Source organism: Triturus cristatus, chromosome 8, assembly GCF_964204655.1.
Source record: "Triturus cristatus chromosome 8, aTriCri1.1, whole genome shotgun sequence".
Classification (NCBI taxonomy): Eukaryota; Metazoa; Chordata; class Amphibia; order Caudata; family Salamandridae; genus Triturus; species Triturus cristatus.
Window position 1 is genome coordinate 1,262,086,764 of NC_140591.1, and position 72,089 is coordinate 1,262,158,852.

Sequence of the window (72,089 nt, forward strand, 5' to 3'; positions counted from 1 at the left end):
GTGAGAGGGTGTTCCATGTCTTGGTGGTGAGGTGGGAGAGGGATCTCCCGCCGGTGGTTGTTCTTCGGATGCGTGGGACGGTGGCGAGTGAAAGGTCGGCGGAGCGTAGCTGGCGGTTGGGGATGTAGAAGGAGAGCCGTCTGTTGAGGTAGGCTGGGCCGGTCTTGTGGAGTGCTTTGTGTGCATGGATGAGGAGCTTGAAGGATATCCTCTTGTTGACGGGGAGCCAGTGCAGGTTTCTCAAGTGGGGGGTGATGTGACCGTGTCGTGGTATGTCGAGGATCAGTCGTGCGGAGGCGTTTTGGATGCATTGTAGTCATTTGATGAGCTTGGTCGGGTCACCTGCTTAGAGGGCGTTTCCGTAGTCGAGTCTGCTGCTGACGAGGGCCTGGGTGACTGTCTTTCTTGTATCTGTCGGGATCCATCTGTAGATCTTGCGGAGCATGCGGAGGGTGTTGAAGCAGGAGGAGGAGACAGCGTTGACTTGCTTGGTCATTGAGAGCGTTGAGTTGAGGATGATTCCCAGGTTGTGTGCGTGGTCGGTGGGTGTCGGGGCTGCCCCCAGTGCCGTCGGCCACCAGGAGTCGTCCCAGGCTGAAGGGTTGGAGCCGAGGATGAGGACCTCCGTCTTGTCCGAGTTCAGCAGTTCAGCTTTAGACAGCTGATCTTCATCCAGTCGGCGACGGCCTTCATTCCTTCGAGGAGGTTGGCTTTGGCGGTGATGAGGTCCTTGGTGAGGGAGAGGATCAGTTGAGTGTTGTCGGCGTAGGAGATTATGTTGAGGTCGTGCTGTCGGACGACGTGTGCGAGCGGGGCCATGTAAATGTTGAACAGTGTCGGGCTGAGGGAGTATCCCTGGGGTTCACAGCAGATGATCTCGGAGGCTTTTGAACGGAATGGGAGGAGGCGGAAGCTCTGGGTTCTGCCGGAGAGGAAGGAGGTGGTCCATTCCAGAGCCTTGTCTCGCATCCCTGCGGCGTGGAGGCATGCGCGTAGTGTGCAGTGGCAGACAGTGCCGAAGGCAGCGGAGAGGTCTAGGAGGATGAGTGCTGCGGTCTCACTGTTGTCCAGCAGGGTCCTAATGTCGTCGGTGGCGGCAATGAGGGCAGTCTCGGTGCTGTGGTTGCTGCAGAACCCTGACTGGGAAGGGTCCAGGATTCTGTTTTCTTTGAGGTATCGGGTTAGCTGTCTGTTGACGATTTTCTCGATGACCGTGGCCGGGAAGGGGAGCAGAGAGATGGGCCGGAAGTTCTTGAGGTCTGGTGGGTCTGCCTTAGGTTTTTTGAGTAGGGCGTTTATCTCTGTGTATTTCCAGCTCTCTGGGAAGGTTGCGGTATCGAGGGAGAGGTTGATGATGTTGCGCAGGTGGGGTGCGATGGAGCTGCTTGCTTTGTTGAAGACATGGTGCGGGAATGGGTCTGACGGAGAGCCGGAGTGGATTGTGCTCATGGTCTTGATGGTGTCATCGATGCTCACGCTGGCCCAGGCTAGCAGGGGGTCATGGTCGATGGTGTGCGGAGGGTCTGTTGTGTTGCTGTCTGTTGGAGCTGTCTGGGTGTTGAAGCTGTCGTGGATGTCTGCTATCTTGCGGTGGAAGAAGGTGGCGAGGGAGTCGCACAGGGCTTGCGACGGCAGGATGCCGTTGGTGTTGGAGCTGGGGTTGGAGAGTTCCTTCACGATGTTGAAGAGCTCCTTGCTATTGTGTGCATTGTTGTTGAGGTGGTCTTTGAAGGAGGTCCCCTTGGCCGCCCTGATGAGGTGGTGGTGGTTGCGGATGGTGTCCTTGTGTGCTGCGTGGCTGTCGGGAGTTTGTTCACTGTGCCATTCCTTCTCTAGTTTCCGGCAGGCTTGCTTGGAGGCAAGGAGTTCTGGGGTGAATCAGCTGGCCCTCTTGCTGGTGTCTCTGGGGGGGTTTCTTCAGTGGGGCGAGGGTGTTGGCGCAGTCCTCGATCCAGCGTCTGAGGCTGTGGGCAGCGTCGTCGGTGTTTGAGGGTTCGGTGGGTAGGCTGAGAGCGAGGTTTGCATGTAGTTGGTCTTCGGTGATTTTGCTTCAGCAGCAGCGGGGGATCTGTTGGGTGCGGTGGTGTGTGGTGGGTTTCTGGAATGCGAAGTGGATGCAGCGGTGGTCGGTCCAGAGGAGTTCGGTGGTGTGGCTGACGGAGACGTGCGGGCTTGAGGAGAAGACAGGTCGAACGTGTGGCTGGCGGAGTGGGTGGGCGTTGTGACGAGTTGCTTCAGTCCGAGGTTGGCGAGGTTATCGATCAGAGTTGTGGAGTTGTTGTCGTTGTTGTTCTCAAGGTGAAAGTTCAGGTCTCCGAGGAGGATGTAGTCGGTGGAGGTCAGGGCGTGCGTTCTGATAAAGTCGGCGATGGAGACGCTGAACTGGGGACGGGGTCCGGGGGGGTCGATAGACGAGGGTGCCTCTGAGGGTGGAGCTAGGGTCTGTGTGGATCTGGAAGTGCATGTGTTCGGCGGTGCTGAGCGCGTCGTCGGTGCTAGTCGAGACCCTGATGCTGTTCTTGTGGACGATGGCGATTCCTCCTCCGACTTCGTTGGTGCGGTCTCTGCGAGTGATCTTGTAGCCATCTGGGATGGCTAAGGTGATGTCGGGTGCGGAGAAGTCGTTCAGCCAGGTCTCTGTCAGGTAGTAGACGTGCGGGGATGTTGTGTTGAGCAGGTCGCAGAGCTCGATGGCGTATTTGCGTGCAGAGCGGGTGTTCAGTAGTATGCATCGGAGGAGGTTGGGGTCTTTCTTGGCGAGTGGTTCGTTGGCTCTGAGGGTGGTGTAGCTGCAGTTCCGGCAGGTGAAGGGACCATGTGTGCATTTCTGGGTGGCCTTGAAGTAGGTGTGGGTCCGTCCGGAGTTGAGAGCATGCAGAGTGCTGGCAGCAGTCGTCGTGGCGGGTGCGGGGGCCAGGGGCTTCGGTGCTGGGCGCGGTCCAGGCGCGGACGGGCACAGACAAGCTTGCCTTAGGCGTGCCTTTGGCACGCCAACGGCATGCACGTTGCATGTGGCGGCTGCACAGCGGCCTGCATATATGGGGATGTGGGAGGGAGGAGCAGCTGGGAGGCGGGAGGCGGGGGCAGCATATGGGCAGTGGGCAGTCAGGGGGCGGGGCCGCAGGGGACGCAGCGGCGGGGGTGGTGAGGGACAATGAAGGGAACAGAAGGCAAAAGGGCACAAAAACGAGGGAAAACGAGTGGCACAGAAGGCAAAAAGGGCACAGAAATACAGGAAAAACGAGTGTCACAGCAGGCAAAGGGCACAGAAATACAGAGAAAAAACAAGTGGCACAGAAGGCAAAAAGGGCACAGAAATACAGGAAAAACGAGTGGCACAGAAGGCAAGAGGGCACAGAAATACAGGGAAAAAACGAGTGGCACAGAAGGCAAAAAGGGCACAGAAATACAGGAAAAACGAGTGTCACAGAAGGCAAGAGGGCACAAGAATACAGGGGCAGCTGACAAAAACGGAAGACAAAAACGGGCGGAGAGGCATGGGGGCAGCGAGGGGTACAGAAGGAAAACCCGGGCTGAGAGACACGGGGACAGCGAGGGGAACAGAGGAAAGAAAACAGGCACGGACCACGAGCAGGCAGCGGGGGAAGACAGAACAACAGCAGTCACAGACACAACAATGAAATACAGGCAATACAATAAAACAGTAGAGCGGAAGATGAACAAACCTACGGCCTACCACTGGCCGCCAGAGATGAGGCTCAGGTGGTAGCCTGCGGGTGGTGGAGGGCCTCGAACTTCCTCAGCAGCAGCGGCAGCTGGGGCAGGGACACACAGGCGGTGCTGTGCGGAGGGAGAGCGACCTACCTTTATGGCACACCTGTGTGCAAAGTTACATTAAGAGATATTGTGTATTACATTATTCCCCTATGCTTAGTAATTTCCCTTGTTTCAGCGTTAAGGTGCCTTGCATACCGTTGTAGTTACATACGTCATTTGATTAACCATAAAAATTTGGAGTCAATTATCACTCAGGTAAAGGTCGTCACACACATTGATCTTCATTCCTTTAAATGCATTAGTACAAAGTATGTGTCACAGGTGGAAGCATGTGCATGTCATAACTAGGCCTGGGCAGTGAACTCTGCTCCGTTCGCTGAGTTTTCTGCACACCGCGGAGCACGCAGAGTTCCGATAAACTCCGCTCCACGAAGCAGAGTAGAGTTTTTTTCTCGCTAGCGCTCGCCAACGTTAAGTGATAGTAACGTCTCTTACTGCTTCAGCACTTAGGTAGATTTCAGGGCTTGCAGCATCACAGCTACAATATGTAGCTTGACTATAACAATTGGTTTCCCAGGTAACATCTTACTGAGAAAATATCAGAAATACCAGGGTGGTGGCACTTGTCTTCGTACTACTGTGTGTAAGATTTCACGTTGGTATTTGTTTGCTGGCAACAGATCATGTCCAATTTCAAGTATGGACCACATTAACCAAACCATCATGCTACGCACGCCAGTACACAAACTTGCTGGCTTGAGTCTTATGTAAGTATTAGATTGGAAAGTGGCTATATTTTCAAAGGTATGTCACTATCCTGCTCTCTCCCTAGCACTAGGAGGCTACCAAGGCCAACTGTAATATCTTAGTTAGCTAGTGCAAGCATGTCTCCTTGAGTGTAACCTAGATTATTTACAGGAAACAGGGCCTCTCAGTACAAGATACTATGGCTATGTAAACCTCAAACACTTTCAGACTTTTGATGTGCACTGTACAGTGTTGCACACAATAACATTTTGAAAACTTTGGAGAAATCGAAGCATTTTTCCTTTGTACGGCCTGTTTTTAATTGACATTCATTTTAGGGGCTCCACCATATCTACTATTGTTAGTAGCTAGGGTTTCGCATAAAAAGCCATGGTTGGTAGACAGGAACAACCATGTAACACCCATGAACGATTGACTTGATTCAGAGTAATGCAAAGTGAGGCTTCACGCTGGTTTGTCTAACTTTATCTTACAAACCAACGAAAATACCTATTTGTGTTAATTGGCAAATCCCTCAAAGGATATTGCGTCGACTCTGTGTTAAAAAAGTAGCCCATATTCAACTCAAAACCTTTGTAACTTTAGGCCTCCATAGTGTTACAAGTGCTGGACAACAAATTGACACACACCTAAATGTACACTTGTCCAGTCACATCTACCAATATTTGTCTTTGCTATTATAAAAATCATGATTAATGTAACATAGTGAAATACATATATTGACTGACTGCTACCAGTAAATATGGGTTAAACTTGAAAAGCAGACATACAAGGTAAACTGATAGGGTAACCATGATGTGCCTCAACTCTTCTTTAGTATCAATGGGTTAATGACATGTATGAGATTCCATGGTACTTACGTTTTATACATAAAAATCATTACATCTATTGTTCTATTTATATATATAGTATATCTAATATATTGGGGTATATTCACAAGAACGTGTGATAACTACCGCAAGAGTAGCATAACTCAACTTTCAATATCGCAGCCCATCGCGGGAAAATAACCCTGTGTCAACGTGGGATTCACTGCAAGGAGGTGGCATGCGATAGTCACCAGATAACGCGGACAATGTCAGCGTCAGAATCAACGCCACGCCGCAAAAATGCGAAACGCGAACACGAAAAAACATGCGATGAGGCCAATCGCTGCACAGAAATCAGCGAAGACCAGCCACTGGCCTGCAAATCACACGCGTCTGGCGGAACAATGCACTATAAGAGCAAGAAGAAAAAAAGCCACAAAACAATTCAAACTGCGTAGCAACATGGAAACACCCGGACCAAGTGCAGTGGACAAGCTGAACACCACAAGCCCCCCGGCGGACCAGCCAGGAACCCTGCGTCCAGGGAAGGGCAAGGACAGCAGGAAGAGGAAGACGGGATTCAGTCCGCAGGAAGACCGGATCATCGTCACGGAGGTGACCCAACACCATCAACAACTGTTCGGCACCTCCACTGCGGCACTGGCAACCCAAACAGAAATATGGCAGGCATCGTCAACAACGTCAATGCAGTCGGAGTGTCGAGGAGGTCACTGGAGGACGTCAAGAGGCACTGGCATGATCTGATAAGGCAGACCAAACATAAGCTCGCCACCAACAGGGAGGCAGCAACGGCAACTGGTGGTGGGCCTCCTGCGACACAGGAGGAGCTGGATGAGCTGGAGCAAATGGTGGCCACAGTCAGCAGTGAGGAAACAGTGGCAGGATTGGGGGGCCTGGACACAGCATGATCCGACCTGACACAACAGCAACAGGGTGAGTAACGACCAGGGACGGGGGGAGATGGGCACAATGGCACACACGCACAATCAAGTGTAGCACACTGCACACCCACAATGACCGTGGAACATGTCCCAGATTGGCCTGTCCCAAGTAGGCCCCCACCCACAATGTGCACAGAGGGCCCCCGATCACCAACATCACAACCGACCCATGCACATGTGATGAATCCGACAAAGCAGCGGCTCTGTGACCCACACTGACTATGCAAGTAACACTGCATGTCCGATAGCGTGGCAGCAGCCAAAAAAAATGATATGGCCCACGAATCGACATGGAGGGAGCCCAGTGCAGATCACATCCGTAAAGGAGCAGGTCACACTCTGACACGTCCACGTGCACCCACAACCCATGCCCTACGAAACACGCAGCAGATGAACAATGCACCAGGCCACAAAATCTGTCTGAGTGCACATGTGACCCAAGACAAAAGCAAATCAGGCCCTAGATAAGCACAACATTTTAAGGCACTCTGCCTCAAAGGGAGAAGGGCACGCGAAAACAGAGCTGCAGGGGCAACTCCCCCACAATGCAGCACACACACATAGCAATCACAGGACATCAGCAACAACGGCAATGTGGTACAATGTGCAACACCAGCACCACAGGACAGAGACCACAACAGGTTCCGCTCGTGCGTAGTAACTGTCCACTCACATCTGGCATTGCCTGACACAGTGTGAGGATAATGAAGGGGCACTGCCGCACATCCGTCATGTATTGGGAAAACACACTGACTGCCATCAAGTAGCCAGCTCCTCCCAAACAGTCACAATGTACATTGGCATGCAGTCTGAATGTAAACATCTGCAAATCAACAACATACATGTGAAACTCTGTTAAACTGCATCTCCCCTTAACGTTTCAGAGGGACAAGAGCAGAACACAAACCCCATCATTGATGATGTAGACGACAACCTGCACATTTTTCAAGATACCCTCCAACGGATACTGGACAGCCTCTGAACACCACCCCCAGGAGCAGGGCAGGCCAACTGCCTCGAGGTGACCCCCACCACCTGCACAGACCACACAGCAGGAAACACACACCACCACGGCTGTCGCCCAGGACCCCCAGACCAATACATGGAGCACATACAATGTGTGTGGTCTTCCCAGGTGGAGTTGGCTGAAAAGCTGCGGGTGGGTTTCGTGCTCATGGCAGCCAAACTCGATGCCATACGTGGGTGTCTGAGTCCCATCAGGGACCACGTACAGTCCCTATCGGACACCCCCTGTCCACACCAGGCTCAGACACAGATGACTGCAGCGGGAACATCGACACACACAGCTCCGACCCCCGATGTGCCCGTGGCACACAGTGATGCTGCCCATCACCTTCACAGTCTGATGTGTCAGTGGTACACAGTGATGCAGCCATCACCCCGCCACACACACCAGACACACCGGACACACCGGACACAGATCCCATATCAGGGGAGTAAGAAGGGGATGTGAACTACTGCGTGAGGAAGGAGGCAGTAGCAGCCATCACCGCCGTATGGCCTGTCCCTGCCTGGTTCTGACCTATGCATCATGGCCTGGGAAACCCCTCCTAGTGACCCCCGGAACACTCTGCGGCTTCCACCCGGACCCCGACACGGACTGCCATTTCGTCACCGCAGGCCAATTACACAGCTATCCTGCTGCGAACTGCACTCCCCTCTTCCCAATTATTGTGCAATCCCCAAAGGACTCTGGTTGGCCCACCATTGGGCTTCCATGTGATGTGGGCTTGGATGGCCATGTACAGCCCCAGCTCCGTCAATCACCTGAATGTGATTACAACATTCTAAATCACACAGATGTGTCATCACTATGTTCACTCACGTATGGAGTTGTGGCTGGATGTAGGAACAATGTTTGCACATGGAGGTACACCCTGGTAACTGACATCTATGTGCATGTGTATCCCTGAGACACATTGGCTGACTGTCAAGGTGAGTTCTAGCTGTGTCTCCATTGCACATCAACAACAATCTCACAACCCCCAACCTAGGCACACGTCCATGTACTGAATAGGGCTGTGTGTAGTACTGACCCAAATGAAAGCAGGCCAGGAGTGGTGTCCTACACCACATGTGACACCAGAAGTTGACGTCGCATACCTACTCACACACAGCTGTGTGGACACATTCTGTTGTGATATATGACATTGCTCCACATGGTCAGAGGTTGGACACCATACTCACATTGCTGTAGTCACGTAAGTGCACATGACATCCAGCACCAATCCAAAAACACTGTCTGTCTCACAGAGGTGGAGCTTGCCAAAGGGACACCACCCATTGCACAAGCGTCAGTCAGTTCCTTCCTCGTGTAAGGATGATGCTCATTGTGGCACACGAGTGGGCAATCCAAACAACACACCTCACAGTTACACACTAGTGGAGTTGCATTGACTTCATTGGCATGTGCGTGTCAGTACGGACGAGGCAATGTCCACAACAGGCAGGGACATGCTTGAGACACTTACACGCAGCATGGGTACATGTCGAGGTTCAGGAAATGTTGGGGCTAAAATGGGCAACATTCATCATGGATGGCAACGCTCTCAGTCCACCTTGCCTTGCTGGATGAGTCATGTTTTTTTAGGCGTCTGCCCATTGCCCCGTGTGAGGGGGCACGACTCATTGCCCATGGGATCTGCCTAGTGCTCTGCCACCAGAGTGCACTGATTATCTGCTCTGCTGACGGTGATCAGGTGTGAGGGTCCGACAGGTTCACATGTTGTGCCACATTCCCATGTGTGTGCTCTCCCACAGCAGTGTGTCCGAATTGGCAACTTTGCCAAACGACGCTGTGCTGCCCCGAGCATGGACCTGCATCATCTTGCACAAGTGTGTGTGCACAGGCGTTGTACCACGCACATGCATCAAGAGCCCGGACGAAGGCAGACGTTTGGTGGGATATGTGAGAAATACCCACGATGTACCAAGTTGTTGGAACATGTGCTGTGGGTGACAATCAGATGTGGCTGCAGGAATGTAGTTACTCGTCCATGAATGCCAGTGCAGCTTCATGTGCAATGTGTTCCAATAGTACGTCATTGTCGTGTTCAAGGAACCCCAGGGTGAGCCAATCCATTAACTGGTCCGGGCAGGTGTTCTCAGCCCACGCCGTTGCCCCAATTTGCAACACAGCCCAATAGGGGAGCGCATCGATGTGGTCACTGCACATGAGGAATTGTGCAAACTCCCATGCACAACTACCAATACATACGCAGTATGTCAGGGCATCCCATGCACGACTGTCTCGGTTACACTCCCGTTCGTGATCCAATGGGGGCGCAGACACAGGTCATAGTCCAATTCATCAACAGTTGTGTTGGATAGGCAGACATCCATGGGACACTTGAATGTGCATGTTTGCCAGTGGAACCAGGGCTGGACGCAAGTGATGTAGGCAAGGCGGAAGCTGAGCCGGTAACTGATCCGCAGCACTGCCAGTGGCACTGTGCCCAGTAAATGCAGCATACATGCATGGTACTGTTCCACGTGACAGGGGTTGTGCATGTGCCTGGTGTGGCCTGCCATTGCGTTGGTGTGTCTTATGGAACCGGCACTCTTCAGAACTGCGGCAGTTGTGTGGAGGATATGCCACAGCCCTGAGCAATGATTCAAATGTGTGTTGCGGGCCTGGGTGTGGTGTGGGTGGGTGTTGTGATCCTCTTAGGTGTCTGGGCCGCATGATGGGTGGCTCCATGTCATCTTTTGCCCATCCGATGTGGCCCTGGGCTGGTCTCCCTTTTGTGGTGCTGGCTGCCGTCCGACATAACACCAGGTCAGAGCAGGTGTAGATTTCCTGGTGCTAACGTGCCTTTTAGCTGGTTTTGTGTTTTTATCGCCGATCTGGCAGGTCGTTGAGAATGTTGAGGAGTGGTGTTGTCGCGGCCTTTGGCATGGGAACGCCTACTCTGCATCTCATTAGCGATAGTTGTGGGGATCCTCTGTGGCGATGTTTTTTGCGGCTGCTATCGTGGGTAAACTGGTGCTGTGGGCTGTTAGCACCAGCTTGTGAATGGGGAGGTACATTTATCACAACTTTGGCTGCGATAAAGTGCCATTAATTCGGCGATAGCTCCTTGTGAATATGACCCACTGTGTATTAAGTCAGACACATGTACTTTAGACCATGTGAACTAGATGTGGTGGCAGCATTCATATTAATATTAATATTTAAACTGATATTACCTGCTAATGTTTCATGATAGTATTGTAAATATTAGGAGCACACAGATGAAGTGTTTCCATAAGTATAATTTTAAACTAAAAGTTTTATGGCTACTCTGTATATATCTATAGCTTAATTGTATTGAAATATACGTACCTAAAAACACTGTGATTAAAATCCAATTCACATCATCAAGATGCACAATGATGAACCCACATCATCCAAAACCACACAGCCATCCTCAACAGCTCCTTCAACTTTGCCACTGTTGCAGAACAATGGAAGCACTCTAACAGCAACCCACTCCCGAAGGCAACAGTAGCAAACCCAAACAATATCCATTTCTACCAACCAATATCACTTCTGCAATACACAGACAAGTTTCTCTACAAATACATTAGCTACTGTCTAGCAATACATATCTACAATTACCAAATTTGAGAACATACACAATCAGGTTTCACACTCAACCACTGGCCAGTTACAACGCCCTGAGGATGCCTAAAAAGATGTATAAGAGACTAAAAAACAACACCAGGAGTGCAGTCACCCAATACATCTTCGCCAGCTAAGTGCAGTACGGGTACATCCTATATGCAAGAATTACATTACATCTCACAAGCATAGTTCATTACCATGCCAACTCCACATTACACCAGACTGTTGGAAAATCCAATGCCTGTCTATAAACAAAGACAATGAATTGCAGTTACTCATTCACATGTAACAGCCTATCCTCTACACAGGCACTGCGACCTAGAACTGCTCGATTTAAAACTGCAAAAATATTATACGACTCTGCTCCTCACAGCTCTCTGTAGCTCAAATCACAAGCATGAAAATATTGATCAGGTGGTTGCACACTATCATACATGGTTCTGAAAGCCTGGCCTAACCTCACGCTGCACATTATATCATGGTCCTACATTATTTAAATTGTAAAGAAGAAGACAACATGGCTAATAAAGTAGTGTCATTGGGCCTAGGCGTATACAACTGCTACATACACAGTATACCCTCATGGTTGCAGAGCGGAATAAAAAATAAAAGATACATACATTCCATGAGATTATTGAACATAAAATAGCATCACATACTATACCATACCAAACCATACCATACCATACCATATCATAAGATAACATATCATCCATTAAAATACCATAACATGACATAACTTGACTGAGCAGAAATGTATTAAAATATAAATATATCTTAGTATTCTCAAACATGTGGCTTCACCAGGATCATTGTGTTGAGGTAGACCCATAAATTATTCACTAATAAGGTTGCCAGAATTGGAGGTCTGGTTGAATATATAAATGTGGTTAACCACTGTAACATTTGTCTCATTTAGACATTGAAATTTTGAATTCAACGAGAGCGCAGCTCAAATTCACGTATGAGATAAGCAGTTCCAGAATAACATTCTTGGATACAGAAATATACATTGATAATAATAAAATACATACCACACTGCATAGGAAAGAAACCGCAACGAATGCAGTATTACATGCGGACAGCTTTCATCAATCTACTCTTATCAACTGCATTCCTTGCAGTGAATTTTTGCGGATTCGCAGAATATATTCCCAAGATGAAGTACTCAAAAAAAAAAAGCAAAGAACCAACTCACAGATTCAAAAAAAGACGCTACAAACAACATATAACCAATGCTGGCCTCAACAAAGTGTAAAAGGAATGCAGAATTGACATATTACAAAAGAAGGAGCGAAATATAAATTCTGAAAAAAATGTAATTCGTCTTATTACTACATTTTCAGCTGAAGCCAAAGGAATTCGAAAGATATTGATCACGAATTGGAACATATTACAACTAGACGATGCTGCAGCCAAACTAAAGGGAAACCACCCCATTATTACTTTCAGGTGAGCCAGAAATCTAAAAGATAACTGTAGGAAAGTAGGATCTGCTTCTTATGGTTACCTCCACTTTTTGCTTCATGTACCACTGTTTGTGACTAGTCTGACTGGGATCCTGCTAATCAGGACCCCAGTCTATCTGCTTTCTCCCTAACCTGTTATGTCATTGATGGAGCAGGTAAAGCAAAATTTTGTATACCTTCTCTATTTTGCATGAAAATACTAACTACTTAATCGACTTATATTATAATTTGAATTAACCGGGTGCTGTGTTATACTAATCAACAATTTGCATTTTTTGTAAACACAAATTACACGCGGGACTCATTGCTATTTGCATGGCAAAATAACTCTAATAACTAATTGTGGTACGCCTATTACCAGTAGTACGTGTAGTGATAGGATATTGCATGATTTATGTTGCTTTGGTGACGTTTACGTTCCCATTTGGACCGAATGGTGAGTTTTATTGCTTTAAAATGTCGCTATAAGCTAGGAAAATACTAATAGATAAAGGGATTAGTGAGGGTTTAACATTAGAATTTTCATTTCTGTGTAGTAATTACTCTTTTATGTTTGTTTTACTTAAGTTGGCATTTGGGCCTACCAAACCATGACATCTAAAATGGAGTTTAGATGTGGCCACTGTCTCGTGAGTGCGATGTCTACTGTGCAGACTCGGATGGCTCCGTAGACCTCCAGGCACCCTTAAGTCAGAGCACAGTGTTCCTGGTCAAGGATAGGAACATGGAAGACTGCCAAACTTCAGTTAGTAAAAATCAATGCAAGGAACAATGAACTTCCACAACCAGGAGAACTACAATGTTGCATGGACATGTCATGAACCGAGGAAGTGACCTAGCACTTCTTTGAGAACCAAAGTCTGGGAAAGTTGGACGATGTTAAAATTCTCTTCAAATGGAGCAATCAGATTATAGTATTGCCAAAGAAATGTTTTATGTTATTCAGAATTTTATTATAAAAAGGGTAGTAGAATAGGGAGAAGTTACCACACACCCTTACCGACCCCACAGGCAATGACAGAGGAGCTAGATGCTTGCACGATTCCTGGTCCTTTGGAGATCTTTGGGACTGTGACGTGCTGAGCAAAGAACTTTTCCGGACTTTGAGTCTTGGCCTGCTTTTATTGGGACAATTGAGCAGAAAATTCGGTTTATGCAGAGCCAATTGAATTAGAAAAGACCCGATAGCAAGAATAGGTAAATATAAAATGTCATGCGATTTGTGTTGTTGGATGAAATTTCAAATTTGATTGACCAAAATGCTAATCCTTTAATTGCAAACAAGATTTAGATAAACAATCATTTGATTTACAGAAATTATGAGTTTGTAGTTTTTCCATTAGGGAATTAGAGGATTCTGAAGCTTAAATGTGTTTTAGCTGGTTCTAAATCACCATCAACCAGTCCAACTAATTGGTCCATCGACCAAGTGGTGGAGTGCCTTGATGTTAAGTTTAGGATCCTATAGGTGGGGATGCAAATATGTATATTCTGTAATTTAACTTTTCTTCCCTATAGGTAATAAGGTACCCCCCACATGTCCAGAGAAACGTATGAGTGTTGGTGTTATGGGCCCCACCAATGAATGCGTGTGTGAATGAGTTAGCGTGACGGCGGGCCTGTGACGCAGGGAGGATCTGTAAATTGTATCCCCCCCTCTTTTTTTTTCCCCCGCGCTGGATCATCATGTACTCAGGTACACTCCAGGTTGGATACTGGGGTACTCTTGTCAATCCCTAGTATATGGTACCCATGTACCCAGTGCATAGGTACCCCAGAGGCCACCCATGGGTTGAAGCATGTATCATGCCACCCTTGAGAGGCCATGAAAAATGGAATTACAGGCCTGTCATTGCAGCCTGTGTAAGTTGGTGCATGCACCACTTACTTTAGATATACTATATTTAAGGGTCACTACACTTAAAACCTATAAGTCACCCCTATAGCCGGCCTTGACAATCCTGAAGGCAGGATGCTTGGTTCTAAGTGAGAGGGTGCCACTGCATGAGCAGGACACCTCTGCAGCTTACAGAGTCCATTCTCCCATGTTGTTAGTCCTGCAGCCATTTACGACATATAGAGTGGCATTACGCGACAGTTTGATGACCAACTCTAAAATGGCTGAAAGTAACCCTATCGTATTTGGTGCCATACCCCCACATCGGTAACTGGTGTGGGAGGTATGATTCCACCACTCAGAAACTAGCTTTGTGAGGTCCCTGGTGTTCCCGGTACCAGCCATATAGACCTGGGCAGCCCAAAATGATTGCTGCCGACCAGAGACACGTTTCTGCACTCCTGCTGCTGAGCCAAGCTTGAGCAGGGAAAGGCAGAACAATAGGCATCCTGTCACAGGGAGGTGTGACCACCTACCAGACAGGATTTAGGGGCATATGCATCAAGCCCGCATTTTGCGATTTCTCAATAGCGAATTTCACTAATCGCAAAAAAAAGTGATTCCTTAAAATTCCCTAATTGCGACTTGCAAATTGCGAGTCGCAATTAAGGAATTGATTCCCATTCATTCCTATGGGCCTAGAGGGCCATAGGAATCAGTGGGAATTGCATGCTCAATTTGCGAGTACTCCATAGATACTCGTAAAGTGCGCATGTAAATTCAAGGGGGCAAGGGTTCCAAAAGGATACACTGTTGCACCCCTGAAATTCCCCTTTTTCCACATGTTGCCCCAAGCGCATGTGTGTGTGTAAAATGTCACTTTGAAAAATGCACTTTAGTGCATTTTTCAGAGCAATTGCAAATTACCATCAACTCTAGTTTGATGGTAATTTGTAATTCCTAATTGCGAAATCGCAATAATTTTTTGCTTCATGCATTGCATTTAAGGAATCACAATTTGCGATTCCTTAAATGCAATCTCAATTTAAGTAATCGCAATTTTAGCGATTCCTTAAGTTGCGATTTTTGCATTTGGGATGATGCATCCCAAATGCAAAAAAATACTGGTGGCAAAGGGGCAGATTCTGCTAATCTGCCCTTTTGCGACCGGTTTTTGTTTTGCTGCATGGGACCCTAGTGTATTTGGCCTGGGTGGGTGTGCTTGCCAGCGACCGAAAGCCTGCATGAGGGGCACATTTGGTGTCCCTATGCATAGTCCAGTTCAAACCAGTCCTGTGAGCCGTTGGTTCCTGCTTTGGCGCGAAACTGGACAAAGGACATGGGAGTAACCACCCCACTGTCCAGACTGTCCCCTGGGAGGGTCCCCTGAATCTGTCCAACCCTCTCCCGTGGGTAGAAAAGGGATTACCTGGCTGTAGGACCCTAGATTCGATGTGGAAAAAATTCTGAACCACAAACCACTGAACTTTGACTGTCTGGACACGCTGGACTTCGCTGGACTTCGCTTGTGCCCAACCAAGTCTCCCACCACATCCAAAGCATCGTCTGTGCCTGTGCACCATACAGGCTCTTTGCAGGACCTGTGTAGCATCAAGGACAACTGAAGATATCTCCCTTGGAGTGAAGGAGTCACTACCCTGCAACCGCAGGCACCACACCACGATTCACCGGTCTGCTGCTCCTGAGCTCCTACGGACTCCGAAGGCTCCAGCAACACAGGAGGTGGGTTTCCAAGTCTCTCAAAGTCCGAGCTGCCCTCTTTCCAAGTTTGAGTACAGAATCCCTCGTGGGGGCTGCAACACCCATACCCCTGTGCACCGCATTTTTTTGCAAGTGCATATGGTTGTTGGCGTTTCCAAAACAAGTGCACTGAGCTCTGAGTATCCCCAACCTCTGGCACCATTTCCTAAAAAGAACACAGGCATCCTCGCACTCAGTGCTCTGTGGGCTGCTGCTTTGTGAAACTGCTCTTGATCCCCTCGTGACTGCAATGCCTCCGGCCTGTGGGTCCTCTTGAGGGTCAACACTGTGTTTCTTGGGCTCACTTGGTTGCTACAGGCCTGCCCTTACTTCCCTGTGTTTAGTGAGTCTCCTGGACCTTGCTGGTCAAAACCATAACCTTTCTTGACCTTCTCTATGGGTTACCGCTGCCAAGGCTTGTTGGTGCTCCAGCTGGACACCGACCCCTCAGCACTCGACATCCTTTGTGGGACAGCTTGCATCCAGCTCCAGGTTGTACTCGACATCTCCTGGTCCCTGTGGCTGCAGAGTCAAGAACCCCCTCAACGCACCTGAAGCACCTGGTATCGGTGGGCATTCGCCTACCAAGCCCCTGGTCACTGTGACCAAGACTCTGTCCCCTCTGCTTTCAGGTACTCCTCACCAAGAATCCACCTTTGGATTTTGATGGACACTTTTCTTTTTCCCAGCAGTGGCTCTTCTTCGAAGTCCTCCATAGAGATCGACGGCGGTTTCCGATGCTAATTCAGACCTATGCACCCGGCTTCCCTGGGTTAGGTAACTCTGGTACCACGGTATCCAAGGGTGGGGTGGCTCTCCAACCTCCTAAGTGAATAACAAAAACTGGAACATCAAACAATACATAACATGCAAAAGCCAATATGTCGTACATATAATAATATACCCGTGTGGACTTAAATATGTAGGAAGCACAATTTGTGAACTAAAAAAAGAATTCTTGAACATGTAAGGGCCACAATAAACAAGGACCGCAGCAATGCGATTGCAAGGCACATGGAAAGCAATCATGAAGGCAAATGGAAAAAACTCAAATTCTTTAGAATTGAATCGATTGAACAACATGAATAAGGAGGCAACCGTGAATGCAAATTGAGACAACGAGAGCCTCGATATATATTGGAATTCCGTACATTGACGCCATATGGTTTAAATCAAAATGAGGAACTTCATGCACATCTTTGAAAAAACTGTACTTTATTGGCTCCGTTTTGTGCTATGTAAAGTGGCATTGCTATGAAGAATTTTTCATATTGCACACACCTTAATTACATTCCACATTGTTACACGAGCACTTATACAAAACAAATAAGATTCACAATATGCCCATGTAGCCTAGAATTAAGGAATATATGAAATCGTGTTGATAAATATAATTTAACTAGGAATAAATAATATAATTACCTAACCATCGATGTTAATAGGATTTAACCCACTGGAGGGTTTTCAACTGTAAATCTCCAAATAAAATATGAGGGATGTAGAATTAGCAGAGGTGATTAGGATAACTGGACAGGAACAATAACCCACCAATGGGTTTGATTGAAATCTATTCCCGTTCAAATATATCCTTTTCAAATTTATCCTTAATAGGCATGGAGTAATCCCAACTCAACACTCCAGAGAGATAAGGAAAATAATAATCATCAGAGATTCAATGGGCATTAAAAATGAAAAACTAAGAAATAATATGAACAGTAGACACGAGTTTATTAACATAGCACTCTAGATAATAAGGAATCACTAAACACATAACAGTCACGATGCTTACGTTTCAGGCATAAGTCCCTTAATCATTGCCACTCAAAGCGTTTCATCAAGGGAGTTTTTGCACACACTTTAGAATCCAACAGGCCCGCTGTGTCCCTTTCGTTTCTTCATTGGAGGCGAGTGGCTTTTCATGTAATCTTGCGTGTCCACTGCACAAGTTTAGGGACACGCCCTGACGACTCAAGCACGTCAGTGGTATTTGGAGGAAGAAATTTGTGTTAGCGGAAGGTGCTTGAGACGCTGCGGCCACGGAAGGGCATGTGTTCGGCCCCAACGGGACTGTGATTACAAAGAGAGACTCGCAGCATTGTCGCAAGTTTTCACGAACTCTGCCTGCTATGGAGGCTGCAGAAGGCGTTTGGCAGCTCAGGTGTTGTGGTTTGTGCAAAGAAACTGTTCTTCAATCCAGGTAGCCTTCCTGTCATCCGCCCAGATGGATGCTGGATCCTGCAGTTCTTCTGTGTTTCACCAATGGGGAGGAGGTAGATACCATTTAAGGAGGGACTGTGACAGGCACCTGAAAAACATGGATGGCATCTGATGAAGGAATTTGTTCAGAAACGCGTTATGCCATGCAAAATAAACCTACCTGAAACAGGCCCGCTGTCTCCCTTTCGTTCCTTCATTGGAGGCGAGTGGCTTTTCATGTAATCTTGGTTGTCCACTGCGCAAGTTTAGGGACCCGCCCTGACAACTCAAGCATGCCAGTGGTATTTGGAGGAAGAAATTCATGTTAGCGGAAGGTGCTCGAGACGCTGCGGCCACGAGAAGGCATGTGTTCAGCCCCAACGGGACTGTGATTACACAGAGAAACTCGCAGCATTGTCGCAAGTTTTCATGAACCCTGCCTGCTGTGGAGGCTGCAGAAGGCGTTGGGCAGCTCAGGTGTTGTGGTTTGAGCAAAGAAACTGTTCTTCAATCCAGGCAGCCTTCCTGTCATCCGCCCAGATGGATGCTGGATCCTGCAGTCCTTCCGTGTTTCACCAATGGGGAGGAGGTAGATACCATTAAAGGAGGGACTGTGGCAGGCACCTGAAAAACATGGGTGGCATCTGATGAAGGAAGTTGTTCCGAAACGTGTTATGCCATGCAAAATAAACCTACCTGAAACAGGCCCGCTGTGTCCCTTTCGTTTCTTCATTGGAGGCGAGTGGCTTTTCATGTAATCTTGCGTGTCCACTGCGCAAGTTTAGGGACCCGCCCTGACGACTCAAGCACGCCAGTGGTATTTGGAGGTAGAAATTTGTGTTAGCGGAAGGTGCTTGAGACGCTGCGGCCACGGGAGGGCATGTGTTCCGCCCCAACGGGACTGTGATTACACAGAGAGACTCGCAGCATTGTCGTAAGTTTTCACGAACTCTGCCCGCTACGGAGGCTGCAGAAGGTGTTGGGCAGCTCAGGTATTGTGGTTTGTGAAAAGAAACTGTTTTTCAATCCAGGCAGCCTTCCTGTCATCCGCCCAGATGGATGCTGGATCCTGCAGTCCTTCTGTGTTTCACCAATGGGGAGGAGGTAGATACCATTAAAGGAGGGACTGTGGCAGGCACCTGAAAAACATGGGTGGCATCTGATGAAGGAAGTTGTTCCGATATGCGTAATGCCATGAAAAATAAACCTATCTGAAACAGGCCCGCTGTGTCCCTTTCGTTTCTTCATTGGAGGCGAGTGGCTTTTCATATATATATATATATATATATAAAGACGGCTTCAGACATGACAGGAACATAAAAAGTTCATCGCATTTCAGGCCAGACGCGTTTCGGGCATCAAGGAGGTTTTTGCACACCCTTCAGTAGTCACCAGGGCCTGCCCCAGAGGGCAGGGCCACTCTCATGGCCTTATGGTCCTTGTAGTGTTGCGATAATAACACTCTTGTGAGTCCGTCTTGTTGAACGAACTTCATGCATAATTTCAACCCTAGTGAGTTGATGTGCCTTTCAGTTCAGTCCACTGTTGATATTATGCCGTTCCTCACTTGAGCTACCCTCCGTGTTTGCCGATGACACCTGGTATGGTGCCATCACGGACCCGCATTCTTGCGGTGGGCTCTCCTCCGCGGCTGGGCTCAGCCTCTAACATCCCAAGAAAAAAGTAGCCCCAATGGAGGAGGCCGCTGGTAAGTTGTATTTCAATTGTTTATTGAAGACGGCTTCAGATATGACAGGAACATGAAAAGTTCATTGCATTTCAGGCCAGACGCGTTTCTGGCATAAGTTCCTTAATAATTGGCACGCACAGCGTTTCATCAAGGCGGCTTTTGCACAAACTTTAGTAGTCACCAGGGCCTGCCCCAGTGGGAAGGGTCACTATCATGGCCTTATGGTCCTTGCAGTGTTGCGATAATACCACTCTTGTGAGCCTGTCTTGTTGAACGAAATTCATGCATAATTTCAACCCCAGTGAGTTGATGTTTCTTTCAGTTCAGTTCGCTGTTGATATCATGCCGTTCCTCACTTGAATTACCCTCCATGTTTGCCGATGACATCTGGTATGGTGCCATCACGGACCCGCATTCTGCGGTGGGCTCTCCTCCGCGGCTGGGCTCAGCCTCTAACATCCCAAGAACAAAGTAGCCCCAATGGAGTAGGCCGCTGGTAAGTTGTATTTCAATTGTTTATTGAAGACGGCTTCAGACATGACAGGAACATGAAAAGTTCATCGCATTTCAGGCCAGACGCGTTTCGGGCAGAAAGCCCTTAATCATTGGCACTCGCAGCGTTTCATCAAGGCGGGTTTTGCACACACATTAGTAGTCACCAGGGCCTGCCCCAGTGGGCGGGGCCACTCTCATGGCCTTATGGTCCTTGTACTGTTGCGATAATAACACTCTTGTAAGTCCGTCTTGTTGAACGAACTTCATGCATAATTTCAACCCCAGTGAGTTGATGTTCCTTTCAGTTCAGTCCGCTGTTGATATCAAGCCGTTCCTCACTTGATTTACCCTCCGTGTTTGCTGATGACACCTGGTATGGTACCATCACGGACCCGCATTCTTGTGGTGGGCTCTACACCGCGGCTGGGCTCAGCCGCTAACATCCCAAGAAAAAAGTAGCCCCAATGGATAACTCGGCGATAGATCCTTGAGAATATGTCCCATAATGTTTTCCCAGTGCCACAATCAGGCCTTTAGCTTGTTGCCATAACCAACTCAGACCTTCAGTTTTGAGCGTAAGCTTTGCCACAACACAGCCAACAGACATATAGTCATAAAATTAAAATGAAATGCAAAATTACAGTTAACTGAACAAAATACTGCCTCTCCTAAGATGACCTAACAAGGATTCGCTTTGAGCAACCTTCTATAGCCCCACGAGAGGTCTTGTGAGGGAGGGATGTCAGTAGACTTGCTGGTGGGTTGGTGGTGGCTCTGAAGTTGTTGTGGGCTTCTGTGGATTTGGTGTTCCTCCAGGCCTTTTCGAGGTGGCGGCAAGTGCGTCTGGACTCTCAAAGTTTGGTGGTAAACCATCTGGCTTTCTTGGCACGGGTATTGTTGTTTTTCTTGAGGGGGCAACGTTGTTGGTACTGTCTGAGATCCATCTATGCAGGGTTCGGGCTGCGGTGTTGGAGTCGTCATTTTCCGCGATGGTTGAGGTGGAACTGTTGAGTGAGGAGGTGAGCTGGTCGTCGGTGATTTTTGTCCAGTTTCTTCGTGGGAGCAGGTGTTGATGTATGTGGATGGTGGGTGTTCTGAAGGTGAAGTGGACACAACGATGGTCAGTCCATGGGAGTTCGGTAGTGTGGCCGAAGGTGATGGAGTTTCCTGTATTGAAGAGGGGGTCGAGGGTGTTTCCTGCAAAGTGCGTAGGCTCGGTCACGATCTAGTGAAGTCCAATGTTGTGGAGGCTGTCCAAGAGGAATGTGGTGTTGGGGTCCAGTTGGTTGTCGAGGTGGAAGTTGAGGTCTCCCAGCAGGGTGTAGTTGGTGGATGCGATGGCCTGCGGGGAGATGATGTCTGTGATGGAGTTGGCATGTGGCTGCACAGCATGTGAGGTGCAGAACCAGAGGCAAAACTTACCTGAGAGATGGTGGCAGCCACTTTTAGAGACATTGCTGGCTGAATGGCCCACGGTGGGGTATTGCTGTTTGGTTTATGCTTCCTAATCCAAGATGGCACCATCTCAAGCCTCTTTCCTTGGAAATTTCAGAACTGTTCTGCTTGACGGTCCATCCCATGTCTGCCCTTCATGTTTCAGTCCATTCAGCAATATATAGAAGAAAAAGGCCAGCAGATATATGCACTGTTGTTGCCCTTGCACACATCTGTGTTATTGGTATTTCTGCTGCTGTAATCATTTTTTCTTCTTCTTCCTTGACTTTCCTGCCCAGGTCTCTTGGATCTTTTCTGCTGAGTCTGGCCTCTTCTGAGCAAGCATCTGGAGTTTTTTTGGTGTCTTCTGCTTTTTCCACCACCAGAAGTAGTTTTTTTTCCCAGAGCATCTTCTGACAGGAGTTTATACTCTTCAGTCAGTAGAGTGGCTATGGGAAGGGATCACCAATTTTTCAGAGTGAAGATCTCCCAAATCAAGGTACACCCAGTGCGACCAGTCATTAACAATTTTTGTCCAATTTCAAACAAGTGATCCATGACCTTGGTACCGGTTGTAGGGTGAAGAGATGGATTCATTTACTCTCATTTTATCAGATTTCTGTCTGAGTTTGTTGGAGGTACAGGGATTTCCCAAAATTGGATTTTAATGTTAGATGTGGGAGGACATCAGGATTACCATAGTACACTACTCCCCAGCCCTCAGAACTCAGGTTAAGGGCCATATGTAGGTAGCATACAAGTTACCACTTCTTAAATACCGACCTTTACCGATTCGGTATTTAAGAAGTGGTAACTCGTATGTAGGTAATCATTCGGTAAATATTACCGAATCGGAGAAATTCGGTAATTACCGAATCGGTATTTACCGATTCGGTAATGAGGCATACCTTCCCATTGATTCAATCAATGGGAAGGTATGCCTCATTACCGAATCGGTAAATACCGATTCGGTAATGGGGGGAGCACATTCAAGGGTGGCAGGGTGTCACATTGACACCCTGTTGCACCCCTGATTCCTGCATGTGTGCACATGTGGCGCACATACATGCCCTAAGGGCATGTATGTCTGCCACATGGCACTGTTAGTCCAGCAAAATATTGCTTTTTGCAATGAATTCGGTATTTAGCACCAACATATATTTGGTGCTAAATACCAAATTATTTTCTCTACACATTACTCATTTGAGTGTCACCTACATCTCATCTCATTTCAGGATTCGGTATTTACCGAATCGGTAAAATTACCGATTCGGTAATTTTACCGATTCGGTAAATTACCGAATCCTGAAATGTTCCCCCAACATAGCACAAGCCTAAATACCGGTCCGTAACGGTATAATTACCGAAAATCGGCCGTTACCGACCGGTATTAGGCTACCTACATATGGCCCTAAGTGTGGTCTAAGACTTTGGCATCTTGAAAATGACCAAAATGGGTAGGGTTAACCCCGGGAACCATTACCCCATTGGCAAGGGCATTCCCAGGGGTCATGCTCCCTACCAGCTTGTGTCAGACATAAATGTGGCACCCCTAGGCACTCATCTCAGAACACTCCTGGACCTGTAGAAGATCATAAGAGGGCTTAGCTTGCTATTGGAGATCTGAAAACGGCCTCGAAGAATGGACCTGCTCTCCCTCTTGGACTCAGGACAAAGAAGTTGATTTCAAGGATCATAAGACTAACCTCCTGATATAGTTACAGGGATACAACAAGCTATAAGAGGCCTTTTCCTGCAACTCCCCAGCTAACTGGTAGCAACTGGACCTGGACTGGACCCTGCTGCGGCCTCTGCCCGCCACCCTGTGAGTCTATTAATGCCTCCACTGAGCTCCTGAAGGATATAGAAGTGTACTCCTGATGTGAATTGGAAGTTAAATGACTAGAATTTTTTTTACCAGAATGAACCTGGTTACTGTATCCCACCCACTCTTCACTGTGGTCATCGTCAAATTACACTGAGGTCCTATTCTTCCATGACCATTGATTATCATTGGCAATTTGTGCTTCTAGTTGTATTTCTATTTCAAACTTTAGAAAATAATATCTATGGTTCCCCTTACTGGATTTGTGTCTTTTGGTGTAACTTTGGTTATTGAATGTTACTATATTTTTCTAATTCAATTTGGATTTTTTATTATTTTATGTGTCAATTTTATTACTATATTAGTACTGCACAAATACTTTACACGTTGCGTCTAAGTTAAGTCTGTCTGTTCTGTGCCACAGCTATGAGGGGATTGCGCTCAGGTTGATTTAATGAGTTTAGAGGTTCACTCTGACAAGGATTGTGATTATTACTTAAGGTGGGTGTTTACCCTCTCATCTAATTCCCCAGTGGCTTACAGCACCCCTTAGGCATACGGTCACAAAACTAGAAAAGCAAACAGTGTTACAGGGGCATATTATCAAGAAACGGCGTTAAAATTATCGGCGCTTTAGCGGCAGAAAACTGCAGCTAAAGCGGCGATAATGGGCTTGATAATATGCCCTTGAGAATTCCCATAGAAGCCCATGTTCTGGTGACAACATGGGCTTCTATGGGAATTCTCTGCGGCATATTACCAAGCCCATTATTGCCGTTTTAGCGGCAGTTTTCTGCCGCTAAAGCGGCGATAATTTTAACGCTGTGTTTGATAATATGCCCCATAGTTGGTAAAGCAAAAGACCAGGGGCTGAGTCACGAAGGTAAACATACACTTTTGTGTAAGTTTGCTATTTTTTGCAATTCACAAAGCAATTTTATGAGCCGTATCTTTACGGATGCCTATCTTTTTTCGGGTGGAGACTCCCAGTCGTAAAGATACTACTCGTAAAATACCTTTGTGCATTACAGAAAATCGTAAACTTACACAAAAGTGTAAGCTCACTTTGTGAATAAGGCTAACGTCCCCTAATAGGGCCTAAGTAGGATTGTTACAGTGCAAATATTCTATCTCCGTGATTTGTCAGAGAGGGTAACCAACAACAAAACCCTTGTCTAATATGGTAAACTGTGAGATTCCATGTCCAAAATAGTGTGAGAACAATGCACCATGAAATGCCTATTAACTTTAAGATTAAGATATACTTTTCATAATAAATACATCATTCCCTCTGACTTTATTGTACCTTTTCATAATAAACAGATCTGGCTTATAACCTTGGTCATTGGTGTGCCACCATAACCAACAAAACCCTGTGTATTGAACATAAGCATGCATGTGTATCAGCCAGAGAAGGACTAACACCATAGTTAGCTAATTATCTAGGGAAAAGTGCTCAAAAGAATCATGGTGGCATGTGTGTGACCTTAAAGGGCAAGATCCCTTCCATTACAGTGGCATGCATGTGAGCGAAAGGTCAAAGACAATAACTGTGCTTTGTAAAGAGCAGGGCCACTGGAATAATGAGATTCTCTGGCTGTGTTTTTTTCCTACAAAGTTATTTGTCACATTTGCCATATGTTCTACCATCTGCTGCATATTCTGCAGATTTTAACAAGCTCAAACGGATCAAAAGTTACTAAAAAGTGTCAGCATGTGTTTCTGTGCAGTGTAAGGCCCTTGTCAAAGTTGACTGGTCATCTTTCTGTTGATTAATGGTGTATGTGGGTGTCAAATGCTTCTAAGGAGGTGAACGCTTTGCCCAGATAGTGTTTTAGCATGTGTAAAAATATGTACTACCACAAAATGTGCCGCATTACATTGCATAATTTTCCTTTTGTTTGGTTATTACATAATTTAGTAAACCCTGATAAACAATTTGGCCCTTTCGTGTCGCATAACTCCACAGCCCAGCAGCCCTGATAAAGAGTCTGGCTCGGGCAGCTGTATAATGCAAAAACAACAGTTGATGGACAGAATGCAGAACAATGTCATACATTCACCCCAGTACAGAGATCTGGGCCTAAATCCCTTGTTTTTTTGCTTACCATGCCATTCCAGTTTGAACCCAGCCATATGCAAATCAGTGTTGACCATGTGCCTCATGGGAACAGTCCAGCCAGAACTGCCAAGCCAGGTCCTCCCTGGACTGGAAACAAGCATACTAGGACCAGTTTCGGGGTTTCACCCCTTATCAGCCAGGATAGCTTAACTCCAGTGGCATGGAGAGCATGGGAACCACGTCTGGGCATACCCTTCCCACTCGGGGTGACAAATACAAAAACAACAGTTGATGGACAGAATGCAGAACAATGTCATACATTCACCCCAGTACAGAGATCTGGGCCTAAATCCATCGTTTTTTTGCTCACCATGCCATTCCAGTTTGAACCCAGCCAGACGTGGGCCCTGGGCTCACTATGCCACTGGAATGCTGAAGAAGGGTGAAACCCCGAAACCGGTCCTAGGATGCTTGCTTCCGGTCCAGGGAGGACCTGGCTTGGCAGTTCGGGCTGGACTGTTCCCATGAGGCACAGGGTCAAGACTGATTTGCATATGGCCAGCTTCAAACTGGGGTGGCATGGTGAGCAAAAGAATGATGGATTTAACCCAGATCTCTTGACTGGGGGTGAATGTTTTGATTTGTTCTGCATTCCGTCCATCAATTGTGTGTCTCTCGGGCAGCTGTATAAACAGATGATCTGAGCTGATTGCAGGATAATCACTCTCACACGCCGAAACGCCGGCGAGACTCCACACGAGCCTCGTCTCTCCGGTGTCTCTCAGGCTTCTTGCGGCTCCCGGCCACAGGTCCCTGGTCCGAATTCCAGCCGAACACGACGTCGACGAACTGACCTCGGGGGCAGGGAGGGAGCCGAGTGGAGCTTGCTTTAGGCGCTTAGAGGTGCGGGCGTAGGCGAAGCCCTGGGGGTCGCGGCTGTCTCTCTGCGGCTGGTGCGAATTGCTTCTCCTGGGGGGGAGGCCGCTTGCCATGCTCCTCACTCCTCCCTCAGTTGCTTCATTCTCTTAACTGCTCTGGGAGCTCATTGTTGTTGCATTTTAATTTTTGAACTGTTCTAAGTCTGCATTGGAGTCTCTCTACCCCAGTGGATTGAGTCGTTCTGTTGACTGGACTTGGTGTTTCTTTGGGGTATTAACGTCGACGGGACTGCGAGGACCAGCAGCCCGCGTTCATTCTCACTCTCAGCTGTGCCTCTTCCCACCCGCCCGCCCGCCCGCCCGGACCAAGGGCGGGCCCGTTTAAGCTCGGAGGAGACCAGACCGGACCAGATCGGGCCAACCCTCTTTTATCGGCTTCCCCGGGACCCAATCTGTAAGTACTTTCTCTACGAGGATTATTTACCTACATTATTATGGCCCGGAGGGAGAGCAGAAGCAGAGCGGTCAATGGAAACCTAACTGGGACTTTGGACAACTTTATCATTAGAGCTAACTCTGTAATAGTTCAGGGGATCACGCTGATGGAGCGGCGGGTCTCACAAGATTTAGCCATCGCTAGAAGGTCATCCATGGGGTATATTGCTAATGCACGGACACCTGAACCCCATGGACAACTAGCGGTAATGATGCCCCTGTGATCTCTGAAACCATGTGTATTTCATCGGCTGCCCGAGATCTGGATTATACGACCCCGGGGGAGCAGTCCATGGTTTCGGATTTATTAGTGTCATCATCCCACATGCTACCTACGGTGGTTAGTCCTGCTAAGACTTTTAATACCAGGCAATTACGGGAGAGATGCCAAGGGGCGATTCCAAAGCGTAAACAAGGGCAGGTTTATGCCAATGGTGGTAAGAAAGGGAAGACATCCAAAATATTGTATAATACCGAAGCTGCAGCCAATGTTAGGGAGCAGGCTGTTACTAACCCCCCGGATACCTTAGCCGCACCGGTAGAACATTTAACATGTACGGGAGTGGTATCCCAGTGTGAGGGCAATAGCGTGGGGGTAAGGGCGATGATGGAGGACCCCATTTTGGTTAAAATAGGTGACTTATTTAGACTCCTCCTTCGCCCAGTTGAAGATAGATTAACAAAGATTGAACAGCAGCTTAATAAGATTGAGCTTGTATCACTGGAAATTGTAGATTCCCTAAAAAAGGAAACCATGCCTAGGGATATTGTACCATCAAATGGCTTTCGGGGGGGAATGTTGTCATAGAACCTATACCCTCTTCAGTACCATAGTTTTACCAGCCCTAGTTGCTCCTTCACCTAAGATACCAGTGGTAGCAGCAACTAAGAACCCAAGGGAGTGCAAACCGGTTCAGCCCAAAGAGGGAGCCAGGGCTTTAATAGTTCAGGCCCCTATGAGTGAAACTATCATTGACCTGCCCCCGGCAGCGAGCCCATATTTGGTTATTTTAACAGGGGTCCCTGAATTGAGTAAGCCAGGTCAAGAATCATTTATGGCCTTAAAGAATAAAGTTGCTGACTGGCTTAGTAAATTCAGACCACTACCCCGCACATTTCTAGTAAAATACTTATGGTACGGAGGGTGTCCTGGGTGGGACATTTGGCTAAGGATATTAGGGGTGACTGTGTCCTTGTTAAGTTTAGGGACCCTAGGACTGTGGAGTATATTTGTAATTGGAAACATCATAGTCCAGGAGCTACCATACAATCTCTCCCATTGTCCTATTTTTATCCCCCCAATCATTTTTCAACTTTTGCAGATGAGTGGACCCAAGTACAGCGAAGAGGGAAGGGAATGGCCAATAGGGGTTGGCAAGTGCACCCTCCTGTTTTGAGTCAAATTCCTATTCAAAATAGGTTTAGCGGACTGGAGGTTGTTGATTGACAACAGGCGTATGGGGGAGTACCCTCGGGTACTTTTCCCCCCTCATGCAGTAGTAGTATCAGCCTTTGTGGAGTAGTTCAGTGTGTATGTCCTGAATCGCCAAATGTAGTCTCAGCGATTCTGGGGGGTAATATAAAGAAAGGACGGGGTCCCGTTGTGGTAACTACCGAGAGGGGCGGGGGAGGAACCGGGGAGGGCAGAGTTGGGTTCCAAGAATCTAAGGTTTAATAAAGGTCAGGAGTACTAGCCATGTTCCATTGTCAGTTGGAACATCGCTGGTTTAGCTGCTAAAGGCGATAATCCGGGTTGGGATGAGTTTATTAGCTCTCATGACAATATATGCTTCCAAGAAACCTGGTGCAAGGAAAGTGTCAGCTATCCCGGCCATGTCTCATTTAATCTATCAGCCCTGGCATCGTTATCCGGTAGACCGAAGGGAGGGCTCCTGGTTTTGGTTTCCGTTAACATCCCAATCGAAGTGTAAAGATACCTGATCATTGGTGTCCATTCCCAGATCTTATCGGACAATCAGGGCTCTAATACTATTTTAATAAATGTTTATAATAACGTCTTCGATAGCACAAGGCATAAAGCCGTGAATGATTTAGGGGCTGCCCTAGACGATTTAATTACAGGGGACAATATTGATTTTAATTTTATTTGGGTAAGGGATTTTAATATACCCACTTGTATTTTTTCGACCTTGGGGGTTTGTGGGGTTAAGAATCATTTTAAGGAAGATGATTTGCACTTCCTGCATAATCTATACGGGGATGCCCTGAATAAACTATTGGCATCCCTTGATATGGAAATTTTAGAAAACGCTAAGAGCGAACAGGGGGATACAATCCCTACATTCACGGGAAGGAACGCAAACACAGTGATTGATCACATTTGCGTGTCATCTAATATTACTTCACTGTGCAAACCACCTAAGGTCAGAGATTATATGTTAAGTGACCATAATTGTATCATCACTGTTATCGCTCTGTGGAAGGATAGAGTTCTCCCTTCTGATCATTTTGTGATGAACATCGAAGCCCACAGACCCAATGGTACAAGAATTAGATGGAAAGGAGAAAAAGCTGAAGGAGTTATTAAATCCATAGTTAAGGACTGTTGAGAAGAAATTCTTGCTATCCTTGAGAGCGATCGTAAGGCTGATGACATCGTGAAGGATTTTATATCTATTAATAAAGTCATTGAAAATAAATTTACTAAAACTGTCCCCGGGAAATTAGCTCCCAGGAAAGGTTGGTTCGATCATGCCTGTACCGCAAAGCTATCAGAGCTTAAGCAGGGCTTGGCCGTCAGGCCAAGAGATATGAACGTTGTTAACCAACTCAGGCAGAATTACAAGATAGAGGTTAAACGGCGCAAGAAGGAGTTACAGCAAGAGGCTTGGGACAAATTGACACAGGCAGCTGAGACATCTAACTGTGCTCTATTTTGGCAACAGTTAACTGCCCTTTTCTTAAAGATGATATGGTCCCAGAACTTACCTCTAATGTCAACAAGGCTACATGGGTAACTCATTTTTCCACCATTTTTAACACTAATATACCGCCAGATGATAGTAGTGGACCTTGGTCCTCTATCCCGTTGGATGTTACGCCCGCAGAGGTTATATTGAGTATTAATGCTAGCAAAGGGGGCAAGGCACAGGGACCGGATGGGGTCCCTATTGATGTTTATAAAGCTGTGCCTGAGATGTGGGGACCTCTGCTGGCCAATGTATTTAATGCTGCTGTAAGCGATGGGGTGCCACCAACCTGGGAGGAATCTATTATAATCCCAATTTACAAAAAAGGTGATAGAGGGGATGTTAAGAACTACCGCCCTATCTCCCTACTAGATTCCTCTGTCAAAATTATGAGTAGGGTTCTATTGGTAAGGCTGGAACAATGGGCAGAAGATAATGGGATTTTGGCTAGTACCCAATATGGTTTTAGGAAGGGGCGTGGAACCGTGGATCAGTGTTTAAATTTAAACCTCCTTATAGGGAAGTACACGCAGGCTAAAACGGGTTCCCTTTATCTCTGCTTTGCAGACTTAAGTAGTGCCTTCTATTTGGTAATCATTCGATTCTTTGGGCCAAATTGTTAGAAATGGGTGCGCCAGAAGGAATGGTCTTTTTTCTTGCCCAATTATATACCAATCTCCGAACTACTATACGATATGGTACTAATGGGGAGTGTACAACGAAGTTTAGGCTTCGCCGTGGGATTAGACAAGGATGTGTTCTTTCCCCACTTCTTGTTACACTTTTCATTAATGAGGTAGATGTTATTTTAAAGGGGGTGAGCGCTGATGTTCCTAAGATTAATGGCCTTGACGTACCGGTACTGTTATATGCAGACGATGCCGTGTTACTGGCAAGGACCCCATTAGGGCTTCAACGTTTGATGGATAGTTTCTCTATTTTCATTGAGAATAGGAAACTACTCATCAACAAAACTAAAACTTTTATCATGACTTGTGGGGCAGGGTCTAGGAGACCTCAATCCTATTTTTTATACGGGCACAAGGTCCAACAAGTAGGTAAATTCTGCTATTTGGGAATCATATTTGCAAAGGACAGTAGATGGTCCCATGAAACCACCAATGTGCGGACAAAAATGGCAAAAAGTGGCCATGGAGTTTTTAAATTTGCGGCTAAATTAGGTGAAAGACGTATATGGGACATGCTACAAATTTATCAAGCACGTAGCGTTATGGAGCAGGGGTTTGGGATATACATCGAACAGTACTTTGCAAGTGGAGGAAAATCTTTTCCTCAAAAGGCTCCTGTGCTTGCCTAAGTCAGCCCCTAATGAATTAATCCATAGAGAGCTAGGGATCCACCATTTGTCCGATTTGATCTCCTTAAAGCCACTCATGCTGTGGCGATCTGTATGGTTGAAGGAAGAGACCTCCTTAAATAAGGCAGTTGTAACTGATTGTCTCTCCCTTGATAACTATCTCAACATCCCGTAGCTAAAATATGTTGTCTCCAGTTTCCGAGATATCTATGGTATAGATATTACTGTGGATTGCTATGCTGCTTCAGTTTTGTCAAAACCTGAGATGAAGAATATATTTATGACCTACCAGGGGGAGAAACGGAAGGAAAGCACTGGTCAACTAGTTACTCGTATATTTTATAACAAATTTGTGGATGGAGATGACTATCAAATCTATCTCAGTAATGTAACTAGAGCATCTCACCGGTTTGTACTGACCAGATTAAGGTTGGGTATTGTACATAATCTGGTAGCCTTCCCCTCCTCTAAATTACATCCTGTTGGTCCCTGTCCCTGCGATGGCATCTCAGCACAAAGCACTTTACATCTACTTTTGATATGTAAATTGTACCATCATTTACGAACACATTTTTTAAAACCTATTTTTGTAAAATATGGTGTACGTACCGTGCACAATTCAATGATACTGCTTTTTAATATGTATAAAGTAGATATTTGTTTTTTTACTGCTACCTACTTTCTTAAATGTATCCAAGTAAGGAAAAGCATGATGTTTTAATTATCCGGATGGCTCAGTTGTATTATTGTACCCTGTAATTATTCTATATGGTGATGTTATGTAGTTTACATGTGCTTTTATGGTCATTTTTGCAATGTATCGAATAAAGCTTTATGACTGACTGACAAGCACTCTTTTTGCGGAAGCACAGAGCTTTTGACAAATCAAAATCTTTACTCAGGTGAACCAACATCTAGACTGAACCACAGTCTCTGTAGTATTCCCGAAAGATCGTTTTTTCATCTCATAAGGCCTGGTGACAGATGCGCTGTCATGCCACACCAAAAAGGCAGTCCTTTCTTTTCATGATCTTTTAATGCCCTCTGCACACCCCCAGGACTCCTACATTTACCATAATAATTCGCATGAGGTCTTACCCGTATGCATTTTAGATGCTATGGAAGCAAATAGGTAACAACATTCTAACTTGGCCATGCGGTTAATGGTGAGATACATTGTTAAATGCATATCTTGATGCGTTCATTTTGGAAATTTCTTATTTAGAAACATTTACATATAATTTATATTCAGGCCACACGTTTTAGAAGAAGATTGGATGAATTAATATTCTTTGTGAAGTTTTCCCTTTTCGTACGACTTCTGCATTTTTGTCTCAGATTATAATTCTGGTTTATGTTTATTTAAGTATGTTTGTATTTCACTTTTTTTCGACAGGATGCCACAGTCAGAAACTGTTGCCATGGTGAGAAAACGGTGCGCATATTATCCCAGTCTATTTCACTGTAAAATTATCACTAAATACCAGCTGCTTCCCGTGGTAAGATTTTGACCTCAAGATGGCGCTCTTGAAATGTACAATTTCCAGCTATTATTATTATTTATTCTCGCAGTTGGATGTTAAAAGTTTATGACACGGATAAGTGCTGTAAATGTCAAGGCTGAAGTGAAAAAAAGGAAAAATATGTAATCACTCAACTCCAGCGATTTATGGATTGTCATTTTGTTGCAGATTATTCAAACAGGCGAACGTGTTAGTAACCATTATCTTTGTACAGTGACGTTGTCATTTTACATAACTATTTTAGGTTAGCATAGTATGAATTTTTCATGTTGGTAAGACATTTTGTTAAACATGGCGCAATGGTGACTAGTAAGTATACTCTATGGTACTTGGTGACACAATAAAACTTGTTCAACTGTCCTTTGTATTCGCTTTGAGCACCCTGTCCAGATCAGGTGTATCTGTGGTATTTTTTGTGAATTATTGAGGGTTGTCTGATGTTTTTGAGACTCTCGGTTAAAAAAGATATTCACGGGCCTCACTTTCTTCTGTTTATCCTACATGGCACACGCGCCTGCTTCAAAGTATAAAAAAAAAACTTCTCCGGAGAAATAGAGCAACTATTCTTAGTATGTTATACATCTGACGCCATCTAGTGGTGTTTCTTTTTAAACCGACTCATTATTAATAATATTAACAAAATACCACAGTCCCGAGTTATAAAATCTAACAATAGATTTTGAAGCAGGGGCGTGGGCATGGTCCGGCTGGGACAAAAATAGACCCCACACCAAAATAAAAGTGGCCCCCATTAGTGAAACAAAGGATTAAAAAACATTCGCATAGCCAATTGGTATCGCCTTTGGGACCTTATAAGGGGCATATTTACAAGGGTTTATCTCTGCTTTTTTGGCTTAAAAAGCCAAAAAAGCGGAGATAAAACTATCACCCTATTTACAAGAGGGTGCTAACTGTTAGCACCCTTTTCCCCAACGCCTCCCTTTGCATCTCTAATGAGATGCGAAGTGGACATCACTGGGCGTACCCCGGATGGACTACCTTGCAAATATCGCTGATGTTCACATCGCGATATTTACAAGGCAGCCCACAGGATTTTAGCACATGTTAGTTTTTGGAAAAAAACGCTGTTTAGCCAGAGCTATTGGCTTTGCCGATGTCTTTAAACTATGTTGTTGAACAATGTGGCTGCAATAAAAACAAGCATTGGCATAGCCAATAGGTCTCGCCTTTGGGAGCTTATAAGTGTTTAGCCATGCAACAGTTGCCATGCAACAGATGCGATCAAGCATCAAAGCGGCCCTGCGGCCGCGAAAGTGAAAGTAATCGCGGCAAAGCGCGGCGAGCGCGCCCGCGCACATGCACTGTAGCTCTAGGCTGGCCTGGCAGCATTTTTTGGAGCCATCTCAATAAGTCTCGCCAGACCAGCGCATGCGCTGGGTCAGGCGAGACCTAAAAAGTGTTATAAGCATTTTCGTTCCCATATATATAACCAAGAAGACATTATGTTTAACTAAAGACCCTATTAAAAAAAGAATTAACATAAAAAATGACGTCTAGTTTTTCTGTTCTAGCAATTTCTTCCTGCCTGTTCTAATGCTCATTTGTTATACCTTTTTATTCTTTGGGGTGGTCAGGGAGGTGTGTATAATTAAACAACGGGAGGGTGGAGTTTGGGAAATAGTACCTGAATTACAACACCAGCATCAGACGAACACTAGGGGAGAATCAACGGAGGGCAGATTCCAAGGACAGACTTTGCTGAGTGATGCTGAGATGGTGCTGTGCTAATGCTGAGGTGATATTGTAGGGGTTCTCAGGTGGTGCTGTGCTGATGCTGAGGTGGTGCTGATGGATGCTGAGGTGGCACTGAGGTGGTGCTGAGTAATGATGTGGTGCTGAGTCATGCTGAGATTGTGGTGCTACACCGGTGCTCAGGTGGTGCTGAGCTGGTGCTCAGGTGGTTCTGAGTTATGCTGAGTTTGTGTTGTGCTGAGGTGATGCTGTGCTGATGCTGAGGTGGTGCTGCTCTGACGCTGAAGTGGTGATGCATTGGTGCTGAATTGCTGCTGAGGTGGGGCTTTGCTGGTGTTGTCGTGGGGCTTTGCTGGTGCTGAGGTGGGGCTGCACTGGTGGTAGTGCAATGATGCAGAGATGGTGCTATGCAGATGCTGAGATGCTGCTGTCCTGATGTTGAGGTGGTGTTGTGCTTGTGCTGAGGTGGTGCTGCGTTGGTACTGAGGTAGTTCTGTGCTGATGCTGAGTTGGGGCTGCACTGGTAGTAGTGCACTGATGAGGAGGTGGTACTGTGCTGAGATAGTGCTGTGATTATGCTGAGGCAGTTCTGTAGTGATATTCAGGAGGTACTGTGCTGATGCTGAGTGATGCTGTGGTCGTGCTGAGTGATGATGTGGCGGTGCTGAGTCATGCTGAGGTGGTTGTGCTACGCTGGTGCTCAGGTGGTGCTGAGCTAGTGCTCAGATGGAGCTGTGTGATGCTGAGTTGGTGCTGTACTGAGGTGATGCTACACTGATGCTGAGGTGGTGTTGTGCTAATGTTGAAGTGGTGCTCTGTTGGTGCTGTGTGCTTCTGAGGTGAGGATGCACTGTTGGTGGTGCACTGATGCGGAGGTGGTGTTGTGCTGAGGTGGTGCTGCATAGGTGCTGAAGTGGTGCTGTGGTGGTGCTGTGCAGATGCCCAGGTGGTGCTGAGTGATGCTGAGGTTGTATTGAGTGATTCGGTGGTAGTGTTGAGTAATGCTGTGGTGGTGCTGAGTCATGCCGAGGAGGTGGTGCTGTGCTGGTGCTCAGGTGGTGCTGATCTGGTGCTCAGGTGGTGCTGCACTGGTGGTGGTGCACTGATGAGGAGGTGCTGCTGCATTGATGCTAAGATGGTGCTGTGCTGATTCTGAGGTGCTGCTATGGTTGTGATCACATGGTGCTGATGCTGAGGTGGTGCGGTGCTGATGTTGAGTTGGTGCTGCACTGATGCAGTGCTGGTGCTGAGGTGGTGCTGCACTGATGCTGGGTGATGCTGAGGTGGTGATGTGCTTATGCAGAGGTGCTGAGTGATGCTGATGTGGTGCTGAATGATGCTTTTGATGGAGCAGGTAAAACAAAAATTTGTATACCTTCTCTATTTTGCATGAAAATACTAATGACATAATCAATTTATATATTAATTTGAATGAACTGTGTGCTGTGATTTATTAATCAACAACGTGCATTTTTTTTATAAACACAAATTACACGCGAGACTCATTACTATTTGCATGGCAGAATAACTTTAATAACTAATTGTGGTACGCCTATTAACAATAGAAGGTGTGGTGATAGAAAAGTGCATGATTTATGTTGCTTTGGTGACGTTTGTGTTCCTGTTAGGGCCGAATGGTGAGTATTATTGCTTTAAATGTCGCTATAAGCTAGGAAAATACTAATATATAAAGGGATTAGTGTGGGTTTAACATTAGAATCTTCATTTCCGCATATTAATTATTCTTTTGTGTTTGTTTTGCTTAAGTTGGCATTCGGGCCTACCAAGCCATGACATTCAAAATGGAGTTCGGAAGTGGCCACCGTCTTGTGAGCGCGATGTCTACTGCGCAGACTTGAATGGGTCAGAAGATCTCCATCCTCAATTCAGAGCACAGTGTTCCTGGTCAAGGATAGGTGGAGGACTGCCAGAATGCAGTCAGTGAAAATTACCCGGAGAAACAATAGTCACCTATAATGAAGAATCAACATTGTTGCATGAGAATGACATAAACTGAGGATATGACCAAGCTAATTCTCTGAGAACCCAAGACTCTGAGAAAATTGGATCGTATAACAATTTTTGCAAGATGGGCCAATCACATTTCTTTCCAGTTCAATAAATGTTTCATGTTACCCAGAATTTTATTATAAAAAGGGTAGTAGAATAGGGAGGAGTTAGATGTTAGTTGTTAGTCGTTCGAGAGGGCCACCTTAGACAGATCGTGTCTGGAGGAGTGTGTCCAGAACTTGCGTGATCGATTCGCTTGCACGATTGCTTGGTCCTTTGGATATCTTTGGGACTGTGCCGTGCTGAGCAAGAGAACTTTTCGGACTTATTGAGTCTTGGCCTGCTTTCGATTGGGACGATTAAGCAAAAGGATTTGGGTTATGCAGAACCAATTGATTTAGAAAAGACCCAGATAGCAAGAATAGGTAAATATAAAATGTCATGCAAATTTGTGTTGATTGATTGAAACTCAAACTTGATTGACCGAAATGCTAATTATATAATTGCAAGCAAGAAATTAGATAAACTAAACATTGATTAACAGAAAATGAATTTGTGATTCTTCAAGTAGGTCACTAAAAGGATTCTGAGGCTTTAATGTGTTTTAGCTGGTTCTAAATCACCATCAACCAGTCCAACTAATTGGCCCATCGACCAAGTGGTGGAGTGCCTTGGTGTTAAGGTTAGGATCCTATAGGTGTTGATGTAAATATGTATATTTTGTAACACAATTTCCTTCCCTATAGGTAATAAGGTACCCCCCCATATGTCCAGCGGGAATTCTCATCCTCCTGTGTGCAGATACGAGTGAGACGCGCGAGTGTTGGTGTTATGGGCCCCACCAATGAATGTGTGTGTGAATGAGTAAGTGCGGTGACGCATCTGTGACGAAGGGAGGATATGTAAATTTGCCCCGATCCGCTGGATCAGTTTTTCTGGCAGCAGATTGATGGTTTTATAGCATTGGTTTGGTGATTATTGATTATTGATTGCGGACGTTTGATTGATGATTGATTTATGTTCTAACATTCTATTTTGAGTCGCGTTGCGTTTTATGTTGTTTCTGAAGACTTATGGGATGTAGGAAGTTGGATGCCCTGTAGGTATACGGGAAAAACGTGTGGCAAGTGAAGTCGCACGGTGTATTGTCTTGTTGCCCTATAGGTATATGGGGAAAACGTGTGACGATTGGAGTTGCACGACACATTGTCTGGGTTCGAATTGGTAAAATCGTCGTGTGTTATCGGTGGGACATTTCTGTGTGAAAGTGGTGTACGGATAGCGAAGGCCAACTGTGAAATTTCGGTCTTAAGAACATTAGTCAATTGTGAGCTCTGATTACGCTTATCACTGGAAAGGTAATAGGTCTCCCCAAAGCTTGTAAGAAGGGTTAAGTAGAGGAAAGTGCTACTTTATCGACGAATGAAATAATTCTGTGTAAGGGCAGAGGTAAGCGCTGCTCTCGAGAAATACAGGATTATTGTGCAAATGGACTACATTTTCTGTATGAATGTGCGTAAGTGAAATAGCATTTGGCTTTATCGTGAAACTCTGGCCTTAATTCTCAGGAGCAGAGTAGTCTCCACATGTGTTTTATCTCCAGAGAAACGGTTAGCTATTGCTTGTTAGAAGGGTAAGGTAGAGGGAAGTGCTACTTTATCGGCGAATGAAATAATTCTGTGGTAGGGCAGAGGTAAGCGCTGTTCTCGAGAAATACGGAATTCTTGTGAAAAAGGTCAAAACTATCTCTTTGGTTTAGCAAAGCGGACAATGGTGGTGTTTTTATGTCGTTATTAACAAATTTTGAGTGAAAGAGAACGTAGAGAAAGTTTGCCGATAAATTTTGTAAAGGAGGGGTCAGCAGAAGCAGGAGTAGCGAGAAAGCTGACGTCAGAAAGAACACGCCGGGATTGGCCAGCCATTAAGAGACGTAAACGCTCCGGATTGGTGCATTAGTGTACGCCGTGCTAAGAGTGGAGAAGTGACAGGGGGACGTAAACGCTCCAGATTGGTGCGTTAGTGTGAGTCGTGCTGGGATTAGAGAATTACAAAGGTGACGTAGACGCACCTGATTGGTGCGTTAGTGTGAGTCACGCTACGATTGGAAGACCACAGAATAGTCGTAGAGGAAATCTAGCGATACAGAATAAGGAAAATGATGTATAACGATCCACCAGAGAAAGAGAAAAAGGCATGGTTTGGGAAGATTAAGAATCTATTTAAAACAGATAAGCCGATTGTGACTAGAGAAGGACAGTTGCTTCCTCCACCGAAATCGCCCGCATTCTTCATGGTTGCAAAATATGGGTATCATGCATGTATTTGGCTAGAGAATTGGGCAAAGTATACAAAAGATGACGGAGTTTTAGCGTTTCCAGAAAATGGTTCATTTAATTTAGTGGTATTAAGGAACTTAAGAGAAAGGATGATCAAATTAGACCCACAACCTAGACCTACTCAGTTTGAAGCATTAACAGTATGGGAAGATGAGATGTATGAAAGGGAGCGACAGCGGAGTGGTGGAAGGTATAAATACATGTTTGGTGGACCGTGTGGACAGGAGAATCATGATGACAGAATGAGGAGATGGCGGAGTGCAAATATGGCTGATGGGATGTTCCCTATGAGAAATGCTGAAGAGACTAGTAGTAGAAAGTGTACAGAGAAGAGAAACAATACAGGATCAGAAGGCTACAGTATGGTGTGAATGAGTCGGAGGATGATGTACTCGAGGACATGTTTTATAAAAATCCTCCCCCGTACCAACCAAATTCTACGTTATTGACACCAAGTGCGCCAGTATAAGAGGCACCACAAAATATAAAATCTGAGCCAACGCCACCTGAGGCAGGAAAAAACAATCCCTTTAGAGAATCAGAAAATACACAGCCCGGTAGAATGACAAATGTAAACTCAGCTGAATTAGCCCGAACTTCCCTGGAATTAACTGAAAAGATTAGGGAATTGACCAAAAATACGGAAGCTGTAACTGTTCCTGTAACAATAGGACCAGTGATGCCTGTCTTTGATAAGTAAAAGGATAGTGAGCATTGTCTAACGATCCCTTACAACAGTAATAAACAAGCTGAAACGGGAAAAAGGGATTCAGGAGAAAATCCATGGGGACAATTGGTAGGGACTTCTGGGTTAAGTACTCCTAAAAATTTGACAGTGAATCAGAGTCCAACAAATAAAACACTAATGACAACAGAATCAGTACCAGGATCCCCAAAGAGTCTAGAATCAGTGAGGAATGAAATAATTCCTGTAAGTCCCACTTCTGATGAACTAAGTGAACGGTTAAGGAGCTTACAGCAAAAAGATGCCGAACCTCGACCTATGGATGTGGCAAAATTTAAAATAACTTTGGAAGAACTAATAGTAGGAACTATTCCAACAGAAAAGTTAAAAGCATATCAGGATGAAGAGCTAATGTTTCTATGTAAAAGTATAACATGGAGGGCGAGAAATTTGCATGAAAAATTGGAAGAAGTGGAGAGTGAAATGGGTATCAATTTTGAGAAAATAAAGTCATTACAGAAACCATACAGAGTAGACTTCGCTGAAAAAGACATTGAGAATTTGAATACCGCAGGAAGATTGACTCAAATCAAAGAGCTGATTGTTTTACTAAGAAAATGGGGCGATGTAGCTAAATGGAAGAGCAGGTGGTTTCGGAAACGAGACAATGCAACAGACAAAACGTTTTCAGCTTTCCCAGTAAGAGAAAAGGAGAAAGTGGTAACTGAGTGTCCCATGAGGGAGATCCCAGGAGGAGGCTATGTGCATGTTCCCTGGACTAGACAGGACATTTTATCATTTACAAATGACTTCCCCCGTCTTTGCGAGAAGCCGGTGGAATGGTATATGCAGGTAGACAGGTTTGTCAAATTATCAAAAGTACTGTGGATAGATTTGAATAGTCTATTTGACAAAATTGTGCCAGCAGATCTATGGGCAGAATGTAAAATTACAATAGGTTGGCTTACTCAGGAATACCCTAGAGAGCCTAAAACAGGTGCCCCTGATCCAGGAGGTAATGAGAAAATACGAACAGGTAGTTACCTTTTTGAAAAATAAAGAACCTCCAAAAGAAACTGATTGGGTAAAGATTGATAGAACTCACCAAGAAGTAAAAGAATCTGTACATGCCTATTATGAGAGATTGCTATTGGCTTTTAAACAAAACAGTGGTGATGAAAATTTGAGTGAGAAAGATTTAAGTCATTTTGTATATCGATTTGTATACGGGTTGCGACCTGAAGTAAGTGAAATGATTAAACAGCATACTGTGGATTGGCAAAATAAAAAGATAGACGAAGTTTTGAGGCATGCGAAGTATTTTAGCGATGAGATTGAAGCCAAGCAACGTAAGTTAAAAGAAAAGGCCATGTGGGCTCAGGTTAAAGTGGCAGAAAGACAGGAAGCCCAACTGATTGAACAGGCAAATTGCATGAGCCATATGAAACAAAAACCCAATATTGGGAAGGGAAAAGGACAGATTAGAATAGAAGAAGCTAAAAAGAAGTGGCCATGTCATAACAGCGGAAAGATAGGGCATTGGAAATCCGAGTGTAAATTACCTCCAAGTGTTAATGGCGATAATGCATCATTAAATCCACAGGTGCAGAATGAGGTGAGTTGTCAACCACAGTGACAGCAGCAGGTTTTTGCCCAACAGTGTCAGGTGCCAAAACCGCCTTTTCCACAGAGCGTAAACCCTCAGAGATACAGTAATGAGACAGGATTCTAAACCGAAGAACAGGTAACTAAGCTGCTGCGCGCTAGTGCTGTCTCGCAGTATTGGCTGCAACGCAATGAGAGTGAGTCAGAAGAAAGTTATTGACGGTGCCGAGGAGAGGAAGAAGAGTGCGTACTTGGCGCAACTCTGGAAGTAGACCAGACAGGCCCTTTTGTGGATGGAAAGATAAACTACGAAAACATTACTTTCCTAGTAGATACTGGTGCTACTCGTTCAACTGTTAGATCAGCTGACGTTAAAAATCTTCCTCTCTCGGATGACACAATCCAAGTAGTTGGAGTCTCAAACAGACAGATAAAAACGTATCTTACTGAACCAGTTAAGGTTGAAATAGGGAAATTTTCCGATATGCACCGTTTTGTCGTGTGCGACACCAGCCCTGTAAATTTGTTAGGGAGGGATTTGCTGTGTAAGATGAACTGCACGATTTTCTGTACTACTGATGGCATAGCCTTTGAGACCCCTGACGAGGATGTACTGTACAAAATGACTATAGTCAATATGGAACCTGAGGTTACTCTTGCTGTATTTGACCCAGAGGAATTGCCTCAGGAATTAAAGAAAACAGTGAAAACAGAGGTATGGTATTTCACAGGAGAAGATGTGGGACTAATGAGAAATTTGGACCCTGTAAAAATTACTGTAAAGGAAGGAGTAAGTTACCCAAATATTCCACAGTATAAGTTGACACCCGAGATAATTGCAGAAGTTACTCCTATAATAGACAGAATAATTGAACACGGTATTTTAAGAGAAATAATGAGTAGTCCATGCAATTCGCCAATCATGAGTCTGAAAAAGCCTAACGGAACTTTCAGGATAGTGCAAGACCTGAGAAAGGTGAATAAAATTGTTGTATCATGTTGTCCTATCGTACCAAACCCTTCTGTGATTCTATACCAGATTCTTCATGATGCAGAATGGTACACAGTCATTGACCTGTGTCATGCTTTTTTTTCCATTCCATTGCACCCTGACAGCCAACAGATTTTTGCATTCCGGTTTGGCGAACGTACTTTGGCATGGTGCCGAATCCCACAGGGGTATACAGAAAGTCCATCAATATTTAATCAGATTTTGAAAAAGTCCCTAGAAGATTTAAAAATGCCCGAAAGTTCGGTACTAGTCCAGTATATCGATGACCTATTGGTGGCATCGAGAACTTGAGAAGCCTGTGTAGTGGATACTGTTGCATTGCTGAATCATTTAGCAGATGGAGGACTTAAAGTATCCCCATAAAAATTACAATTTTGTCAAAAGGAAGTACAGTATTTAGGCCATAAAATTGAAAAAGGGCTAAGAAAAGTGACTGCAGATAGGATCAGGATAATCAAAGGAATGAGAGCCCCAATGACTCAAAGAGAGTTGAGAATGTTTCTTGGAATGGTTGGGTACTGCCGTCAATGGATCAGCAATTTTTCACTGATTGCAAAACCTCTGGTACGTTTGACAAAGAGTGATGTAAAAGACCCCATTGAATTAAATAAGGAGGAGTTGAAGGCTTTTAAACAATTGAGAGATGGTTTGTGTGAAGCCCCAGCTCTTGGAATGCCTGACTATGAAAAGGAGTTTGAGCTCTATTGCAGTGAAAGAAATGGATGTTCATTATCTGTACTGGTGCAGAAACATGGACAATTGAGGCGACCAATTGCATATTTTTCAGCTACACTAGATACTGTAGCTGTGGCATTACCTGGTTGTTTGAAAGCTGTAGCAGCTACCTGTAAGAGCCTGGAATAGAGTGAAGGAATTGTGATGGGATATCCTGTGAGAGTGTTTGTGCCTCATGACGTGGCGATCCTTTTAACTAGGAGTCGCACTCAGTTCATGACGCATAGTCGTCTAACTAAGTATGAGAAGGTCATTTTAGGTGCAACAAATTTGAGCCTTGTGAGGTGTCTTAATGTGAACCCTTCAACATTGTTACCTGATGCTGAGAATGTGGAAGTCAGGGATGATGTGGATCATGATTGTCTGGAAGTGCTTGATTTTTGTACTAAGCCACGCCCTGATATAAAAGATGCACCTCTGAAAGAAAGTGACTATGTGATGTTTGTGGATGAGTCATGCTTGAGAACAGACGAAGGGATTTTGAGTGCAGCGTACGCAGTACAGTATGTACTGTAGCAGCTGTACTGGAAGCATCTTGTCTGAAAGGAGTGAAATCAGCCCAGGTTGCTGAACTATTTGCATTAACAAGAGCGTGCAAGTTGGGAAAGAATCTGAGAGTCACTGTGATAGTCAGTACGGCTTTGGTGTGGTGCATGACTTTGGGCAGATTTGGTCCCAAAGGGGATTCTTGACATCAAGTGGAACTCCTATAAGGAATGTTGAAGTAGTTGGAAAGTTGCTTGAGGTGATACAGCTGCCTAAGCAATTGGCAGTAGTAAAATGTGCTGCACACTCAAAGACCGCTGACTATATATCGGCGGGGAACGAGTTTGCAAATTACATGGCACAATATTGTGCACACAACCAGAATTCGGTTAATCGAGGCAGGGAAAAGGAAATGAATTCATGTCCCTTACTTTTTACTAACAATGTGAATACATGGGAGGAGGTGAGGCAGTTACAAGAAGAAGCAGGAGATGAGGAAAGGAAACAATGGATAAAATCAGGATGTGTACCCCGTGAGACAGATCACGTTTGGGTTTATCGGGATGGAAGACCAGTGATGCCTGATAGCATGGCCTCTGCCATGGCACGGATGTATCATGGACAAGCACATGTAGGAAGGGATGCTATGATTAGGCTTTTCAAACAGACACGGTATAATGCCAAGTTTAGACTTGTAACTGAGAGCCTGTGTCAGAGATGCCTTATATGTCAGTAATACAATCTTGGAAGAAAAACAGTGATGAGCCTAGGAACGATAGGACGGGAAGGAGGGCCTTTCACCAGAATGCAGATTGACTTCATTGAAATGCCCCCCTGCAATAGACTGAGCTATGTTCTAGTGGTAGTTTGCCTATTTTCACGATGGGTGGAAGCATGCCCAATGAGTGATGGAATAACTGTAGCAAAACTACTATTGAGAGAATTCATTACCAGATTTGGTTTTCCAGTCACGATCGAATCAGATAGAGGAAAGCATTTTCATAATGAAATCATGAAACTGATTTGTGAAGCATTGAATGTACAGCAGAAACTGCATTGTGCTTATCGCCCAGAGGCTTCTGGTGTGTTAGAACAAGTGAATGGCACCATTAAAAATAAATTGGGAAAAATGTCTTTAGCCACAGGGTTGAAATGGCCTGATGTCTTGCCTCTAGTGCTCATGACTATTAGATCCATCCCTGATAGGAATACTGAATTGAGTCTCCATGAAATAGTAATGGGGGGGGCAATGAGACATGTTTTCATTCCTGTCAACAAACTACTGCCTATATCTGATGACTTGGTGTTGGATTATTGCAAGGGGTTGGCTGATTCCGTTCATTCTGTGTTTCACCAGGTTGGATCGGATGCAACCACTCTTGAAAAGAAGCCAGCTCATGATCTAAGTCCAGGCGACTGGGTAAGAGTTAAAGTGCATAGAAGAAGAAATTGTCTGGTCCCACGGTGGGGTAAACTGCGTCAGGTAATCTTGACCACGTCAACAGCTGTGAAATGTGCCGGAGTGAAGAATTGGATTCATGCAAGTCATACCTTGCAAATTCCTAATCCAGCGAATAACAGTGAAGAAGAATACTTTGAAGAATCTGATACAAGTTCCGAGTCAGATTCAGAAGAAACAAGAACAAGACTAACTCCTTAAAGGGAGGAGTTAGAATCAAGTCCAGTTATAGCACCAGAGAATCTACCATTAAGAAGGAGATTGGAGAATTCTGACACTAGCTCAGAGTCAGATACTGAACAAGTACAGGTACATGAAAGAGTAAAAGAAAACAGTGAAGAGACTGTCAAAGAAATTCTCGATAAAGAAGCTCCACATGTAAAATCGAGAGAAATTCCACCTGAAGTCACAGAAGTAGATTGTGAGGTACTAGATACAGAGAGAGAGGGAAAGATTGTTGTGGAAGAACCCCGAGGAGGTGTAGGGAAACCACACATCCAGGTAGAAAAAGGAACAGTTAGTCAGCAGGTAGATTGCGTAAAAGAAACACGAGGAGGGACATAATTAGATAAGGAAAAGGAAGTTGTGGAAAGAAAAACTACCGAAAGTAAGAGTCAAGGTGGAACTGAATCTGAGGACAGTGACGAAGAAGTGCAAGAAGGCCGAGTCCTGAGGAAAAGAGCATGGAAAACTGATAGAAGTGAAAAGGGAAGTAAATTGAAAAAGCCAGCAAAGGAGGAAGTTTGGCCAAACAAGGTAAAGAGATTAAGATATTGATTGACACGAGTAAAGTCATCTAGAGCTGAACAAGTGAATGAGGTGTCTAGCCAAGAGAATTCAAAAGACATTGATCAGACACCCTTGGAGAAGGGAAAACGGACTAAGAAACCCAACCAGAAGTATAAGTCACCAGAATGGACATACGTGGCACTTCCTGAAGTACAAGAGGAAGCAGACAGCTAAGGGAATGTAGGTGTGACTTTACCAGAAGTGGTTGAGGAAGACGAAGATTCGGAAATCCTGAGAGTTATCTTGTCCGACATCGGAGAAGAGACGGATGTTCAGGAAATTCTGAACCAAGACTGTGAGAGTAAAGTGAAAGACGATCAAATGCCTAATTGAGGAAACCAAGGTGTTCCAGAAGAAAAATGTGAAAATACTGAATAAGAGACATATCCGAAAGGAACCAAGTAGGCGCCTAGAGCCTTGGGTTTAGACAAAACTAGTTGTGAGTAGACGAGGCTAAGTCAAAAGACACTGATCATTTCCCAAAATGGCAAACACAGAAGGTAGAAAATCTACATGTGTGTTCCTTCGAAGATGGTGCAAGGTGTTTTGCTGTTGTACAGGATTAATAATGCTTCTGTGGAGTGTATTAGCTTCAATAGTTTTATTTAAAGTTACGTTTGAAAAGATAGAAGGTCATAGTGAGAATAAGTCTAATGTAGAAAAGATTCATGATATTCATCCAACTAGAGAAATAGATAGAACTTACTTACATAAGGATAGGTCCATAAATTATTTTTCTAACAATGTCTCCTCAAAGTTGTTATATGAATATGTAAAAACCATGGATGTGAGAGACTGCTACGTCTGCATGCAGTTACCTGCATCAGTGGCTGAGAGAATTCCATACCACCACCTTCCAGTGACATATGGAATAACATGTAGTGTATTAGCAAGTTTGTTTTATAAAACAGGGAAACTAGAATATTATTTTTCTGATGTAGATAACATTTTTTCACAAGTACTCGTAGTTCCTGAATTGAATAGGGTAAAACCTGGTAAAGTTTTAGGTGAATTTTTCTTAGAAACTAGAGAATTAACTTTAGAATCAGTATTTAGAAATAATCTCACTTGTAGTCTGAAGAGGGAAGAAAATACTTTTTTAGATATGGTAGAAGAAAGAAGAATCAAGATGCAAAGGAAGATACCTGAGGGAAAGGGAGAAAAGAGGGTCTGGGACATTGAAAGAGAAAAACATTTGAAAGGAGAAACTAGTCCAGCTATGGCTTTAGATTGGCCTCAGAAAGGGAAATTGTGTATTAGAAGAAATGAAACTGTGTATGATAATAATTTATAGGTGTGAGTGACTGCCATGATACGTGTTGAATCATGGGAGGATGGGGATTTAAAGTAGGAAATGATCCGGTATACCCTGGATTATATTGTATCTGTGGGAACAAAGCTTATTATCGATTACAGGACCATTGGTATCGCACATGTTACCTAGGCCTGGTCTTCTCAAAGATATTTCATGTGGGAAGGGGAAAAGATGGTGCGCATGAGATAGGTAGACAACTAACACGCAGAAAGAGGGAAAGTTGGTCAGAAATTGTAGGGGATATTTTTGGAGCACTGGTTCCAGCCGTTGGAATATCTCTGAATGCACACAAAATTAGAAAATTGTATACAGTAGTGGATCACTCATCGACAAGCACTGCTGGAGGGTTCTTACTGGTAAATACCAAAATGGTTGCCATGAGAGCCATGATTATGCAGAATAGACTTGCCCTTGATATTATTTGGGCCAAAGAGGGAGGAGTCTGTGGAATGCTGAAGGTGCAACATTGTTGTACTTATATTCCTGACAAAAGTCAAGATTTGAAGACATATATTAAGAATATAACTGACTTGCACGAGGAGATTGTTCCATTGGAGGTTGAAAGTGTTTGTGAGAAGATCGGAAAAGGGTTTTCTACTATTAAAAACTTTTTAATAAAACTAGGTAGTCCATTTATTGGTAAGATTCTAATTCCAGTAACCTGTATGATATTTTTTGTATTAATTCTGAGACTAGGATGCTTATGTGGCAAAAGAAGAAAATTACAAAATCACATAAAAAGAGAAGCTGCTAAGAAAAGAGAGAAAGAAAGAAAGGAAAGAGAAATGGAAGATATAGAACTAGAAGAATGGAAAGAGAATGTGTATAAGAAAACAAGAGAGGAGGAAACAGGGGAAACAATCATGTGACATAACAAGACTTAAGAGAACTGAATTCATTTCCATGAAAAAGTTTAGCACATTTTAAGGGAATTTGTGTTGATATTAAAAATCACCAAAGGGGGGATTGATGGAGCAGGTAAAGCAAAAATGTGTATACCTTCTCTATTTTGCATGAAAATACTAAGGACGTAATAAATTTATATATTAATTTGAATTAACTGTGTGCTGTGATTTATTAATCAACAACGTGCATTTTTTTTATAAACACAAATTACACGCGGGACTCATTGCTATTTGCATGGCAGGATAACTTTAATAACTAATTGTGGTACGCCTATTAACAATAGAAGGTGTGGTGATAGAAAAGTGCATGATTTATGTTGCTTTGGTGACGTTTGCGTTCCTGTTAGGGCCGAATGGTGAGTATTATTGCTTCAAATGTCGCTATAAGCTAGGAAAATACTAATATATAAAGGGATTAGTGTGGGTTTAACATTAGAATCTTCATTTCCGCATATTAATTATTATTTTGTGTTAGTTTTGCTTAAGTTGGCATTTGGGCCTACAAAGCCATGACATTCAAAATGGAGTTCGGAAGTGGCCACCGTCTTGTGAGCGTGATGTCTACTGCGCAGACTCGGATGGCTCCGAAGATCTCCAGGCATCCTCTTTTCAGAGCACAGTGTTCCTGGTCAAGGATAGGAACGTGGAGGACTGCCAGATTTCAGTCAGTGAAAATTACCCGGAGAAACAATAGTCACCTATAATGAAGAATCAACATTGTTGCATGAGAATGACATAAACTGAGTATATGACCAAGCTAATTCTCTGAGAACCCAAGACTCTGAGAAAATTGGATCATATAACAATTTTTGCAAGATGGGCCAATCACATTTCTTTCCAGTTCAATAAATGTTTCATGTTACCCAGAATTTTATTATAAAAAGGGTAGTAGAATAGGGAGGGGTTAGATATTAGTTGTTAGTCGTTCGAGAGGGCCACCTTAGACAGATCATGTCTGGAGGAGAGTGTCCAGAACTTGCGTGATCGATTTGCTTGCACGATTGCTAGATGCTTTGGTTATCTTTGGGACTGTGCCGTGCTGAGCGAGAGAACTTTTCGGACTTATTGAGTCTTGGCCTGCTTTCGATTGGGACGATTAAGCAAAAGGATTTGGGTTATGCAGAACCAATTGATTTAGAAAAGACCCCAATAGCAAGAATAGGTAAATATAAAATGTCATGCAAATTTGTGTTGATTGATTGAAACTCAAACTTGATTGACAGAAATTCTAATTATATATTTGCAAGCAAGAAATTAGATATGTTTTAGCTGGCTCTAAATCACCATCAACCAGTCCAACTAATTGGTCCATCGACCAAGTGGTGGAGTGCCTTGATGTTAAGGTTAGGATCCTATAGGTGTTGATGTAAATATGTATATTTTGTAACACATTTTCCTTCCCTATAGGTAATAAGGTCCAGCTGGATTTCTCATCCTCCTGCATGCAGATATGAGTGAGACGTTCGAGTGTTGATGTTATGGGCCCCACCAATGAATGTGTGTGTGAATGAGTAAGTGCGGTGACGGATCTATGACGCAGGGAGGATATGTAAATTTGCCCCTATCCGCTGGATCACTTTAGTGGTGCTCAGATGATGCTATGATGGTGCTGCGCTGGTGCTGAGTTGATGCTGCACTGGTGCTGAGTTGGGGATGCACTAGTGCTGAAGTACTAACATGGGTGCTAAGTTGCTGCTGAAGTGGTGCTGCGCCGGTGCTGAGGTGGTGCTCTGCTGATGCTGTGGTGAGGCTGCATTGATGCTGAGTTGGTGCTGCTCTGGTGGTGGTGTACTGATGCAGAGGTGGTGCTGTGCTGATGCTGAGGTGGTGCTGTAGTGGTGTTGAGTGATGCTGAGGTGGTGGCGAGAGATGCTAAGGTGGTGGTGCTGCACCGATTCTGAGTTAGGGTTACACTGGCAGTGAGGTGGTGCTGCAATGATGCAGAGGTGGTGCAGTGCTGGTGCTGAAGTGGTGCTGCGCAGGTGCTCAGGTGGTGCTGCACTGGGGAGGAGGTGATGCTGAGTTTGTGCTGTGCTGGTGCTGTGGTGGTGCTGCAGTGGTGCTGCTGAAGTGGTGCAGAGTGGTGCTGACTGGTGTTGAAGTGATGTTGCGCTGATGCTGAGGTGGGGTTATACTGGTGGTGATGAGGTGGTGCGCCGGGACTGAGGTGGTGCTGCACTGGTGATGAGTGATGCTTAGGTGGTGCTGTGCTGGTGTTGTGATGGTGTTGCAGTGGTGCTGCTGAAGTGGTGCTGAGTGACGCTGACTGGTGTTGAAGTGATGCTGCGCTGATGCTTAGGTGGTGCTGTGGTGGTGCCGAGGTGGTGATGAGGTGGTGTTCCACTGTCTACTTGCAGGATATGTTGTTATGTAACCTCATATTACATGCCGCATCTGGAGAGCTTGAGGAGGTATATTTTGATATTGGTTTTATTTTATCAATGCATGAAACCTAAAAAAAAGCATCAAAAGCTGAAAGCTCGCAACTTAAAGCTACTTCTATTTCCATAAAACGTAGCAAAAACTGCATGTTTTCTTGTTTAATTATATCCAAATAATCATACTGTCAAAAGCACAATGTAAATAGGTTGATCCTAGTTTTGGCCGTCTTCCTAAACTTCACCTCCATTAAGTAAGTATATTTTTGGACGTTTGGAAATTTGAGCTAATGAAAACCAAAAATGTTATAGGATGAAAAACAACTAAGCCTCTGGCTGAAAAAACGCTTGTGAAACTAAAGACATTGGAAAACAAGCCAAGGACATGATTTGTAGTGCTCAGCTGAGCTCCTTTCGGAAAGCCAAACAAAGCCAAGGCCAATGAAAAAGTAGTGCGCCGAAATTAACATGTGGCTGATAGTGAAGTGATCCATGTATTAGGGTGAGTCTCAAGAGCCCGACCAAAACAGCAAAAGGAGGAGCAAATGTAAACTATTCACCAAAGAAAACAAAGGAATTTCAAAAAGCACACGAAAGGAAAGTATGAAAATGAATGGGTGTGCTGAAAGCCCATACAGTAGATACAGCATGACTCGAGACAGCATTGCACTGCTAGGCGAGACCTAAAAATTGGCTAATATCAGGGAAGTCAACAAGAGAAACCTGGCCAACCTGGCCATAAAACCGGCCCACAACTTAAAAAAAACCAGCCCATATACTGATCTGTCACACCAACCCATTAGGCACTGCCTGATTGACCTATAGACTGGTCTGATCCTTGGTCCCTTCGTTTGGGGCCCAACAACAGCACAGGCCTCTGTAGCATGGCACCTCCAACCCCTTTCCCATGCCGAAATATTACTTTTATCATCTTATGTTAACTGCCTGCTGGGCACTAGTGTGATGTCCAAGACCTGGTGGACTCCGTTCAGTGATACTGCCAGTGCACTGCGCACATAGTAACTCGACACGCACTCGCAGCACTGCTATCAGCAGTGGCCCGAGCAATCACTCGCTCATTTATTTATATCCTTGGGTGCACCCGGCCTTTGGAGTGTATGCAGTAACAAAGTATAGAAGAGGCCTGGTAGCGCTCTACATCCCTTCCAATTTTTACTGAATGGTGGTCATCCAACCATCCACAATGAACACACATGGGTTCTCAGTCTCTGGCTGGGAGCTGGGTTTGGACAGAAATGCTACCTCTAACTCCAGAGCCCTTCTTCACTTCCTCTCATCAGATTGGGCACCTCCCTGGCCTCACCAGCTACGAGATTTGTCAGTCCATCGCCGCTTCGAGATGCTGACAGTGAGCATCCACACGGGTCATAGTACCTGCAATACCCGCATGGGCAACTGCTCTTGTCAAATCCGGCATGAACTGTCCATCTCGATTGGTGTTGTCGTCTTTGTCAAGCCTCCCATCTGATTCTCTTATGGGGCCATGTATCTTCTTAAACCATGACACATTTCTTACAGCGGTGTGTTGTCTCCGCTGTACAGTGACCATCATGCCATTGATTTTCATGACTTGCCAGGTCTCCGCCTCGAAGTAGGTGTGGAACTTTCACCTCAGGTGATGGTCCTGCATGATGACATTGTCCCCTATCTGGATGGTGTGATCACAACTCTTCTTTCTAGACTGGCCCTATCATTGGTGGCTCGTCTTTTCTCTTGCATCCCCTGGACGTCCAGAATTGCAGGCTGCCACTCTGGGCCTGCCTGGATGCTGTCTCTTGTGGGTCTTTGGAATAGGAGGTCTGCTGGGTCACAGTTGGTGGTGCTGTGCAGGGTGTCAGTAGGCTCTCAGGAATCGATGCAGTCAGCAATCCGCACCTTAACCCTGGTTAACTCCGATTCTCAAGGCCCAGTTCAGGGTCCTCATGAACCGTTCAACCTTCCCATTTGCTAGAGGCCACAGGGGGGGGTCACCTACCTGTGGCGAATGGCTAGTGATGACATATACTCCTGGAATTCCTGCTCTGAAACGGGGGACCATTGTTAGACTTTATTTCCTCAGGCAGGCCAATAAGGACAGATACCTTCTCCAAGACTGGCTTGACTTGTGAAAAGGTGGTTGACTATACTAATTCCACTACCGGGAACTTGGTGTGGGAGTCTACAAGAACTACTGAGAGGCGCCCATCCGGGGAGTTCCGAAAGACCATACTCAATCTTGACCAGGGTTTTAGGCTGGGTTCTTCCATTATTACCAGGACATGGGTCCCCGAGTGGCAGTCCCGCACCTTCTCATCTACTTGAGTGTTCTTCTTCGGGAACCACACTTTGTCACAGAGTCTTGTTTTTGTCTTGACTACACCCTGGTGGCCTTGGTGTGCCAGATCAACCACACCAGCCCATAGACTCTATGACATCATGTTCTGCCGACCCCTAAGCAGCAGCCCATCCTCGCTTGTGCTCAGCTCATTTGACACTAGTCATATCTGGTCCACTGTTGTCTTCTCTGCATGTGTTAGCAAACAAAAGCCATTGAGGAAGTGTTTCCACTGTCTCTGGACAAGGACATCTTTTGCTCAGGAGATGCTTTATCTCTCTCAGTCACTTCCTGGTTCTCCTGGATGGTTAGCGCCTTGGGGCATGATTCATGTGCGACCATTTGCACAAAGTCTTTAGCTCCTTCATTTTCTTCTGTTTGGTCCTTTCTTCGGGAAGTGTCTTGATAGATAGTCTGCCGGTTTGTTGCCACCTGGATAGGAGCACCACCTCAAAAGAGTGGAGCTGTTACTGTATGGCCCACCTCTCGATTCTCGGTGGGCCAGCCGAGCCGACCCAGTGAATAGCGGGACCAATGGCTTGTGGTCAGTGACTACTCGTAACTGCTGACCAGAAGGCACAGATGGAAGTGGCGACATGCCCACTAGATGGCCAATGTATTAAGCTTGATTTGGGCATAACTTGTCTCTATAGGAGAGAGCACTCAGCTCACGTATGGAATGGGGACCCACGATCCTGCCGTCTTCTCCTATAGGAGCACTGCCCCCAGCCCTACACGGGTGATGTCGACCACCAGCTCTATTCTTCATTGCTGGCTGAAGTACGCCTTAGTGGCATCATCAAGGAGGGCCCCTTTCACTCTTCAGAACGCTTTTTCAGCCTCAGGTCCCCACTCCAATTGGGTGTCCACCTTCACCAACTTCTTCAGCAGTACTGACAGGGTGGCTAGGTTCAGGATGAACCCTCCACAGTATGTTGCTATACCCAGGAAGTTTCTTATTTCCGTTGGGTTCTGGGGTATGGATGTGCCCCTGATGGGATCAACCTTCTTTGGGTCCACTCTTAGGCCATCACGTGAGAAGATGTAGCCAAAGAACTCTAGTGAGTTTAGATGGAATGAGCATTTTAGTCAATGCAGGGTCAAACACCTACTGCTGCAGGGTGGCTCTTAGTCTCACATGGTATTCTTCTAGGTTGTCTAAAAAAATCAAGATTTCTTCGCTTATGTTGAGGACTCCGAGAGGGTTTCCTTGATGGTGTTCGTCTTTGGAGTGCGTCAACATGTTGTTGCTTTATTTTTATGCTTTTTGGGGGGCCACTCAGGGCCATGCCTTTGCTTAGGGCTGCTTCCATGTCTTCAGCCCTGCTATTCGATATACCCGGCTGCCACAGGATGAGGCATCGGAGCACTGCCAACTTTCACTTCTGTATTATTTGGGTTTGGATTTCTTCCGGTTGATTTGTATTCACAAATGTGGTTGCCAGCTTTCTCAGGTGTGAGTGGAACATTTCAACTGATTCTGTCTCGGCCTGCCGGGCCTGGCTGTATTTTGAAACGCTCATAATGAGGATTGAGCTGCAGGTCAAAGTTTCTCTTTAGGGCCGTTACAGCAGCATTGAAGTCTGTGTTCCCTCCTGCGTTTGGTAGGTGATAAAGGGGTGTTTGTACTTAGTGGTTGCAAACAGAGATTCGGCCTGTTTACGACTGTTAAAATGGCTTTTGCCATGTGCCAACCCTATTTGGCGAGTTGGTAAACTATTACTGACTCGCAAAATAGGGTTTGCGAGTCGCTATTCGGAAGGGGCGTGCAAAGAGTGTCCCTTCCTTATGGCTAGTCGCATGGGGATGTACGATTGTTTTGTGACTGTAATGCGATTGCAAAACAATACAGTTTACTGCCAAGTAGGCTGTATGCTAGTCGCAAATAGGAAGGGGTCCCCAGGGGACCCCTTCCCCATTGTGAATGGTAACTAAAACGATTTTTAAGAGCAGGCAGAAGTCCTACTGTACCACTGCCTAATCTTAAAATGAGGAAAATATTGCTTTACTTAAAAAGCAATCACAGACATGGGGTCTGCTGAACCCAGCAGGCCACCATCCTTGTAATTACTAACCATTCCCAATGGGTCGCAAATTGCAACCTACCCCATGGATATTAATGAGACACATTAATACATTTAATTTTGCAACACTCAAACTGCGAGTCACAAAATGAAATGGTCGTACATGTGGCCCTAAGTTCTGCCCCACGAAAGTGCACCAATAGTGATCTCTTGACTGCTCCGTCAGTCTACGGGGTGGCGCGAAAATTGTTGTAGGTGCCCAATCCAGGTAGAGGCTTTTTTCTCTGTGTCTAATGATCACCGGGTAACACTGCAGTCTTCTTCCTCAGGCTTCAGCAGTCAGAATGCTTCTTTATGCAGCACCCGGTTAGATCCTAGGTCGCTGTGGGGCAGCGGGCTCATTGCACACAATAGGCAGTTGCCATCCTCGTTGCCAGTGTCATGACCACGACCTGCGCACATAATAACTTGACACAAACTCGCAGTACTCATATCAGTGGTGGCCCGAGCGACCACAGGCTAATTTATGTTAATGTTCTTGGCACTTATAGAGCGCGACTGCTACCCGAAGGTGTCCTGGCGCTATTATGTGATGTCCATCATTGGCCTGAGTTGGGTAGATGCAACTGGTCTTTAAAGCGTAAATAGCCATGTTTTCAGGGCCTTCCTAAAATCCAGATGTTTAGTTGTGCTTCTGAGGTGTAATGGGAGAGTGTTCCAAGCTTTGGCCGCTCCCACTAAAAAACTTTATGCCCCCCAGTTAACTTTTTTTGCAATGGGAACTGAGACTAGTTTTGCCTCTGATGACCGCAGCATTCTTCTGGGTATATACCAGCGAATGCGCTTTATCAAATGAGAGGGTCCATTTCAATGAAGGGACTTATGAACCATGCACATGGCCTTAAACAGGATTCGTTTTTTTACGGTTAGCCAATGTAGCCTTTTAATCTCAGCCGAGATTGAGGCGTATTTTGGAATGCCAGAAATCAGTCTGGCGGCTGCATTCTGCTATAGTTGGAATGTTTTCATAAGCCCCTCCTGGATGTTTAAGTACAGGCTGTTACAATAGTCCAATCTAGACATGGCCAGGGCTGTAATTACTATTTTTTGGCTTTCTTTAGGTAATAGAGGCAAAATCTTTTTATATGACTTCAGTGTGTACGATGTAGCAGAGACTACGGCATTAACTTGATCTTTAAAGGAAAGCTTGTTGTCAATTATAATTCCTAGATTTTTTACCTTCCCACTAGGAATTGGGAGGGGTCCAATTGAATCTGGCCACCATGCTGGGGTCCAGAAGTTTGGATCATTTCCAAAGAGAACAACCTCCGTTTTGCTGGAGTTTAATTTGAGGCAGTTTTGGGCCATCCAACTGCCCACCGTGGTCATGCAGTCCTGGAACCCAGACGCTGTCTTCTGTAGTACCCCTGGGAGACACAACAATCTGGGTGTCGTCAGCATATGAAGTAAGGTAGAACCCAAAGGATTCAATCAAGGGGGCCAGTTGTCTCATATAAATATTGAAAAGCGTTGGGCTTATGGATAACCCCTGGGGGACTCCACAAGGAAGGGAGAAGGATTTGGCAGTAAAATCTCCCAGAGTAATGGTCTGTACTCTTTCGGCTAGGAATGACTTGATAAGTTTCCAGGCTGTCCCGTTAACTCCAATCTCTTGCAGTCGGTCCATCAGTAACACTTGATGAACCGTATCAAAGGCCGTGGAGAGGTCCAGCATAATCATGGCCGCTTTTCCTCCTTGGTCCAATATAGACCTGATTTCTTCAGTAGACTTGAGGAGAGCAGACTCAGTACTATGTCCCCCCCCGGAAGCCATACTGGGTAGGGTCCAGCAGCTGACCTTCTTCCACAAATCGACTGAGTTGGGTGTTCATTATTTTTTCAGCAATTTTAGCAGGGAGGGGAAGCCTAGATATGGGTCTAAAATGATTTGAATCATTGGGATCCAAGTTCGGTTTTTTCAAAAGGGGAAGGACTGATGCTGATTTCCATTTAAAATAACTGAGACAGGTTCAGGTGCTAGTTTCAATACTGATGGAGGGCATGGATCCATTGGTGAACCTGATCTGGCTTTCTCCAAAAGTTTTTGAACCTCAGAAATTGCAACGGGTGTAAAGTTGTGAAACTGGACCACTATGCTATTTACACTCTTCGAGTCTGCATCTCAGCCGAGGATGTTAAGTTTGCAGTGTTTGAGACTGTGGAGAAGATAGCTTCGACCTCATTAAAGAGGGATGTAGCTATCTTGTCACAGAGTTCTTGACACGCTTTTATGGGGGAGGGGGCTGGGTGAGCTAAAGCTGTAACCGTTTTAAACATTCTTTGGTGGAGTTTTTTGCAAAGTTAATTTTAATTCCAAAAGACTCTTGTTTTGTTTTATGGTGTAGTTGTTTATATTGAGTCAGGCTGTATTTATATTGTTTTTTATCAGTTTCATCATATTTCCTTCGCCAGATTCTTTCAAGATCTTTACAGAACAGTTTTTTCTCTCTAAGGGGCATATCAGCAAGCAGGCGGTAAAAAACGTATTGCCGCTTTAGCGTCCGTTTTCGGACGAAAAGTGGCGATAATTTTATCGCCTTATCTGCAAGGTCACGCTATCGCGTGAAACCTTGCCTTATCTCTATTTCCCTTAACGCCCATCTTTGCATCTCTAATGAGTTGCTAATTGCCCCCTTTCTGTTTAACGTATGGCAGAGATAGCCCGGAGGAGTTGCTTTCACCAAGTCTGGACCGGAAGCTTCGTCCGTCCATGACTCAGTAATTTATGTATGTATTCGGGCAGCTCCCAGCCCTTAGAGTTCAGGCAGGAACAAAGTATAGTAGAGGGCGAGTGGCACTCTGCAACTAGTACTTATAAGAGTAAAGGAATAAACTATTACCACTGAATTATTTTCCATTGCCAGAATAACCACAGCCATGTTGTAACATGGCAATGGTAATTCCTTAGGCTTTAGCACAGCCTTGGTAATTCATTCCACACAAAGGCCCAGATTTACAAATACTTTGCGTCTGGTTTGTGTAACATTTCTAACGGCAACCTGATGCAAAGTGTTCAAGTGGGATTTACTATATAGGATTTGCTTTGGATATAAAGCAAATGTAGCAAAGTTGTGCAACACACTGCCTTGTGTTACTTTGCGTCATGGGGGAGTTCCATATGTGGTGCATGACAGCAGTGCGGGAAACAAGCATAGAAACCTTGCTGTCCAAACCATAAGTGTTCTATAAACATTCCAAACTCAGCATGTTCACAAAGCCAAGTATATATACATATATATATTCAGCTCCTGTGCACCGACATAGCGCGGCACCCTTAGGGCATGTTCTCTCATGCGGCAGTGCTCTGCAAATTATTCTCGCTCCCAAATTCCTCTCTAGTGATGAAAGGAAATCAGCACTCACGGGGATACGTTGCAGCAATTACCAATTTATTTCGTAGCGCAGCAAAACAGACGTGTTTTGGAACAAGTCCTTCGTCAGTGTTTCGCATTTCTTGTCCGTGAGGCGCCATGTTAAATACACGTCACTCATTTGGGTATTGATATAAACGAGGGATGGTAGCTAGCAAAATTGGAAGCGCCATTTTGTAATGATAAAGTTCTCATCCTACATACAGGTATTGAATGTTTAACAGCATGATCGAAGCATATATTTAATTCATTTAAAGACATACAGCAAAGACATTCAAAACCCTGTATCAATGATCATTTATAAAGTAAAGTAGACATCATCATCAATAAACCTTGCACAAACTCACTAACGTCTCACTAATGAGCTAAAGCGCTCTAATTGACCTATAGGAAAAACTGAACTTTATTCCTCATCACCAACTTGGGAGACTGTAACATGGTGTATGGACATTGGGCGTTGTTCACCTTTTAATGACAAGTTTGTGTATCAAAATGGCGCATAATAGAGGGGCATCAATCTATGCAACTGGCATAATGCGGAATCCATAAAGCTCAAACTTATAATTGAAGAAAAACCTAAAAACAATGTTCTTTGATGGACATCCTATTCTCTAAATTGTAATACATACCTGAACCCAGTTTTTTGAGGCTGCGTAATTAACGTGCCCCGACAAAGACCTAAAAACCAGTGTTGCCTATGAGGTTTGCTGCTACACTGATGCAATCATACAAACAGTTACTTACACCTGAAATTTCAAGAGCTGTGAATGATGCTGCTCACATTCGTGGAAGTGTGTGGCCATTTGACAAAATAACACATAAAGGTTATGCCATAAGGCTTAACTCCTCACTGCCCTATCCTGAAGTTGTCTTTATTCACTAAAGTAATGGAAAATATCATATTTTGACCAATCAGCGCGTGTACATTGAAGAAAAAGATCATCAAAATCAAGGATTCAAAGTGCTCTCGAAGGCAGTTTGAATTGTTTCCTACCTTTTTAATTAAGACACAATGGGGCATATTATCAAGAACGGCGTGAAAATTATCGTCGCTTTAGTGGCAGGAAACTGCCGCTATTGGGGCGATAATGGGATTGATAATATGCCCTTGAGAATTCCAATAGAAGCCCATGTTCTTGTGTGAACCTGGGCTTCTATTGGAATAATATGCCCCTCGAAACGTTAAATACTCCTATACATGTGTCAAAATTGTGGAGCCTTTCCGAGTTTCTCCGCTACAAACATGGCAATAGTTTTCTGAATCTCTTAGCATTGGCAAAAGGGACCGCCCGCAATAGATGCGGCGGTCCCGCAATACCAATTATGATGCACCCGCCACACTGGCGGGCACATCCCATATTTTAACATTGCGGCGGGCGGTGCTGCAAGCAGCACCCGCCGCAATGTAAAAATACATGTTGTGCATTTGAGTGTACAATGTGACAGACACCCTGCAGTGCCTGCCACCTTGTACATGCAAATGCAGGGGGGTACCATAGGTACCCCCACGTGCAGCCCTCCAACCCCCGCCGTGGGTTTCAACGGGCATTCACCACCTGTCTTTTTGCGGCGGGATCTCGTAATGCCCACGGCGGTGCCTGCACGGCATCACTGCCATTGCCCAATAGTGCCGTGTCCCGCAAGGCGGGCGGAAAAGGACCTCCTTGCGGGACCACGGCGGATAGTCTTTCCCATTACCACCGCCATCCTAATTTGGCAGTGGGAATATTCAGGTTGATGGCAGGCGGATCACAACCACCGAGCCGGCGGTCCTCACCGCCGGGCCGGCGGTGGCGATCCGCCCGCCATCGTAAACGGCCCCTTAGTTTTTTAAGACAATTCCTTAATTCAGTGATGTTTGTATCGTTTTCGTTTTTTCATGATTTAGTGACAAGAGTCCGTTCCTACAGCAGGGCCACTGAAAATAATCCTGCGCAAGCCTGTGAAGAGTAGACCAAAAGCATGGCAGCTTGTCGACTTGGAGAAATCTGTTTACCTACAATGCTGGAAATGTCCTTGAATAGCAGCAAGCAGCAAGCAGAAATCATGCAGGTTAAGACATATTCACACACTTGTTCTCAAGAGTCACCCTCCTGCAAAGCTTTTGCTTGATCACAGATATTAGGATTTCCCATGGCATTTCTAGTTGACCAGTTACAAATTATTTTACTCTATGTTGTTATTGAGAAGAGGATTTCCAGACATCTGCAGAACTTCAAATAAAATATGAACATTTAAAATGTGGCTCTTCCAAGGTACAACACTCTACATACATCAATCCTCCATCTGAAATTAAAGAGACTAAAGCAGGAAACATCCATTAAAGCGCAGTCATTACAACGACCTACCTTTGCAACGCAACTGTTAAAACGCAACTGCCTTTACATCGCATGCCATTACAATGCATGCCATTACAACGCATGTCACTACAACACATGCCATTACAATGCATACCATTACAATGCATGACATTAGAACGCATTATAAGGTAAGTAATGGAGATTATTTTAGGGTGGGTATGGGTTTAGGGGTATATGGGAATAGTAATTTTTACCCCTACACTATCCAGCACTTTCCGTACTGTTGCACTCACTGAAGTGGGAATAGTAATTTTACCCTTACACTATACAACACTTACCTTACTGTTGGCCTAAAGGTATTATGCGTTGTAATGGTATGCGTTGTAATGGTATGCGACGTAATGGAATGCGTTGTAATCGTAGTTTTTAAAAATGAGTTGTAATGGCATGTGGTGTAAAATCATGGAATGTAATAGTAATCGCGATGTAAATACTGTGTTGTAAAAGCATGCGTTGTAATTGCATGCGTTGTAACGTCATATATTCACTAGAGCTTGTAATAGAATAACCCTTACTGAGCTCATCAATTTTATGTTGTTTGGCTACCCCTGTCACACATGAATATTATGGGTTTTTCAAAGTGAAGACATTCATGTGTGAATAAAATAATTAACTATCTCTTTTGAAAGATAACAAAATGTTTCCAAGTGAGATTGTGGAATTGGAGACTAGAACCCTACTGAATAATAATAGAATAGCTTTAATAAAAAAAGGAATTGTCGATTAAGTCTACTTGAAGGCCAGTTTAAGGTCTGTGCCCTTCACTCCACCTGAGCAAAACCCTTTGCATGATTGAATCCTTTTTTCTGTTCACGCATGTACCATTATTCCAAGGGATTTCAGGGTTTTACTCATGTTGATAAATTTGTTGAAAACTTTGCACGAATAATAATAAAGATTTTGCAGGCACTCTATGCTGCTATGTCTACACAATTAGTACGCTTGCAGAATTTCTAGAGGAATGTTTAACTTTACTGCTCCTCTTTCTAGCATCTCACGAAAGATAATAATGCCATTCACTGATGGAACTCTTTTAAAAAAAAAAAATGCTTATCCAATAGTGTGTATTTATTCACATGTCTTCTAGCTAGAGAAAGTGGCAGAGTGCACTTCCTCTTATACTTAAGCAGAATCTTTTTTAATTTTTTAGGTAATTCCAATAAACCTTTCTCCTTTGTTTTGTTAAGCTTCTCAGTTGAACTCCCCCAAAGCATAAAGGAATTCAAGAGAGACAGGATATGTCCCGAACTCCCTCCGTCCTGGAGTGACCAGTTGAGGTGGGATAATTCAGGCATTAGAAAGAGACAGCAAAGGTTGTTGAGGCATTGTTGATTTATGTTTAGGTAAAAAATGAACTGAAAAAAACCTTTGGCACTCTTCTGTTTTAAAGGTTGCTGAGTGATTCTTTGTCTAATAGCACAATAATCTGGGTACATCTCTTTGGTGTTGGGTAACATTATTTTGAATACACTTGTGTCTATATTACTGAGTGTTTCGATGTCGGTATGCCTCCATGTCCAAGTGTTCATGGATCCCTAAGGGTGAATTATATTCTCTCTTCAAAGTCTCAGACACATTTAGGGGCTCATTACGATATCGGGTGGACCTCCACCCGACACCGTCTCGGTTTCGGGACTGACTGACTTGTGGTTGGTGGTTCCGACCCCCGGATTGCGATGTGACCAAAGACTGTTTGGTCAGATTCCCATTGTTTCCTATGGGAGCTCGTGTTACGCCCAAGAACTGGCCGCAACACAGGTTCCTATGGGGAAATGGGGTGTGTGTGCAAAACCCTGCACCCTATCGCAGGCACCCCATAGTGCCTGCCACACAGTGCAGGGCTTTGCAGGGTGGTACCTTAGGTACCCCTTTGGCCACCAACCATAGGCATTGGGGCCTAGGAGGCCTTACCAGGGGCCCCATAGTCACTTTACAACAGCCTTTTCATGTCAGAAAGGCTGGTGCGGAAAGGGTGTTGGGAACCGGCATCATAATCCCGATGGCAGAAACGCCATCCATAGGGATGTAGGATGTTTAGTTAACTTAATAAGGGGGTTATACTATAACGATAAATTGAAGGTATGTGAAGTTGAGGATTGGAAAATCAAATCCAAATCATGTCAAATCAATTTAGTAGGTTTTAATATATCATATCTTTTTAGCAGGGTAGATGAATTAGCCGTAGTGAATAGAGCTGGTAAAGGAAATGACAAAATCAAACTTTGTTTCACAAGAAACAATGAAGGCAAATGAGAAAGCTGTGTGTACTGGAACCATAAGGTACCATGGGGCATTTTATCAAGACAGGCGATAAAATTATCGCCGCTTTAGCGGCAGAAAACTGCCACTAAAACGGCGATAATGGGCTTGATAATATGCTCTATGGAATTCCAATTGAAGCCCATGTTAGATCTGAAGGACATCTAACATGGGCTTCAATTGGAATTCCATAGAGCATATTATCAAGCCCATTATCGCCGCTTTAGCGGCAGTTTTCTGCCGCTAAAGCGGCGATAATTTTATCGCTTGGCTTGATAATATGCCCCTTTGTTTTAAAATAAATGCTTTATGATAATTAAGTAAATCTGGTAAACCAAAGCCCCGTTGTTCTTAGTTGTTTTTAATTTATTATAACTTATACGGGGAGATTTAACATTCCAAATACATTTAGAAATAAATTGATATATATATTTATAAAATTGTAGAGGAAGTTGAATAGGTATCATAGAAAGAAGATAAAATATTTTTGAAGGAAGGACCATTTTGATTGAAACAACTTTTCCACACCAAGATAAATGTAATGTAGACCATTTAATACAATTGTCTGTGATACGATTGATAATATAATCACAGTTCAAAGTAATCAATTGTTTAATGGTGCAAGAAAATAGAATACCAAGATATTTGATATTTTCCTTTTACCATACTATTTCTTTTTTGGGCAGAATATCAGGGACACAAGAGACATTCAAAGGAAAACATTATGTTTTAATAGTATATCCAGAAATCTGAGAATACTTATGAATCAGAGGTGGAATGGAAAATTCTGGATTTGTAATATATGAGTACATCATCAGCATAAACTGATGTTTTAATCGGAATATTATTTATAAAAAGACCTTCAATTTCCACGGAATTCCTAATGGCAATAAGTAAGGGTTCAATAGCATGAAGAAAAAGTAAAGGTGAAAGGGGGCAATCTTTCCTAGTACCCCTAAAAAGGAAACATTTATTAGACATTTGACCATTAATGAAATGTTTGGCAGACGGACCAGAGTAAAGATCGGAAATCATATTGATACATAAGCTACCAAAGTTAAAAGTAGATAATGTACGGAAAAGATGTTGCTCATGGACTTTATCAGATGCTTTTTCTGCATGTAATGCAAAAATACCAGATGGCATCTGTAAAGCTGGACCAGTTTCAATAGCATAGAAAAATAATCTTACATTACCTCCCTGTCCCTCCAGTCCTTGTCCCCATATTTACTCATTTCAGTAATACAGGTTCAACCGGAGGCTCTAATTATAGTTCTCTCGAAACCTAACAAGGATCTTAACATTGTCTCAAATTATCAGCCTATTTCCTTAATTAATCAGGATTGTAAACTTTATGCAAAGGTATTGGCAACTAGATTGGCCTTTGTGATTGATACTATTGTTCATATTGACCAATATGGTTTCATGAAAAATAGACATTTGGTAAATAATGCCCTATTGCTTACTGGTAATCTTCATTACTCCTGGTCCCATTGTCCTCGTCCTATTCCTTAACAAACTGGCGATGACAATCTCCACGACAGAAAAAAAGAGCAGGAGAGTGATGGAATTCCTAAACCCACCCAGTCCCACTGGAAGTACATAAACTGTACCATCCCAGCATTCAGCTTGTTCTTTTTTTTTGTCTTCCGACAGAATGGTTGGAGTTGTGCTGGTTCTTACCTGTTTGCAGTCTTCGTTGGACTCGTCGGGCTGCTGGGCTGTCCTCGACATCCTTCTGCGCGGTCTCTGGGCCTGCCGGGCTTGCCGGGAGCCACGTGGGTTGGCGGCTGGCCCTTTGCGGCTGGGACGCCGTTGCTCCCGCTCTCTTCCGGGTTCCTGGGCATGTCTTCATGTGGCTTGGCCAGTCTGGAGGATGTGCTACTGCGGCTGTTAGGTGTATCCCTGGGCTGGTCCTCGTGGTGCCCCTGGGCTTCCTGGCTGGTTGTTGGGATCCTGCTGGAGTCCTTTCCTCCCTGGCACCCCTGCTGTTCTTCGGGGCGGAGCGGGGCGGGCCTGGCTATGGCCTCGGAGTGCCAGTTTCGGCAGTCTTCTTCCCTCTGCCAGGCGCTGGTTTGCTGGATGGTGTCTGGGCTAGCTGCTGGGGGCGGGGAGTGAGTGGTGCTATCTCCCTGCCCTAGCGGTGAGTACCGCGTAGCAGTTCCTCTGCTGGTACTTTTTTTCCATGTGTCTCTGTGGCCTCATGGTTCTGGATGCTGGCTCTTCTCACAGGTTTTGATCTCATGCCGTCCTGGTGCCACCTGGCCTGCAGAGTTGGGCCTGGTTGGTGCAAGGTATGGAGGCCTCCTGGGTCATTTACCTGGGCCTTCAGCCTTTCCTACCTGTCTGCAGCTGCTCTCATCTGCATACTGGGTGCTGTGGGCTTCCCTGTGTGTGCGGGGTCGGGCCTGGTTGGGGGTCTGCTGGTCCTGTGGGCTTTTTGGCCGTGCGGTTCATCCATGCGGTCATGCATTGCTGGTTCCTGGTTGGGGTTCGGCCTGGGTTTTCTGGGTGATGTGCTCCTGTGTCCTGGCCGCTCTCTGTTGTTCCGCTGGTTTAGCTCTGGTTGGTGCCTTCCCTCTGGCCCTTCCTCCCTGTCTCCGCCTGTTCTCGTCTGCCCTCCATGGTTCCACAGGGTCGGGCTGGGACGGTTCTTGGTTGGGAGTCTGCCTGGGATTAGCTGGTGCTGTGGCCTTTCAGCTGAGTGCCCGATGTGGGTTTCCAGGTGCGGAATGCTTCGAAGTCTGCTCTGGAGGGGTCTGGTTGTTGCCTCGCCTGGGTGGCCACCTGGGAGTGCCTGTCTTGTTGGCTGGCGTTTCTGTTCACCTGCTCTGGTCTTTGATTGAAGGTCGCACCTCCCTTATCCTCCCTGTCAGCGGGTAAGGCGATGGTGTCCGCCTGGGTGCTACCTGGTTTTGTTGCCAGTTGGCCTTTGGTGTTCCTGGCTCCTTGTTGTTTGGTCGGTGTTTGTGTCCCCCGTTTTTTTCCCTTTTCTTGCGGGGTGTTTTCGGTTGGCCGTCTGTCTGGCGCGGCACTGGTTCCTGTGCTGGCTGGTGGTGGCTGGCGGTGTATTGTGCTGTCTGTTTGCCCCAGTGTTGGGTGCCGCGTGGTGGTTTGTCTCCCGTTCTGGCTCTCTAGCCTGTCCTTTTCTTCTACTGGTTCACGCCTGGGCTAGCTTTTCAGGGTTTGGTGCCGTGTTGTGGTTTCCTTCTCCCCTGTTGGGTTCCTTTGGGGTCCTCTGTCTCTCTCTCCTGCCAGTTCCTTTGCTGTCATTCGCCCATTGTTCTGCCTCTCTTCGGGGGTGTTGGTGGGCGGCCGGTTGGTCTGGTGTGTGCCTGCCCTGGGGTGTATGCCGTATTTGCGGCTTTCCCTTCCGCTCCTGCTTGGAGGCCCTGTGCTGTGTCTTTTTCTCTGGCCTCGCTTTCCCTCTTCCCTGGTCAGCCTTGTGACCATCGGCCCGCTTTTGTGGGGTGGCGATGGGTTGTTTGGTCCTGTCTCTTTTCCCTTTGGGCTGGTCCTTTGGGCCTGGTCCTTTGGCTCTTGGGTGCGAGGGCTCCTTGGGGCCTGTGGTGTCTCTGGTCCCTGTGCTTGTTGGCTCTGTGGTTTTCGGGTCTGCTGGGGTTCGGTTTTCTTCCTTGGCCTCTTCCGGTTCCTCTCCCTCGGTGGGTGGTGTGCCTTTCCCTGCTGGGTTGTGTCCGGCTCTGGCGGTGGGGGTATTGGTTCCTTGAGGGTCACCTTTGGGTGTGTGCCTTCTCCTTGCTTTGGCCTTGGTCCGCCTCTCCCTTCAGGGTTGTTGCCTGGGCCCGCTGGTGCTCTTGTGTCGTCTCCTGTCCCACCTACATGTGCTCCACCCTGGGGTTGCGGTGGTGTCGGTCGGGGGTTGGGCGCCCGGCTCCTTGCCCCACCTGTCTGTGGGTGCAGCTCTTTGTTTGGGTGTGGGTCGTTTGGCCCCTTGGTGGTCAGTGTCCGGTGCTTGGTGTTGAGGGGGCTCAGGCCGGCCTTCTGTTCTTTCCTCTGGGCTCTTCTATGTGCCTCCCTGGTGTGGGCTGGGCCTTGGCCGATAAATCGTGTATTTCTCGCCTCCAACGCATTCAAAATGCGGCTGCTCGGGCGTTGCTGACACTTCCTAAGTCTTGCTCGGTTTCTAATCTTTTACCCAAACTGCACTGGTTGGCTATAGCCAAAAGAATTCAGTTTAAGTCCTTGTGTCTGGCTCATAAAATTTTGACGCAACAAGGCCCTTCTATCTTGGGTGATATGCTTGTTCAGTATATCCCGAATCGCCCCCTTCGCTCCGCTAACTCGGGCCTCGTCTGCACTCCTCGTTTTTAAAGAGTCAGAGCTGGTGGACGTTCTTTTAAAGTCCAGGCAGCCCTTCTGTGGAATTCCCTCCCGACTTCTATTAGAGGTTTGCAGAATCATCTGATATTTCGCAAGGCCCTGAAGACCTGGCTTTTCCCTGAGTAATTCTGGTTTGTGTTAGTTTGGAGTGGTCTCCACACTTGTTCTTCTGGGTAGCGCTGGGACGCCCCATCACTGGGGAAGCTATGCGCTGTATAAATCATTAAATAATAATAATAATAATAATAATAATAATAATAATAATAGCTGGTGTGGGCTGCTTGGCTCCTTCCCTGTCTTCCTGTCGCTTTTGGTGGCCTTGGTGGCCTGGGTTTGGCTGGCTTTGGCTGGGTGCTGTGTCATTCCCTGTTGCCCCTTCTGGTTTGGGCTTTTGGGGTTGGGGTGGTTGTCCCTGTGCCTCTCCTTCCGGGCCCGTGGGGGCCCGTGGGGGTGCTAGGTTGCTGGCCTCCTGTTTGCTGGTGTGTCTGTTGTTCAGTTTGCTGGCTTCTTGGGTTTTTCTGGGGGCGTCTGCCGGTTTGGGCATCGGACTTCCCTGTTTTCTCTCCAGTTTTGCCCATCTGTGGCTGCTCTTGTGTTAGCTGCTGGTTGGGTTGGGGTTGTTCCCTTCCCTGTTCCGGGTTCTTGACCGGTGCCCAGTGGCTTCGTCTTCCCCGGTCCCATGTTTTCCTCCTGCTTTTTGTCTGGGGGTGTCTCCCTTGCTGGAGGTTGTTTGTGGCATCTTGTTCCCGGTTGTCTCTGTTTGGGTTCCCCTAGTCTCGGTGGCCTTTGGGGTTTTGCCTCTCTCCTTTCTTTGGGTTGTGCCCAGTCTGGTTCAGGCCAGGGTCCACTGGGGTCCTTCTCTGGCTTTCCATGGGTCGGGTCCTGTTGTTGGCCTAGTTTTGGGGATGGGGGTTGTGCTTCTGCCCTCCCCCGTGCTTGCTTTTGGCGGGGCGCTGCGTTTGTGTCCGGTGTCTCCTGCTTTCGGAGTGGTTGCCTCGGACCTGACCTATTGGCCTGGCCTGTGCCCCGGGTTCTTCTCCGAATATGTCGCTGCCTTTCTGCAGCTGTCCGGTGTCTACGCTGGTGTTGGCTGCTGGACGTTCCTGCCCTGTGGCCTGGGCCACCTCTGGGGTTTCTGTGCCTTTGGGATCTCTGTTGCCAGTGCTATCGACATTGCTGGGGGGGCTTGCTCGTGGTCACTGCCCCCTTTCTTCCTGGTTTGCTGGGTTTGCGCCTGGCCTTGTTTGGTACTCTGAATCGGTGCCTGGGTTCTTTCGGGCTCTGTCCTCTTCGGTCTCTGCGGCTCTACTGGGGGCTTCCCTGGTGTGTTGGTTCTGTGGTTTGTCGTGTGGTTCCTTGGTCTCTTGCTTTTGGTGGGGCTTGCTCAGTCTCTACTTCCTTCCCCTCTTCTTTTTTGGTGCTGTCATTGTGGATTCGTTCAGTGCAGGGTCGCTTTCTTCCCTCGTCTTTGGGGGGTCTCTCTCTGTCGTTGCTCTTGCTGTTTTCTGGTCGGCGGGTGGTGTTTCTGTGCCTACGGCCATGCCTCCCTGACTGCGCCTGTTCTTGTCGGCTCTCCGACGTTTGGCTGGGTTTGGCCTGGTTCATGCCTGGCTGGGTGCCTGCCTGGTACTACTGGGTGCTGTTAGCTACCTCCTTGGCTGCTTTCTCACTGGTAGGTTGCACTTCCTGGCTCTTGTTGTGCTGTGTGGGCACTTCCGCTTCTTCTGGGCCCTTTCTGCTGGTTTTTCTGGGGGGGGTTGGTGGTGCTGGTTTTTTGCCCCCTCTGGGGGTTCCCTTGGGGCTTGGCTCTGGGTGCTGGGCCTCCTTCTTTCCTTGCCTGGGGTTCTTCTGTCCCTCTCGTTGTGGCCCTGGCTCCTTGCTCGGTCGGGTTGCTCAGGGTCTTCTTCTGTGGTGGCCTCATCGCTGTTCTTGCAGTCTGTTCCTGGTCCTTTCTTGTTGGGTTCTCCTCCTCTGTGGCTGGTTGGGAGGGTCCTCATGTCGGTTGTCTGCCCCTTGGGTGGCGTCTCCTTGCATGGGCTCCTTGTTTTTGGGTTTTCCTCGTCCCCCGCTCCTTTTGGGATTTCGGCTCTGTTGACTTGGTGGGGGGCGTTGCTAGTTGTGTGCTTCTGCCTGTGTATTTTTCTTGTGGTTCTCCCTTTTGCTTCTGTTGCGTGCCCCTTTCGGTGTGGTGTCCCTAGTGTTGTTGGGAGTTCGGAAGTCCGGGTTGTTTACTTTGGTAATCTCCACTTTTGTTAAGGAATGGGTAGAGGACTGGAGGGACTGGAAGGTAATGCCCTATTACTTACCGGTAATCTTCATTACTCCTGGTCATGTTGTCCTCATCCCATTCCTTACACCCCTCCCTCCTTCCCTCCCGGACAGCTGGCTTTCCGGTTGGTGGCTTGGTGTTTCAGGCTGAATGCTGGGATGGTACAGCTTATGTACTCCCAGTGGGAGGGTTGGGTTTAGGTATCCCAGCATTCTCCTGCTCTTTTTTTCTGTCGTGGAGATGGGCATCTCCACTTTGTTAAGGAATAGGACGAGGACAACAGGACCAGGAGTAATGAAGATTACCGGTAAGTAATAGGGCATTATTTACCAAATGTCTATTTTTCATGAAACCAGATTGGTCAATATGAACAATAGTATCAATCACAGAGGCCAATCTAGTTGCCAATACCTTTGCATAAAGTTTACAATCCTAAATAAAGTAAATAGGCTGATAATTTGAGACAATGTTAGGATCCTTGTTAGGTTTCGAGAGAACTATAATTAGAGCCTCCGGTTGAACCTGTATTACCGAAATGAGTAAACAATTTGAGTCAATGATGTGATAGGTGAGAAAAATTTCTTTATAAAATTCAGCAAAAATACCATCTGGACCAAGCGATTTAAGTAGCTTACGGGAATTAACAGCTGATTGCACTTCTTCTAATGTAAACGGTAGATCCAATTTATTTTTAACTGACTGGGTAATCATAGGCGAGCCATACATATTAAAAAGGTTAACAATATGTAATATATCAAGTTATTATATAAAGTTGAGTAATAATTCATGAATTCTTGAACTATGTCTTTGTGAGATAAAAGAATTTGACCATTAGAATTATAAAGCATATGAATTTGAGTTTTATCACGCCTAATACGTAGATAATTTGCCAAGATTTTTCCCAATCAAAATTTAGATTTGCTATTAGAATTTTTTTTGCTAGCTCTAGTGCTGAATGTTGAATTTAATTCATAATGACGTTTTTGTAAGAGTAATTTATATTTGATGTCATAAGATGTAATAAAGAGACATTCATATATTGCTATCTGTTTATGTAATTCTTTAACTCTGGAATTAATGATTTGTTGTTATGAGCCATAATAGAAATTGTCGCTCCTCTCATATACACTTTGAATGTATCCCATTTGTTAACAAGTGAAGGTAGAACCTGTTATGGGTGGAAATAACTTATCATCGGTTTCATAAAGGATGCTTGTGTGGCACAACTGATGTCCATAAAATGAGGTTTATTGTGGTTGTTTCACCACAGTATGCATTTTGTTATTCACCATGCAACATCATGTGGTTGCATTTTGTTATTCACTATGCAGCATTATGTGGTTGTTTCACCAGGGTATTCAGTATGTTACTCATCATGCACTATAGTTTATCATGAAACTTGCCAGGAAACATGTAGCATTATTTATTCCTTGAGGTAGCACAACATGTAGTCAAACTGAACCAAAACATGTGCTTTCCTTTCCACAAGTTTACAGCAGGTATTCTGAGTACGCAAATGCCAACCGTAAAAAAACCTGCACACATGCAAACTGCTCCAACGTACACATGTGTGTTCAGGAATAGAAGCGGAGCACTCAGGTATTTAAACCGGGCTTGCTCCTACACACACGCTTCGCTTTTTGGAACCCCAGTACTCACATGACTCCAGGCTGCTCCAGCATTGCTCTTGTCGTCCCTCGGCTTCCGAAGAAGTTCCGGTTCCTGGTGTATCTTGGAATCCTGTCCCCCGGCTTGTCTTCCGCCATCTAGGAAAGAAAGAACAAAGACTTGAAGATCGGTTGCTTAGCAACTATAGAAACACAATCAGTAATACACATATCAAACTAATTATCACAGTGGTAAGACTTTAATTACCTTTTCAACCCTGCAGGACTTTTGAAATGTACTTGAAAAAACAAATGAACATGAGCACAAGAACTCTTTGAGACTTTATTTTATTATTTTTACTACGAATGAACAAGACACTAAGTATAGCAAAGAAAGGTTGTTTAGAAAAGGTTAGAGTGTTTTAACTCTTGTGGCTTGTAAGGAAAATTCATACACTTTAAACTGGAGACAACACCGAAAGAAGTGTTTAAAGCATTGTACTAGTAATTGTGCCTTGTGTTTTCTTTTGTTTTATTGTATTTTAGTTTGTGAGTCGTTTTGAGGATAACGCAACACACAAGCTGGTATGTCAGTACTAATTAATACTCTTTATGCTATCTAATGCTATTTAAGTTAAATGGTAATGATCTCCTGCATTTTCACATTGTGTCCTAGATTATATTTAGAAGAGTTACATTTGGAAGTGGTGTGAACGCAGATGTTTCATACTAAAGTCACTGAATAAGAGATTCCCACATAGATAAAATCAGTAGGTATTCTTAAAGGATAAATATATAAGAATAGTGTAACACATGTATAATCATAGTATATGTATGATTAAGTTAGTTGTTTCTTTTCAAATAGTGTAATTTGACAATCATAGTCCAGAAGTCCTTCCTGAGACCAGAAACCACTCCTTCATCCCTTCCCACCAGAGAGATATCCCAGAGACACATATCCAGCAAAGCCAGCAGAAAGAATAGGATGGAGTCCAGTTTTTTGTTTCTTGTGTCTCTCAATCCCATCCCCCTTCCCCCAGGGAGTTATTGAGTGGCAAGTGTGTACCTTCCTTGCCATTCTTGTAATTTTCAGAGGGATCTGGGAAAAGTCTGCATCAAAGAGCGAGCAAACTGGAGTCGAGGTGAGTGACTAACGTAACAGACCCTTCAGAGTTAAACAAAAAAGAATCACTTATGGCTGACAAAAATGCTTTGGCT